Below are 71468 nucleotides of genomic sequence, written 5' to 3'. Positions count from 1 at the left end.
GTAAGACATGTCTAGATTCTATACATCTATAATAGTGTCTCTCAAATTCACCTCTACACAAACCCACTCCTTAACCTCTGGTCTCTCTCTAGGCATCTCTGCTCTAGCGGAGTGTTTGGACTGTCCAGAATTGAAGCTGTCAGCGGATGACTTTATCCATCAACACTTCACTGAGGTCTATAAATTGGATGAATTCCTCCAACTGAACGTCACCCAGCTCACACAGCTACTGCACCAAGACACACTCACTGTCCGGGCTGAGGACCAGGTAACATACACACACCAAGATACTTTACCATGTTGTCATTAATGTGTGTAGATCAGTGGCTTAAGTATGACATCCCCCCCCATTTCTCTCTCCCTTTCTGTGTGTTTGTGTGTGTAGATCTATGAGTCTGCGGTGCGGTGGCTGAAGTATGATGTGTGTAACAGACAGAGTCACATGGTGGAGGTGTTGGGCTGTGTTCGCTTCCCTCTGGTGTCCAAAGCCTTCCTGTCTAAGACTGTCCAGGCTGAACCCCTCATACAGGACAACCCAGAGTGTCTCAAGATGGTCATCAGTGAGTACACACAGCTGTATATGGGTCTTACTATAAACTGGGGTACCAGTGAGGATTTCCTACACTGGACACCTTGTTACAGCTTTTGATAAGTCGTTGATAATAATATGCAAACCATTTTCATGTCATTTCATTATGATATTGGTGGGATCATAGCTATGGTTGGTGCCTTGAAGGATTTGTCCAAAATCATGTGACATAAAACATTACTTTTCTGTCCTTGCATTTATGGCAATGTAAGTTGTCTTTATATCATATATTAAGCATTAATCAGTTAAATTAGACATTGAACTTGAACCCTGTAAGAATCCTGGATCTACAGTGAGGGGGAAAAGTATTTGATCCCCTGCTGATTTGGTACGTTTGCCCACTGACAAAGAAATGATCAGTCTATAATTTTAATGGTAGGTTTATTTGAACAATGAGAGACAGAATAACAACAACAAAAATCCTGAAAAACGCATGTCAAAAATGTTATAAATTGATTTGCATTTTAATGAGGGAAATAAGTATTTGACCCCCTCTCAATCAGAAAGATTTCTGTCTCCCAGGTGTCTTTTATAAGGTAACGAGCTGAGATTAGGAGCACACTCTTAAAGGGAGTGCTCCTAATCTCAGTTTGTTACCTGTATAAAAGACACCTGTCCACAGAAGCAATCAATCAATCAGATTCCAAACTCTCCACCATGGCCAAGACCAAAGAACTCTCCAAGGATGTCAGGGACAAGATTGTAGACCTACACAAGGCTGGAATGGGCTACAAGACCATCGCCAAGCAGCTTGGTGAGAAGGTGACAACAGTTGGTGCGAATATTCGCAAATGGATAAAACACAAAAGAACTGTCAATCTCCCTCGGCCTGGGGCTCCATGCAAGATCTCACGTCGTGGAGTTGCAATGATCATGAGAACGGTGAGGAATCAGCCCAGAACTACACGGTAGGATCTTGTCAATGATCTCAAGGCAGCTGGGACCATAGTCACCAAGAAAACAATTGGTAACACACTACGCCGTGAAGGACTGAAATCCTGCAGCGCACGCAAGGTCCCCCTGCTCAAGAAAGCACACATACATGCCCATCAGAAGTTTGCCAATGAACATCTGAATGATTCAGAGGACAACTGGGTGAAAGTGTTGTGGTCAGATGAGACCAAAATGGAGCTCTTTGGCATCAACTCAACTCGCTGTGTCTGGAGGAGGAATGCTGCTTATGACCCCAAGAACACCATCCCCACCGTCAAACATGGAGGTGGAAACATTATGCTTTGGGGGTGTTTTTCTGCTAAGGGGACAGGACAACTTCACCGCATCAAAGGGACGATTGATGGGGCCATGTACTGTCAAATCTTGGGTGAGAACCTCCTTCCCTCAGCCAGGGCATTGAAAATGGGTTGTGGATGGGTATTCCAGCATGACAATGACCCAAAACACACGGCCAAGGCAACAAAGGAGTGGCTCAAGAATAAGCACATTAAGGTCCTGGAGTGGCCTAGCCAGTCTCCAGACATTAATCCCATAGAACATCTGTGGAGGGAGCTGAAGGTTCGAGTTGCCAAATGTCAGCCTCGAAACCTTAATGACTTGGAGAAGATCTGCAAAGAGGAGTGGGACAAAATCCCTCCTGAGATGTGTGCAAACCTGGTGGCCAACTACAAGAAACGTCTGACCTCTGTGATTGCCAACAAGGGTTTTGCCACCAAGTACTAAGTCATGTTTTGCAGAGGGGTCAGATAGTTATTTCCCTCATTTAAAATGCTTCTACACCTGCATTGCTTGCTGTTTGGGGTTTTAGTCTGGGTTTCTGTACAGCACTTTGAGATATCAGCTGATGTACGAAGGGCTATATAAATAAATTTGATTTGATTTAATCAATTTATAACATTTTTGACATGCGTTTTTCTGGATTTTTGTTGTTGTTGTTCTGTCTCTCACTGTTCCCCTCACTGTTGCTGTCAGTTTTTGTATAGAGATCTCAGAAATGCAGTGTAACTACATAACATTTTGTAAATTAAATAAATACTATTGAAAAATCAAATGTCTCTAACCGAGAGGGACCTTACCTTGATACTTAAAACCTAAATACATACTGTCAATAACGTGCTTCTTCAATCATTATGCATAATACTTGTTGGATTTGCATTTGGTATCCATTTATTTAATTTTTTATCTGTTTTTGTCAGAGATGTGACCACTTTCCTTTGTTTTCCACCACTTCAATTGAAGGGCGCTGCGCAACTCTGTTGCGGTAAAACCACGTGCGGTTATTATGATGATAACATCTCATGTTGGCTTCAACTTGGCTTTCCATACAAATACTTCCTGTTTTTTGGTCACTTTCTCATAACAGCGATGGTGAGATTAATGCTACTGCTATTCATGGCTTTATTATATGTGCCTGCGTCAGCCACATAGGCTACAGAAACATTGCCATGCATCCAATCTATTTCAAGCAATGTCCACATTATTCTCACATATTTTAGAATGTAATAATCATTTGAATATCAAGGCCTAAAAAATGCATTATTCTTAAAGTGACAAGGGCCTACTTTTCTTTTACACTTTTTGCATGCTTTTTTGGGGAGGGGGGTCTATATAAGGCCCAATACTGTATGTGCAGTTATATAAATTATACAATTGTATAACATTGAGGTCCTTAAATTACAATTAAGTGCCTGAAAAAGTCCCCAAAAGTCCTTGAATTTGACTTGCAAATGTCTGTATGAACCCTGCTTAAAGATGTGGTCCTCGGCCTAAGGGAGAAGTATAATGGGAGTTATGGGACAATTTGCATATGTGGAACTACATTTAAACTCATATTTTGTTGTTTCAAACCATTTTGACATGTGGATCCCAATGTCACACATTGGCCCCATTATTTATGTGGGTGTGTGTAACCTCTTTTGTGTATCTAGGTGGGATGCGGTACCACCTGTTGTGCCCAGAGGATCGTGAGGATTTGGGAGAGAACAGTCACCCGCGACGTAAGAAACACGACTACAGGATTGCTCTGTTTGGAGGCTCGCAACCACAGTCCTGCAGATACTTCAACCCTAAGGTACACAAACACACACACACACACACACACCTTTGTAATCCGACATGTGCTTCAACGCAAAGAACATTACGTCACTTAGATAAGGCCAGTCTGTAGTCCATCTGCTCTCATTCAAGTATGTGGGGATGTTAATCAAACGGCCGAATCATTTCAAGTACGGGCCGTGTGTGTCCAGGACTACAGCTGGTCAGACATTCGTTGTCCGTTTGAGAAGCGTCGTGATGCCACGGCGGTGTTCTGGGATAATGTTGTTTACATCCTGGGAGGATCTCAGCTGTTCCCCATCAAGAGGATGGACTGTTACAACGTACTGAAGGACAGCTGGTACTCCAAACTAGGTACTGGAAAATGTGTTTGTTGTATTAGTGACCGAAATGGGAGTAGTGTGACTTGTGTTGCAACATAGAAACATGTGTGTGTGTGTGTTTGGGCTGGGTAATATATTGTGAAAACCAGAATACCCCAGTATGGATATAATACCATCTATAAAGGTATTTTGATACAGTGCTAAATAAATGAAAAGTTCTACAAATTGGACTACTTCACTGTCAGTTTTGTCCTAGTTTGGTTGTGTATAAAACCATCAGAATGAAGAAAGCCCATTAAAACCACTTGGAATACATTTTGCCATTCTAGGGTCATTCCCTATTCATAAAATATTTAGTATTCGGTGTCTTTTAATACCATTAAATACTCACTCCCATGTGGTCTAAAATGAGAAAAATATTGTGTTTGTTCTTACATTTTCTCTTCTGAAAACCAGGCCCCCCTACACCACGGGACAGTCTGGCTGCTTGCGCCTCTCAGGGCAAGATCTACACCTCTGGAGGGTCGGAAGTAGGTGAGTTTCACACACACACCGGAGAACAGGGAAGTATTGTGCTGATGGCTTATCTATATTAGTATTGTAGCGTACCTTTTGTATCTCCTTTGTATTGAAGTGTTTGTGCTCCTTTCTGTGTGTGTCTGTCCGTCTCTCCCTCCAGGCAGCTCAGCGTTGAACCTGTTTGAGTGTTATGACACAAGGTGTGAGTCATGGCAGACCAAAGCCAGTATGTTGATGCCTCGCTGTAGCCACGGCAGCGTGGAGGCCAATGGGCTCATCTACGTCTGTGGAGGGTCCCTAGGCAACAATGTCTCTGGGAGGGTCCTCAGCAACTGTGAGGTCTATGACTCCGTTAAGGAGGAGTGAGTCTAATCACACATACTATGGCAGCCCCCCGCACCTCTCTGATTCAGAGGGGTTGGGTTGAATGTGGAAGACACATTTCAGTTGAAGGCATTCAGTTGTACAACTGACTAGGTATCCTCCTTTCCCTTTCGTACGTACTCGCTCACATACACACACACCATACTCCTCTAGAAGTTAATAACTAGTTAATAAATGTGTGTATCTTCTGTGTGTGTTTTTAGATGGAGGGAGCTGAGTGGGATGAGGGAAGCCAGGAAGAACCACGGTCTGGTGTTTGTCAACAACAGAATCTATGCTGTGGGAGGAATGAACGGACTGGGTATGGCACACACACACACACACACACACACACACACACTCTGTTGGGTATGTTTGGGGTATATTTATATGTGTGAGTGTATAGGTGGGCTGGACTCGGTGGAGTACTATGACATCGGCAGGAATGAGTGGCACGTTGCCGCGGCGATGCCGTGGCGTGGGATGAACGTGAGGTGTGCTGCAGTCAGCGGAGTGATTTACGTACTGGCAGGTTTCCAGGGGGTCGGACGACTAGGACACATCCTGGAGTACCACACTGACACTGACAGGTACACACACACACACACATTTGTGTATGATTTCCTGTGTGTGTTTTATCTTACTCCTTCGTGTGTGTGTGTGTCTAGGTGGGTGACGTGCAGTAAGGTGAGGGCGTTCCCCGTCACCAGCTGTCTGATCTGTGTGGTGGACACCTGTGGGGCCAAGGAAGAGGAGACTGAGTCAACACACACAGTACCCCCATCATCATCCACAGCATAACACAGGGTCTTTAAAAGGTTTTATCTGTTGTGGTTTTATTTGGAGGACGAGAGCTGGTCAGTGTGGTATGAAACTGCTGTAGTGGAATCATGTTGAAGCTTCACATTGACAGAAATCATAGAGAACACACTCTGAGGCGAGGTGCTGACTAGCAGAACATAGAACTGGGAAAATACTAACATGAAAGTCACTCAGTGATGATTGTCTTCGGACAGAAGCTCATTGTTAAAGCTACAGATCAACGACTGATCTAAGAGCTCTCAGCTGATACACTTAGTCTCAACTAAACATGTTTTTATCAGACCTGGGTCAGGTACTTTTAAGTACTTGAAAGTAGATAGCACTTTTGGAACTAATCCATTGGTTGTATTTTACCGTGTAAATGAAATCAAGTGCAGCTCAAGAATTTGAAAATATGATTCTATACTATGTATTTTATGCTATTGTGTGTATTTAATTGTACTGTTTTATATTGTACTGCAATGAAATGTAATGTCTGAGGTTATAGAAGAAACATTAGCATTTTTACTACTGTATGTATGTGATGACTGTTACATGAAATTGATAATAAACAAAGCTGGAACTGAACATGTTTTTATTTGGTTACTAATAGTTAGGTTGCTATGTGGACATTGAGACTAATGATAAGAACAATATGCACATCATTGAGTTTACACATTTAATTAAAAACAGTTTAAAGGCTCAATGTTTTGTGTAGACTCATGCTGACAAGGTGACATCAGCTGCTTGTCAAGATGGCATTAGCTGCTGTAAAGGCCTCATGAAGGCCATATGTATATGTCCTAATTAAAAGGAAGAGTTTCATCAGAAATAGAAATGTTAATCATTTAGAATCGTCATTGAAACGCAGCATTCCCTGAGTGGGTTTATATCATATGGATTAATGCTTCCTAAAATAGTGTCCCACAGGCCATCTCTTTCTTTTCATCCCACTCCTCTCTTTCTAAGCTGTGAAAAGAGGAACAACGTTTATTTGAGCACCACGTTGACTAGAAAGAACCTACAGTCTCCTCACTCCTCTCACTCTTCATCCTCTTCCTCAGTCATCAGCAGAGCAAACCTGTTGTTGATCTCCTGGGAGGAAGGGGCTCCTCCTTTTGCTCCTCCTCTCCCCCTCTTCCTCCTCCCTGATGATGATGAGGGTAGTGTATTTAGCATGCAGTCCTCCAGAGCAGCCAGTAGGGAGCGGTAGATATGCCCAGAGAGAGGAGCTGCAGCCAGAAGAGATTCAGGAGAACAACCCCCTCTCAGACGGCCAACCAAACCATGGACCAGACTACCACTGAATAACCTGGGGGACATAGGGACAGTATGGTTCAAACGGGTAGGGGCAGTTTGTGTGTGTGTGTGTGCTTGCGTTACCTACCATGCTGTGTCTGGTTCAGGCAGGGGCAGACACAGTAGCTGGTTCAGACTGAGTACACTCCACAGGCAGGCCTGCCATTGGCTGAGGGAATGAGCCACGCCCACATCGAAACCCCGCCTGTCTCCTGGCCGCAGGCGAAGCTTCATCCACAGGTTCCGTTCTGTGGCTGAGTTAGAGCGAGAACTGGTTTAGTGTGTATGTTGGTGTACGAAAGACAAGACTGTACAACCAAATATTTGGCCACTTTGCAATGTGATTTTTTTTGTGTTTGTGTGTGTGTTTGTGCACACGTTTATGCGCGTGCCTGTGTGTTTGCATGTGTGTACACTGCCCCTACCTGTGTTCTGGTTCTGTCCAGGATGAGTGTTCCGGGCCATCTCTCCATGGACCATGCCCAGCAGCAGAGCCTGTACCTGCGGTAGAGAGGGAAAAGGTCTGGCCTCTCTCCTCCAGAACCCAGTCACTCCAAGGGCCAGCCTAAGGTGAGGAGGTAGGGGGGACAGAGAAGACTCCTTCACCCCCAGAACATCATACAGCACTCCCAGACGAACTGACACAGGAGCCTATAGAGAGATGGAGAGAGAGGGAGGGGTGGGGATTAGTATAATCAAAAGGAAGATGACACTATGGACAAAAAAGTAACAATCTTGGAAAAAATGTAGACTGAGTGTGTTGTTATGGTTACCAGGCATAGTGTGTTGATATTGTTACCTGCCAGTGTGTTGCTATGATTACCTGCCAGAGAGTTATGGTTACCTGGCAGAGTGTCTCAAGGTGTAGAATGGTTCCAGGGGTCCGTGGCTCCACCTGGCACTTCCTCAGGTTCAGATTGTGTCTGTCGTACTCCTCCACAAACACACTCATACCTCTGTCACTTTCCACAGCGCTAGGGGCAATGTTCTCACCCTGACCACTGCCTGAGGAAGGCTCTGCACCCCCCTGAAGCACTCCCTGTTTCTGACCTCTGCCCCTTCCCCCCCTCCCCCACTGCCTTCCTCCCCTCCCCCTTTCTCCCTGTCCCTCTACCTGGGTCTCCTGTCCACCTTGTCTCTGGACCCTGTCTCCCGTCTCTCCACTCTCCCCCTGCTCCTGATTGGCCAGTAGGATCCCGTAGAGGGCCTGTCGTATGGCCGTGGCACTGCAGTGGCTGCTGGGTAGTCGGCTGTTCTCCACCTGAGGGATGAGCAGCACCCTCCTGAGCTCCAGGACATCCAGCACCAGGGGGGCCATCGCCCCGCTCCCTGCGGCCCAGCACAGCCACTCTGGCAGCGGGCAGGGAGTAACGGTCCACAGGCCCTCTGGCGACCTGGATGAGCCTCCAGAGAACCAGGTAGAGAGACGGCTCTGAGGAGTCAGATGGTACTCTTGCATGCCTGACCAGAGCACAGAACACAGGCCGGACTTCTCTCCTCCACTCCCTGCTCTTCCCCTTCCTCCTCTCCCTCTCCCTCCTCCTCCTCCTCCTCTTTCTACTCCTCCTGTCAGTCTCCCCACCTCCTCCAGAGCCTCCTCAGGTCCAGGGAAGGAGGAGAGCCAGAGAAGGAGGCCCTCTATATGGGATGGGCTCCCTCCGCCCCTGCCTCCCCTCTTCCCTCCCGTGGTTAGCTGAGGGAGGAGTGTGTGTATGTGTTTGTAGGTTTGTTTTGTGGTGTAGTCATTCCCTGCCAGGACAGCACACAGCGGCAGAAGTTCCCGGTTCATTCCCCTGAAGTGCTGGCACATCCCACTGACCGTGTAGCGTCTGGCTGGGATGTAGTGATGTGGAGGGGAACCGCTAACACTGGCCCATTGGAAGAACCGGAACGGAATATAACCACCTGGAAATAGAGGCGGGAGAAAGGGGATGAGAGAGAGGAGGGGGAGGGGGAAGATAAAAACTGGAAGGAGACATCACTTCATGGTCTGGCTCCACCCACCTGGCAAGTCAAAGATGTAAAAGTCGCTGTCATTGGTCAGAACTGGACAACCCCACTGATTGGCCAGGCAGGCAATCTCCCAGTCTGCCTCGGCGGGGCACTGGACCAACGGGACACCTCGCTGGGAGAGGACCTGAGGGAGGGACAGACAAAAAAATAATTTGATGTGAAAAAGGAGAAGAGTGGTGTGTATGAGTTCACCTGTATTTTGTACGTGTGTATGTCTCTGGGTCCCTCTGTGTGTGTCTGTACCTGGATGAAGACGTGTCTTGTGAGGAGGGGGAGGACAGAGCCGTGTCGGCCCCGGGACAGAGACTCAGCCTCTTGGATCTTACTCTGCAGCCGCTGCCTCAGGGTGGACAGCTTCTTATCACTGGGGTCCATGCCTGACACACACACACACACCAGGGTTTCCGTTAGGAAAATGTGGCGCTGGACAACGTGACCGGGAAGATTCACATTTTCGGGCCATTTGAGAAATCTATCGGACCCATATGCATTGCGTGCATAAGGGGCGTCCAACCACGGTGCTCAGAACAGAAATCCCATTTAGATTATGGTAATGCAGCTTAACAGAACAAGCAACTCACGTAATGAAGCAGACAATAAAACGTCATTTTCAAACATTTGCCAATATACAATTCACAGGAAAACACCATTCTAAAACAGCGCACCTGGGAAAACACCATTCTAAAACAGCGCACCTGGGAAAACACCATTATAAAAAAGCGCACCTGGGAAAACACCATTCTAAAACAGCGCACCTGGGAAAACACCATTCTAAAACAGCGCACCTGGGAAAACACCATTCTAAAACAGCGCACCTGGGAAAACACCATTCTAAAACAGCGCACCTGGGAAAACACCATTCTAAAACAGAGCACCTGGGAAAACACCATTCTAAAACAGCGCACCTGAGAAAACACCATTCTAAAACAGCACACCTGAGAAAACACCATTCTAAAACAGCACACCTGGGAAAACACTATTCTAAAACAGCACACCTGGGAAAACACCATTCTAAAACAGCACACCTGGGAAAACACCATTCTAAAACAGCACACCTGGGAAAACACCATTCTAAAACAGCACACCTGGGAAAACACCATTCTAAACAGCACACCTGGGAAAACACCATTCTAAAACAGCACACCTGGGAAAACACCATTCTAAACAGCGCACCTGGGAAAACACCATTCTAAAACAGCACACCTGGGAAAACACCATTCTAAAACAGCACACCTGGGAAAACACCATTCTAAAACAGCACACCTGGGAAAACACCACAGCACACCTGATAGCGGTTATAAAGAGGGAGAATTTAAAGATGCAACAACTAATGGGTTGCTAATATGACTAGGATTGTGCGGAAAGGAAGTTCATATGAAAACCATTAGAACAGGAGTGAAACTGCATAGCGGTGGATCGAATAGGAAAGTAAATGGAAATACATGTGCCAAATTGCTCCTGTCTGTACAGAAATAAATAAATAAATTCAAAATACTTCACCAGAAAGTATTATTTAGCCGCAGAGGAAACAAGGATTATTAGCTTATTTTAAAAAAAATAGCTAGCTGTGGATTGTTTCAAATCATAAACTCGTAGGCATATGCCTATTTGCGAAGTCCGCAATTTGGGCAGCAGGCGTGGGGAATAGGCCAAGCTGGTTATTGAGTTGCGGGTGTCAGTGAAAAACATCTAAAATATGTGTGGAGATAATGTGTCTTGAGTTTAATTTAAAATGTTGAGACATGAAGAAGGGGAGGGATGTGTGGCGAAGATACTGTATAGGCGAGTCTCTCTCTTGCGCATTCATTGTTTCATTGTGTGAATTGTTTGCACTTTGATTATATATTTTTTTAATCAATTCCCCATTACATATGTCACAAGTAGTTAATTCCCGTCATTTGGTTACATCAATTTCTGTTAATGCATGTATTAATTACAGTTTTCACCGTTCTCATGCGCGGAGTAGAAACGTTGTTTGCAGAGTTCACAACCTGCTACACTTGCGAGAAACAAGTTTGGGTTCATTTCATAACCATCATTTACGAGATGTATATATGTTTTCATTGTCTTGTTTGGAGTGCTCCATGTGAGCAATGAGCATGTGTCTAGTTTCTCTGTTCTGATCATGTTGGGGGACCTCGCACGCATAGAAGTACCTGGCCTGCTGCGCGGAAATTTAGGAAAGTGTTGTTGTTGTTTTTTTACATCCATTGCGAATTATAATATATGAAAACTTTACTTCCTCACAGTAAGCTATTTCAAAAATATTTCCAACAATCTACCGCTCGATAATCACCAGTTATAGGCTACTGCTGCATTGGCCTATAGGCTATGAGTTCCACACGCTCATTTCTTTAGCCGCCAATGGATCACGGTGTATCAATGTGTCCGTATGGCAGAGGCTGGTGATCTCTCATTAGTTGACTTAACTTTTAGAATTTTTATTCGATGTTTATGATTAACCATTTGATAATGATTTTGAGAAATGAAAACTTTATTATTGAAATGAAACGGTTCCACAAAAATGTGCATCTGAAAATCATAACTGGCACGCAGAACGGTAGAAATGGTAGGATAAATTGACATCTTCCCCAAACTTGAAACTCACGCGCCTTTCATAAAATAATTGCCTCCACGTTTCCATGGTCAGATTTTGCCTATAGGCTACATTGAAGCAATGTAAGACATGTCTCAATATGTAATAAAACATTCAGGTTTCAAACAATTAAGTATGTTTTCAAAATGCATACTGCCTCCAGCTCACATTGTAAAGTGGTTGGTGACCCACTGATAGCCTGTTGCCTGCACTTGAATGGTGAATGGGTGGCGCACTTCAATTACCAGTTGAGAAATAAAAAAGCTATTTTTAATTTAGAACCAAAACTGTTTTTAACACGAGATTACATTTAGAATTGTTGCGCATTGAATGGGTTTATAAAAGCACGTTTTACTCCAGCACCAACTAGCTGTGAATCTGCAGGAGAAATCCCTATCAAAATAGGCTCTAAATGATAGTTGTGTTGAATAAATAAGATATTAGATGACTAACAAAAATACACAAAGGCCAATTTAATTCCACTAAATTATGCAAAGTAACCTATAGACCGATAAGCATGACGGTCAAATGTATTTACATGAATTAATAAAAAAGCGTTATTTTGCAATGGGATTCGTTTTTCTCCCGGTCTTTTTGCCCGGCAACAGTTTTATTGCCGCCAAAAGCCGGCTAACATAAACCCTGACACACATATCATTATCATCATCATCATTGACGGTCTCGATCATGATTTTTCTCCTAGTGGATTTTATTTAAGGGGCTTCAGAAGTTACTGAAGAGGCCGATTCGTGAGCCACAGATCCTGTTGCACACACACCAGACACACACAAACACCTCCTCCTCCTTACCGCCATCCAGCACCACATAAGGCTGTATATTGCAGGCCTCCAGTGCAGAGATGAAGGTAGACAGTAGGGCAGCGAAGGCATCGTAGTCCCCTCCGTGTGCCTGATCCAGTCCATGGTTTAGATAGAGCCTGAAGAACAGACTACAGCCATCTATCACAAGTCTGCTGTCTCTGAACCTGACGTCCTGGAACAAGCCCCTGTTACCCTCCACATAGCTGGTCAGACCATGGACACCCATCACATCACATCATATATAGACTGCCCTGGAGGGAAAGAGTGAGGGGGAAAGAAAGAGAGGGAAGGAGTGTTGCGAAAGATAGGGGGTGTGGAGAGAGAGATAACGGTTCTTACAACCAATTTTACACGCAAGTATACAGAGTTACAACAAAGGGATTAAAGTATAAACTTTGTACTCTTGTCTACACTACACATTATTGCTATTCTGGAGAATGTGTTCATCTTGATCTTGTTTAGGGGCTGACTGTGGTCAGGGAAAAACATATTTCCTTGAAAACATTAACGTGACGAGGCGCAGACCTTACAAAGCCTATTGTATTAACGTGAAATATAAAACGAAACAGATATATATGAACTACATTAGATATAATCCAGACGTTGCTGTGCATATTGTATTGACGTGAAATATAAAATGAGACAGATAAATATGCACGTTAATTGTCATAAAACTCACCCGTTTCACTTCAAAAGAATCTCCCCTATCGACATGACAAGTTTACTTCCTGCTACGTCAAAACACGCGCGAAAGGAACCATGGGAGATTGAGTTTCAAAATGTATTTTTGTTTAACTAAGCCATTTAAGAACAAGTTCATATTTGCAATGACAGCCTACCCCTAGGCAAACCCTAACGACGCTGGGCCAAGTGTGCACCGCCCTATGGGACTCCCAATCATAGGTTTGGATACAGCTTGGAGTTAAACCAGGGTCTGTAGTGACACCTCCAGCACTGAGATGCAAGTGCCTTAGACCGCTGCTCCACTCGGGAGCCCCTAAATCCACTTGCTACATTCATTGTATAAAAAACAACCCATTGCAAAATAAAATATCATTTTATTACTCTCACTGAAGATTTTATGTAAAAGCGTTGTCTCCTTGCAATGCATCAGTTCACTGTTGAGCTGGCCTTAGGGTGACCACATTTAAAATACCCAAATGTGGGACAACAGGATGATTTTGCGAGTCATTCGCAAGACAATGTAGTCTACATGAATATCTTTTGTGTTGAGCACAGTCATTGCTGTTGAGAGAGCACTGCAGCAGACAGACGGCAGCTGAGTATACTTTAGCCAACACAGAAAGGGAGAGAAACAATTCAAATTGTTTCGGGAGAGAGGATTGAAAGATGTGCTTTCTTTCTAGGTAGGCTATATAGCTAGCTCATCCGTCTTCCGGGGAAAGATCAAAGTGGCTATGTCTGGGAAGGTTCAAACAGGACCATAGATACACCATTTCAGTGGAGGCTGCTGAGGAGAGTACGGCTCATAATAATGACTGGAACAGAGTGAATGGAATGACATCAAACACATGGAAACCATGTGTTTTATGTATTTGATACCATTCCACTGATTCCGCTCCAGACATTACCATGAGCCCGTCCTTCCCAATTAAGGTGCCACCAAGCACCTGTGCAACTTTCATACAACAAGGTATACTTTACATCAACAAATGTTAAAAAGCAATGAGCCTGATGCAACAGATCAGAATGCTTAAAATGTTGAAAAACGATTATTTCTTCACATTATAAGCGCAGCAATGCACACATGGCAGTAGGCTATGCTCGAATGTTTCTAAATACAATTAGGGGGAACACACCATTCTAAAAAGCGCACCACATATGAGAGTGGTTTCATGTAACAGAGGTGAAACTATCCCTTAGAAATTTAAAGAGGGTAAATCTACAGATGCAATAAACAACACCAGGATTGTGAATGCTGACTGTCTCCACTCAGATTGCAAGGTGGGTGACGTGTGAGGTGCGCAGCTGCAACCTGGTATCAGAGCATTTCGTATTATTCTTTCTGTAAATCAGGGGACTTTTCGTATGATATGTATTACTTTGTGGATATTCAGCACCCATTTCGTATGATATGTTATTAGGAATTTGCAAAATGATGTGTTATGAATTCTAGCTAGGTGGCTAGGTGGTTAACGTTAGCTAGCTGGCTAAAGGAAAGGGGGATACCTAGTCAGTTGTACAACTGAATGCCTTCAACTTAAATGTATCTTCCGCATTTAACCCAATCCCTCTGAATCAGAGAGGTGTGGGGGGCTGCCACATCTTCGACACCCAGGGGAACTAACGTTAGCTACACCAGGGGTTGGGGTTAAGGTTAGGGTTAAGTTTTGGAGTTAGGTTAAAGGGTTAAGGTTAGGGTTAGTAGAGGGTTAGCTAACATGCTAAGTAGTTGAAAAGTTGCTAATATGTTAAAGTTGTCCTTGATGTGATTCAAACTAACAACCTTACGGTTGCTAGATGTTTGTGCTATTCGCCCACCCATCCACCCTGACCTTAGTTTTTGCCTTAAGTAAACATCTGTCTTATGTAACCATAACAAACATAACAATATCACACTAATTTGAGTGTCACTGATTTACTTTTACTATGTTACGTCTAGTATATGAGACCAGGCTGCAAATATACATAGCCTAATAGCCCATTTATGCTTGATCCAAAAATGTGGTTGGAGGCTCAAAATGGACGGTGTGACGCAATTGCGGAGCCTCCGGCAGCTTGCAGGGGCCAAATTGAGCTCTTTACCTCTGTGCCATGCACCTCCCAAATTGTGTAACAATGTTGAGGGCTCTGTTTAGCTCTACATTGACATGATTGGTTGATGGTAGGTGAGGGCAGGAGGTCCTGTATAAACACAAAATCACTTCTTTGAGAACAACTCTGCACTGCTCTGTGAAGTGCAAGAGGTATGAATGCCCTGACTTCTGTAAAGGCCATATCACCGTAAATGCTGCACAGCCAAGGCAGATGTCAGATTACCAAGCAGCGCCTTTAACCCAGGCTACAATTTTACATGTAGGCAAATTATTTATGTAGGCTCCATTTAGGCAGAATAGATTTAAATATACTTTTTTTTTTTTACATGTGAATTTCTGGCTCAGACAGCCCAATTTATCCATTTCAGTTATTGTCTACTCTTATTAGCCTTTTAAATGTGTGAATGACCTAGGTCCAGGAATAGACCCATGTTGCCATATGAAAATATATTGTAATGAAACAGCAGGGAGCAGGTCTCTAACCCTATATTTGAATTTGGGATGGTTCATCTTCAGTTTGGGACATTTTAAATTACACTTAAATTACACTTCTGATGAAGTGATGAAAAAAGTTAGTCTTGAGCCCTGTATGTAGCAGGTTAGCTGGCATTGGCCAGAAAGTTGAAATCACACTGGAGCTTGGGCTGGAGCTGTCCAGGGCGCCATTCTGGCACCTCCAATTTTTGGGGAATTGGAGGAGAGAGATTATCAGCAGGTAGCCTATAAAAAAATGATAGACTAACTAAATAGCTCATTCAAAACATAATAAGCCATGCTACAACTATCTCGCTAGTTAACGTTTGAGGTATAGGACTAAGCATTATTGTAATTGACTCGTTGTCGCCTTTCCACTGGCACTGTTGAGAAATACATCGGACACATTATTTGAAAGCTGGGATTCCCCTCTATTAAAAACAGTAGGCTATGTAATTCACACAAAACATTTTAAAAATTGTCCAATTGACAAATAGCTTCCATGGTGTGCATATATATCTCCCCTAAAGCATTACTATTTTAGCCTTATAAGGTTATAGATAAACATGTCTTAGTTAGCTACCTTGCTTTGAATTAATTACTTTGAATTGAACCTTTACTTAACTGAAGTAGCCTACCTTATCCATTTTATCCCTGATTCATTGAATGAGGGAATAATTATATAAAGACATGAAAGTATTTGGTTGTAATGTTGATATTTTATATTAAGGGTGACCAACCATCCAGGAGAGCTACTGGATGTGCAGGCTTTTGTTCGAGCCCACTCTAATACACCACATTGTAGCCCAAACATCAGCTGCTCAACATGACCTTGATAGGCAGACTTGGGTGTGTTTCAGGGCTGAATCAAAAGCTGGCACACCCAGTAGCTCTCCAGATGGAGGGTTGATCATATGTATTTTATGCAGTAGCCTAACAGTGCAGTTATTTTACTTTGTGAGGGGTTAAGTGTCTTGGCAGGAGATAGTAGGATTACATGGGATCAGAGACCAGCAGCCTTCTAGTGTCAATTCCACATTCATGCTGACTTTTTCATATAGGCCACATAGACACCACCAATTGTTGTCATGGAAATTTGGTTAAAGTCATGGAATTCCATCTGTCAAAAATGTGTATGAACCCTTAACAGTCAATAATCAGAGGTCTCTATAGCATAATATAATTTGGGAGTTTCTGTGAACATCGTCTAACGGACCGACTTGAACAAAACCTGAATATCAAATTATAATAGTTTTCTAGTGAGTGATTGATTTATAGTAGAGTAAAACTATCTTAATGTAGCCTACTGGACATAATGGATGATGGATCTCTCTCTTTCCTTTCCATATTGCTCCAAAGGGATGGGTGACTGAGGCATCTGGCTGCCTGCCTGCAGCCACACATGAATTTACATGTTTTATTGAATAAAATAAGCCAGTTGTATTTAGATTGTTATAATGGAGACACCTATTGGATAAATGTGTCAACTCCTCTCTTGTTGCGAAAAATATTTTTTTCGGCAAGTTTTCAGGCCTTGTGGGCGGGTTTAAGTGGTTCTTGTGCAAAACAGTTTTTTCTACCCCTGGCAACCCTGCTGATTTACAGCTGTAACAGCTCTTGAGCGGGCTAGTTCTCCACCCGTTATTATGGCGACAACGTCTGGGGGACCCAACATCGGGACTCCCGGGACCAGCCAGAGTCCACACACCACCACCGCACAGCGGAAAAAAGACGGGAATCCGTCCGCGAGGTACTGGGAGAGCCACGACTCCCTGGTTCAGCTCGAGACGGTGCGACAGTGGATCGGGAAGCACTACAAAAAGGTGCGTGAGCTAACACTAGCGTAGCGGCTAACTATTTACAGTGGTAATCATCGGCTAGTTAGCATAACGGCTAACTATTGTTGACATGATGAATACGGCTAGCTAGTTAAGCAATTTATCGCTACTTAACTAGCTAACTAAAGTAAGTTATTAAATACATTTGCTGTATGCCTTAGCTAGCTAACTGCTCGAGTTTGGAAGCTACTTCTAACTAACTAGCAAGATTGCAAGTAAGCTAGCAGCTAACATTAGCTAGCTAACTGCGTTACAATAGCAGGGTTGCGATCAATTTCAATTCAGAAAGTAAACCAAATTCGAATTCCAGTGTACTTCCTGAATTGACCCCACTCATGTACAATAGCAACTGTTTATAATCTGCAAACAGTAACATTGTAACTATCTTGCTAGGAAACTACGTATGTATATTTTCAGCTGCTAAGGCTGCTATCTCCGACTCCGTTAAAACACTATATAGCTAGTTTTGTGCTCAGTATTTCATAGAGTAGTGACTGTACAATGTAGCAAGATGCTCAAGCTATACCAGATGTCCTACTGTTAGGCATGTCCTTCTGCATTACTGATGGTGTGTTTGTGTGCGAAGTATGTGCAGGCAGATTCTCCATCCTGCCAGGCTCTAGCCTCCCTCACCCTTCAGATGCTTCAGTTCCAGGAGGAAGTGTTCGGCAGACTGGCTGAAATCCGCACACACACCAAACTACCTGTGAGTATACAAACACACTAGGGTTTCTGTAAGGACAAGTGACCAGGGAAGATTTTAATTTACCGGACATATGCATTGTGTGTGTTGTGGAAATTACCACCAGGGACACCTGAAGTCAATCTTAAATGAATCATTCTTTATTTACAGCAAGCTGGAGAGGTCACAGTCAAACTTAGATGCATAAAGTACTGGTCTGAAGTGAGCTCCCTTGGGGTGGTCCCATTAGATCTGTTATATACTGCTTAAACAGCCAAGTAGGCATGGTTCATAGGGTTAGTTCCTGTGTGTGTCTGGCATAGTATCCTATATTTTTAAATGTTTTATTTCACCTTTATTTAACCTGGTAGGCTAGTTGAGAACAAGTTCTCGTTTACAACTGCGACCTGGCCAAGATAAAGCATAGCAGTGTGAACAGACAACAACACAGAGTTACACATGGAATAAACAATAAACAAGTCAATAACACAGTAGAAAAAAATTGTCTATATACGTTGTGTGCAAAAGGCATGAGGAGGTAGGCGAATAATTACAATTTAGCAGATTAACACTGGAGTGATAAATGATCAGATGGTCATGTGCAGGTAGAGATACTGGTGTGCAAAACAGCAGAGAAGTAAATAAATAAAAACAGTATGGGGATGAGGTAGGTAAATTGGGTGGGCTATTTACCGATGGACTATGTACAGCTGCAGCGATCGGTTAGCTGCTTAGATAGCAAATGTTTAAAGTTGGTGAGGGAGATAAGTCTCCAACTTCAGTGATTTTTGCAATTCGTTCCAGTCACAGGCAGCAGAGAACTGGAAGGAAAGGCGGCTAAATGAGGTGTTGGCTTTAGGGATGATCAGTGAGATACACCTGCTGGAGCGCGTGGTACGGGTGGGTGTTGCCATCGTGTCCAGTGAACTGAGATAAGGCGTAGCTTTACCTAGCATGGACTTGTGGATGACCTGGAGCCAGTGGGTCTGGCGACGAATATGTAGCGAGGACCAGCCGACTAGAGCATACAGGTCGCAATGGTGGGTGGCTTTAGTAACAAAACTGATGGCACTATGATAAACTGCATCCAGTTTGCTGAGTAGATATATACAGAGAAAAGAGTCTGCCCAAGAATTGAACCCTGTGGCACCCCCATAAAGACTGCCAGAGGACCGGACAACATGACCTCCGATTTGACACACTGAACTCTGTCTGCAAAGTAGTTGGTGAACCAGGCAAGGCAGTTATTAGAAAAACCGACACTATTGAGTCTGCCGATAAGAATATGGTGATTGACAGATTCGAAAACCTTGGCCAGGTCGATGAAGACTGCTGCACAGTACTGTCTTTTATCGATGGGGGTTATGATATCGTTTAGTACCTTGAGCGTGGCTGAGGTGCACCCGTGACCGGCTCGGAAACCAGATTGCACAGCGGAGAAGGTACAGTGGGATTTGAGATGGTCAGTAGTGATCTGTTTGTTGACTAGGCTTTCGAAGACCTTAGATAGGCAGGGCAGGATGGATATAGGTCTGTAACAGTTTGGGTCCAGGGTGTCTCCCCCTTTGAAGAGGGGGATGACTGCGGCAGCTTTCCAATCCTTGGGGATCTCAGACGATATGAAAGAGATGTCTTAACTTATAGAACATATTCTGGGCGTTCGGCCAGATGGTCCTAAGGATGTCTCCATGTCGCCCCCTCATATATTTACCAAGCACAGGCAGGAACCAAGGATTATTTATGACACGAAAGACAATATGAACATTTTCCATCAATAAACAAGGGATATTGGCCAAATGCGCCATATTGATGTGTCCTTAAAAACAGCCTATAATATAACAACATGTAAAAATATCCCTTGTGTTTCGATGTGTGCAAAACTTTAGCCTATTGGTTTTTACTTTGCTAAAACAATAATTGTCCACCTCCACAGTGATTTGAGACCTAAATGCATCAGGGCATTGCATGCATAGGTCTATAGGCTTAGGTGTCCACTGTCTTTATTTTTCTTTCTTTATTTTAAAATAAATATAAACTAAGAGAAGCTTCGGCCTAACCCCAGAGAGAGATATGCCGGTGGCATGTTATGACACCAAAATGCATTTCTTTACCCTTGTCAGATAGGCTACTGCATCTGCTATACAGATATACAGTGCCTTGCGAAAGTATTCGGCCCCCTTGAACTTTGCGACCTTTTGCCACATTTCTCGGACCTGCCTGGTGTGTTCCTTGTTCTTCATGATGCTCTCTGCGCTTTTAACGGACCTCTGAGACTATCACAGTGCAGGTGCATTTATACGGAGACTTGATTACACACAGGTGGATTGTATTTATCATCATTAGTCATTTAGGTCAACATTGGATCATTCAGAGATCCTCACTGAACTTCTGGAGAGAGTTTGCTGCACTGAAAGTAAAGGGGCTGAATAATTTTGCACGCCCAATTTTTCAGTTTTTGATTTGTTAAAAAAGTTTGAAATATCCAATAAATGTCGTTCCACTTCATGATTGTGTCCCACTTGTTGATTCTTCACAAAAAAATACAGTTTTATATCTTTGTTTGAAGCCTGAAATGTGGAAAAAGGTCGCAAAGTTCAAGGGGGCCGAATACTTTCGCAAGGCACTGTAGGTGTACAGAAGGAGGCTAATTCATATTTTTTTAATCCACATTTTTTTAAATGAATCATTATATTGTTAGATTATAGGACTGACTCTGGTAGGCCTAAAACATTCTTCCTCACATCAAGTTCAACTGTCGGAGTCAGTTGGAGCACCAGTGCGTAAAACCTTCATATCATAGGCCTGCAGCATAATGGGCTAATAGACACACCACAAACCTTCACAAAAGATTCCAAACGTTATTAGGGTACAGTTGAAGTCGGAAGTTCACATACACCTTAGCCAAGTACATTTAAACTCAGTTTTTCACAATTCCTGATATTTAATCCTAGTAAAAAGTTAGGATCACCACTTTATTTTAAGAATGTGAAATGTCAGAATAATAGTAGAGTGATTTATTTCAGCTTTTATTTCATCACATTCCCAATGGGTCATAAGTTTACATACACTCAATTAGTATTTGGTAGAATTGCCTTTAAATTGTTTAACTTGGGTCAAACGTTTCGGGTAGCCTTCCACAAGCTTCCCACAATAAGTTGGGTGAATTTTGGCCCATTCCTCCTGACAGAGCTGGTGTAGCTGAGTCAGGTTTGTAGGCCTCCTTGCTCCCACATGCTTTTTCAGTTCTGCCCACACATTTTCTATAGGATTGATGTCAGGGCTTTGTGATAGCCACTCCAATACCTTGACTTTGTTGTCCTTAAGCCATTTTGTCACTACTTTGGAAGTATGCTTGGGGTCATTGTCCATTTGTAAGACCCATTTGCGATGATGAACGTGTTACCTTCAGGCATTTGGAAATTGCTCCCAAGGATGAACCAGACTTGTGGTCTACATTTTTTTTCTGGGGTCTTGGCTGATTTCTTTTGATTTCCCATGATTTCAAGCAAAGAGGCACTGAGTTTGAAGGTAGGCCTTGAAATACATCCACAGGTACACCTCCAATTGACTCAAATGATGTCAATTAGCCTATCAGAAGCTTCTAAAGCCATGACATAATTTTCTGGAATTTTCCAAGCTGTTTAAAGGCACAGTCAACTTAGTGTATATAAACTTCTGACCCAATAGATTTTTGATGCAGTGAATTATAAGTGAAATAATCTGTCTGTAAACAATTGTTGGAAAAATTACTTGTCATGCACAGAGTAGATGTCCTAACCGACTTGCCAAAACTATTGTTTGTTAATAATCAATTTGTGGAGTGGTTGAAAAACTAGTTTTAATGACTCCAACCTAAGTGTATAAACTTCTGACTTCAACTGTATATCATATCAAATCTATTCATAAATCCCTTCTTACATCAGCTGATATCTCAAAGTGCTGTACAGAAACCCAGCCTAAAACCCCAAACAGCAAGCAATGCAGGTGTAGAAGCACGGCGGCTAGGAAAAACTCCCTAGAAAGGCCAGAACCTAGGAAGAAACCTAGAGAGGAACCAGGCTATGAGGGGTGGCCAGTCCTCTTCTGGCTGTGCCAGGTGGAGATTATAACAGAACATGGCCAAGATGTTCATAGATGACCAGCAGGGTCAAATAATAATAATCACAGTGGTTGTCAAGGGTGCAACAGGTCAGCCCATTGGGAGTATATGTCAGTTGGCTTTTCATAGCCGATCATTCAGAGTATCTCTACTGCTCCTGCTGTCTCTAGAAAGTTGAAAACAACAGGTCTGGGACAGGTAGCACGTCCGGTGAACAGGTCAGGGTTCCATAGCCGCAGGCAGAACAGTTGAAACTGGAGCAGCAGCACGGCCAGGTGGACTGGGGACAGCAAGGACTCATCAGACCAGGTAGTCCTGAGGCATGGTCCTGGGGCTCAGGTCCTCCGAGAGAGAGAGAATTAGAGAGAGCATACTTGCATTCACACAGGACACCGGATAAGACAGGAGAAATACTCCAGCTATGACAGACTGACCCTAGCCCCCCGACACATAAACTACCTCAGCATAAATACTGGAGGCTGAGACAGGAGGGGTCAGGAGACACTGTGGCCCCGTCCGACGATACACCCGGACAGGGCCAAACAGGCAGGATATAACCCCACCCACTTTGCCAAAGCACAGCCCCCACACCACTAGAGGGATATCTTCAACCACCAACTTACCATCTTGAGACAAGGCTGAGTATAGCCCACGAAGATCTCCCCCACGGCACAACCCAAGGGGGGGTGCCAACCCGGACACGAAGATCACGTAATTTCTAAAGTAAGTCAAGCCATTGCTTATAGGGAAAATACGAGTAGGATATTCTATTGTGGCAAACACAACATTACAGTTGGAACAGAATGAAACAAAACACTTGCGAACTGGTTTAAAACTTCACATTTTTGTAGCAATTACCTAGAAAGGCTAGTGCCTACCGTACCCAACAAATGACAGCAGTAGGCTAATGGTATTTATTTTACAACAGGCCTACTTAGAACCTTAAACTAAATACGGATAACACATTTAAAAAGACAGATCAGACTTAATTTAGCCAGTGACAATTTCTCAACCGATGTAACAAAACACGTTTTGCTTATTTAAAGAACTGGTTTAGATGAATAAATAGGCATACAATAATAACAATGATATACAATAAGGATAAAACAAATAATTATAAATATGAAAAAAATACACAAAATAAAGTTAAAAAATTACATCCTACCTGAATAGCTACTTGCACAGTAGCCTGCATTTGGCCAAGCCAACTTTCTTCTCATCTTTGTCCAACACAATATTAAAACTTGTCCATTCAGGGGACATTCCCCTTGTGGACTTTTCACTATAGGCATGTACTCTAACTTTCGTTTTACTTCAGTGCAAAAGACCTACATCCTGGCAATAAACAGTATCCCAAGGCTCCTCTCTAGCTCTCTTTCTCTCTTCAGCAGCAGGCGCATGCGTGTAAGGCAGAGGGTAATGAGTGAGAGAATGGTGCTGAAGCTGAAATCGGGATGTATGATAGGCAGCCCTGGACAATTTGGCCGGCTACGATTTAAGTTGTCTTTTAATTGATTTAAGCGGCCAAAAGCCTGCATTTTCCAGCTAGCGGAAACCACCCATGTGTGGGTTTCAAATCTCATTTTATTTGTCAGATTCCCCGAAATACTGTGAAATGCTTACTTACAAGCCCTTAACCAACAATGCAGTTTTAAGAAAAATAAGAGTTAAGGGAAAAAAACATTTACTAAAGAAACAAAATTTTAATAAAATAAAAGAGCAACAATAAAACAACAATAACGAGACTATATACAGGAGGTACCGAGTTAGTTGGGTTAATTGAGGTAATATGTACATGTAGGTAGGGGTAAATTGGCTATGCATAGATATTAAACAGCGAGTAGCAGCAGCATAAAAAGGGGGGGGGCAATGCAAATAGTCTGGGTAGCCATTTGATTATCTGTTCAGCAGACTTATGCCTAAAGGGTAGAAGCCTTCTGGACCAAGACTTGGCACTCTGGTACTGCTTGCCGTGCAGTAGCAGAGAGAACAGTCTATGAGTAGGGTGGCTGGAGCCTTAGGCAATTTTTGACATCGCCTGGTATAGAGGTCCTGGATGGCAGGAATCTTGGCTCCAGTGATGTACTGGGCCATACGCACTACCCTCTGTTGTTCCTTGCGGTAGGAGGCCGAGCAGTTGCCATACCAGGTGGTGATGCAACCAGTCAGGATACTCTCGATGGTGCAGCTGTAGAACTTTTTGAGGATCTAAGGACCCATGCCAAATATATTCAGTCTCCTGAGGAGGACTGGACATTGTCGTGCCCTCTTCACGACTGTCTTGGTTTGTTTGGACCATAATAGTTTGTTGGTGATGTGGACACCAAGGAACTTGAAGCTCTCAACCTGCTCCACTAAAGCCCCGTCGATGAGAAGGGGGCGTGCTCGGCCCTCCTTTTCCTGTAGTCCACGATCATCTCCTTTGTCTTGATCACGTTGAGGGAGAGGTTGTTGGCATGGCACCACACTTTCAGGTATCTGACCTCCTTAATGGCTGTCTCATTGTTGTCGGTGATCATACCTAGCACCGTTGTGTCTTCGGAAAACTTAATGATGGTGTTGGAGTCGTGCTACGGGACGGTAGTCATTTAGGCAGGTTACTTTAGGGTTCTTGGGCACAGGGACTATGGTGGTCTGCTTGAAACATGTAGGTATTACAGACCCGGTCAGGGACACGTTGAAAATGTCAATGAAGACACTTGCCAGTTGGTCAACGCATGCTCGGAGTGCACCTCCTGGTAATCCGTCTGGCCCTGCGGCCTTGTGAATGATAATCTGTTTAAAGTTCTTGCTCACATCGGCTACGGCGAGCGTGATCACACAGTCATCCAGAACAGCTGGTACTCTCAAGCATGCTTCAGTGTTGCTTGACTTGAAGCGCCTATAGAAGTCATTTAGCTCATCTGGTAGGCTTGTCACTGGGCAGCTCGCGGCTGAGCTTCCATTTGTAGTCTGTAATAGTTTGCAAGCCCTGCCACATCCGACAAGCGTCGGAGCCGGTGTAGTAGGATTCAGTCTTAGTCCTGTATTTACATTTGCTTGTTTGATGGTTTGTCTGAGGGCATAGCGGGATTTCTTATAAGCTTCTGGGTTAGAGTACTTCTCCTTGAAACGGCAGCTCTACCCGTTATCTCGGTGCGGATGTTGCCTGTAATCCATGGCTTCTGGTTGGGGTATATACTAGAGGTCGACCGATTTAATCGGCATGGCTGATTTCAAGTTATCATAACAATCGGTAATCTGCCTTTTTGGACACCGATTATGGCTGATTACATTGCAATTGTGTCACATCTCTTGCATTCAGTGCAAGCAGAGTCAGGGTACATTGCAATCCACGAGGAGACTGGGTGGCAGGCTGACCACCTGTTACGCGAGTTCAGCATCAAAAGGACCTTGTGGCTGCAAGGAGCCAAGTTAAGTTGCTAGCTAGCATTAAACGTATCTTATAAAAACAATCCATCTTCACAAGTACGAACTTCACATGGTTGATGATATTACTAGGTTAACTAGCTTGTCCTGCGTTGCATATAATCAAAGTGGTGCTTGTTAATTTATCATTGACTCACAGTCTACTTCAACTTCTCCAAACGGGTGATGATTTAACAAAAGCACAATCGTTGCACAAATGTACCTAACCATAAACATCAATGCCTTAAAATAAATACACAGAAGTATATGTTTTTTTAAACCTGCATATTTAGTTAATATTGCCTGCTAACATGCATTTCATTTGACTAGGGAAATTGTGTCACATCTCTTGCATTCAGTGCAAGCAGAGTCAGGGTATATGCAGCAGTTTTGGCCGCTTGGCTCGTTGCCAACTGTGTGAAGACCATTTCTTCCTAACAAAGACTGTAATTAGTTTGCCAGAATTGTACATAGTTATGACATTACATTGAAGGTTGTGCAATGTAACAGCAGTATTTAGTCTTTGGGTTGCCACCCGTTAGTGAAATACGGAACCGTTCCTTATTTTATCGTAAAGAATAAACATTTTGTTTTTTCGAAATTATAGTTTCTGGATTTGACCATATTAATGACCAAAGGCTTGAATTTCTGTGTGTTTATTATAATTAAGTATATGATTTGATAGAGCAGTCTGACTGAGCGGTGGTAGGCAGCAGCAGGCTCGTAAGGATTCATTCAAACATAGTCGGTCGACCTCTAGTATGTACGTTATTGATGCACTTATTGATGAAGCTGGTGACTGATGTGGTATACTACTCAATTCCATCGGATTAACATATTATAGTCTGTGCAAGGAAAACAGTCCTGTAGCTTAGCATCTGCGTCATCTGACAACTTCCGTATTGAGCGCGTCACTGGTGCTTCCTGCTTTAATTTTGGTCAGGAAGATAGAATAATGGTCAGATTTGCCAATTGGAGGGTGGGGGAGAGCTCTGTACGTGTCTTTGTGTGTGGAGTATAGGTCTAGAGTTTCATAAAAAAATGTTCTCTTGTTGCACATGTAACATGCTGGTAGAAATGAGGTCAAACAGATTTATGTTTCCCTGCATTAAAGTCCCCGGCCACTAGGAACGCTGCCTCTGGATGAGCATTTTATTGTTTGCTTATGGTTTTGTACAGCTCGTTAAGTGTGGTCTTAGTGCAAGCATCCACTGTATCTGCGTCTTCTCTTCACACGAATGACGGGGATTTGTGCCTTGTCGGGTATCTGGAGTAAATCCTTCGCGTCTGTATTAAAGGGGAGTAATCACTGTTCTGATGTACAGAAGCTCTTTTCAGTCATAAGAGACTATGGCAGAAACATTATGTACAAAAGAAGTTACAACGCGAAAAAAACCACACAAAATAGAACAATTGGTTCGGAGCCTGTAAAACAGCACCCATCTCCGGCGCCATTATTGGTATTTTTGTGTGTGTGTGCTCCTCTCTAGTCTCAGTGCTTCCTGGACCTGCGCCCAGGAGGCGGGCTTTGCCACATCCTTGGCACTGCATACAAGTTCAAGACTGATCAGGGCTGGTGAGTGACAGATCTTATCCCCTATCACTTACCTCCTAGCCCCCATCCCCTGTCTCCTATCTCCTCCCTCTGACAGGGCTGGTGAGTGACACCTTTGGCAACGTCCTGTTTCGGGGCCTGCTTGGTAACCTGCATGGGTACTCTTCCTCCCCCAGGAGAAGGTTTGACCTACAGAACTCCTCCAGGACGGACCGAAACGTAGAGATGTTTACTACTCTGGAGAAGACCCTGGTCCAGAATAGCTGTCTGTCGAGGCCCGTCGTGTATGTGGACCAGGAGGTGGATCAGAACCTGAACAGCAGACTGGCTGACATCATCACCAAACACCAGGTGAGGGAGGGAGGGCAGCAAGAAGGGAAGATGGATGGAGAGCAGGGTGAGGAAGGAAGATTTATGTAATTTTGCCATGGGTGCTGTTGTTTTCTCTCTTGGGCTGTTATCACTGTTGGGAAACAGTTCTTTGTCTCAACTGATGGGTAATGTAGTTCTTTGTCTGTCTCAGGGTTCGTTGACTGAGGACAGAACCCAAGCCTCTCACCACATCTACCCCCGTCCAGCTGTCCCAGACCAAGGTCAATGTGTGTGTGTGTGGGGTCATCGCATAGAATTACATATTGTAACTAATTTAATAGGATCTTTGTGGGTCATAGCCTGTTGGCAGCTTTGATCCAAATTCACAGTTTTAAGTAATTTTGTGAGTTCTGTTCTTAGTTTTTGACCGTTGGTGTGTGTTTGTGTCCTTATTTCCAGATTGGGAGTGGGTGCGCCCTGTTATGCGGAAGGACAACTATGTGTTGGTGCACTGGGGCAGGCACCCTGACAGGTAACACACACACACTAGGGTTGAATGGTGGGAACCCAGTTACTGAGATTTACCAGGATTTACCACCAATACCACTCCCTTTTCCGGGGTTAAATAACTGTGAGAAACCGGTAAACTATAATAAATTATTTATATGAAAGCATGGCTTTCGGGGGCAATCTTATATTTTAATTGTAAAGATTATAATTTTTTAATTACAGCTGCAGAGTTTTAAAACGGCCTCACTCGAATATCGTTGCTTTAAATCAATGCACGCGCGAGCACTCTGTCTTTCTCTCTATCAACTCCAATCAAATTGCATCCAAAATAGATCATCCTGTTCTAGATTGATATATATATATATATATATATATATATATATAGAGAGAGAGAGATGTCCTAGACTACCTCTTTCAGGTTATACATTCAATGCAGTATTAGCCTTATATTTAGCTAATAAATGATTGGTTATGCATAATAAGCTTCTAACTTATAGCCTCGGTCTCTTGGTGCAATACGCACGCACCTGTGCTCCGCTGGCCCCTCGCCTTTAAAAAACTCAGCTCTTGGAATCCCATGCAGGAAAAGCTTCCTACAAAACCTTGCTGGACATAATTTCTTATGCCAATAGACTATTTGAAGAGGGATGCAAGCTCTTGTTTGCTGAATGTTTTATACAGCAGCCAATAGAACTCACAGGTTGTTTGAAAGAAGAGCGAAGCGCTATGCTGGTAGGCTGTAGCAGTTATTTATTCAGACAAACAACCATTCCATCTTCCTGAAGAGAAGTGAAAGCCTTCTGAATCTAATTCTAGTCCTATATTATTCAAGGATGTCATTAGAATGATGAAGATGAGGACAACCAAACTTATTTCATTTAACTGTTGAAATGGAGGAAGGAATGAAGCAGCAATAGAGAAAGAAAGAGGTAGGCTAATAACATGGGGAAATGTTATCATAGGTATATATGTGTCAGCCTACTAATTATACAACTATTCAAATCAAATTCGCTAGCCTAAACTTGTAACTTTGTAGGCCGCATGTGCTGCACCAGAATCACATGTTCTCTCATATAGCTAGGTACATCTATGGGCTTTTATGTTTTTCTGTTGTGCGTAATGTGCAGTAGCTTATGTCATAGCTGTATTGGATAATGGCACAATCATGTGGGCTTGGTCATTAAATGCCTTTTTAATATAGGGCTCATAAAATGTATGGCTCTAAATGTATTTAATGTATGGCTCAGGTAGCATCAGGCTTGAATTTCCGATCAAAGCTCTAACCCTGGATTGTATACTGTCATGGTCAAAACATAGATGCAACATTAGCTAAGATGGGGAGAAGTCTGTCCATAATAGCGCTGCTCTGCATTCTTAACAACACTATCAACAAGGCAAGTTCTACAAGCCCTAGTTTTGCTGCACCTGGACTACTGTTCAGAGTCTGGTCAGGTGCCACAAAGAGGGAATTTGCAGGAAAATTGCAGTTGGCTCAGAACAGGGCAGCCATGCATACCCCACAAGACATGCCACATGTCTCTTCACAGTCCCCAAGTCCAGAACAGACTATGGGAGGGGTACAGTACTACATGGAACCATGACTACATGGAACTCTAAACATTTTCAACCCTAACACACGAACACACACCCTCCATAATCATGTGTATGACTGTTTGTTTCCTTTAGCTACGATAGCTGGCTGTCCTCCAGTGACGTAGAGGGAGAGGTGCAGGAACCTCCACACACACACAGACCTTGGAGGGTAAGAAAACACACACACACACACACACACAGTTCTATGACTATTTCTCACAAGTGATGAATACGTGTGTGTGTACAGGTGCATGCAGGCTGGGTGTTGGATACGGAGGTGTATAATGAGTGGATGAATGAAGAAGACTACCTGGTAGATGACAGAAACGTTCCTCTCATCCTCCGCCGGAGAGTCCACGTCACAGACCAACAGGTGTGTGTGTGTGAGATCCTGTGGCTCTGGGCTAGTTGTGTGCTTGTGTGTGTGTTGCTCTCCCTCCACTGTCTTTTTTTAACAGGCCTGTGTGAGCACTTTCTTAGTTGGTATGTCTACCATCACTTGTCTCTTCCTCCACCAGGACCGTAAGTTTACTCCACTGAAGAAGAGAAGACGCTCCCCCTCTCCTCCCTCTTCTGATGGCAAAAAGAAAGGAGGAAAGAAGAGGTGAGGTTTCTGTCTCTTCTTCCACACCTAGCTCAATCTTGATGGAATTTTCGTATTTGTTCCTTTTAACCCCTATTCTCTACCTATTGGCCCTCTCTCTATAACCCTGCCTTCTCTCCCTAGTGGCGGGTTTAAGAGGCGTGGGCCAAAGGAGGAAGAGGAAGACGTAGAGGAGGATCTGACTAAAGATATGGAGGATCCAACACCTGTCCCTAATATGGAAGAAATTATACTGCCTAAGAATGGTACACGTGTACACACACAGACAGACAGACAGACAGACACACACACAGACATATGTTTACTTGTTGTGTCTCTCTGTCTGCAGTGAACCCAAAGAAGGACAGTGAGAACACTCCTGTCAAAGGAGGGATGATGACCGACCTGGGTGAGTGAGAGAGAGGGTGGGTGTGTGTGTGTGTGTGTGTGTGTGTGTGTGTGTGTGTGTGTGTGTGGTTATAACTCATTCTCCACTCGTCCCTCTTTTCTTCAGATGAAATTGAGGATGACTCTCTGCTTCCTGGTGGAAGGGTAACAATTCAATTAGAACTGCAAGAATTTTATTGAATTATCTAATTTTGTTGAGGAATTTAGTGTGTCTGTACCCTACACACCGATATACCAATTATGTGTGTGTGTGTGCAGGAGGATGAGGAGGGCAGAGAGGGGCTGCGTCTGTCAGATGGAGAAGACAACATCACAGAACAAACTCACCACATCATCGTCCCGTCCTACACCGCCTGGTTCAACTATAACTGGTGAGTACACACCAGTTATAGTTGTTTCCACCATAATTTGCAAATACATTCATTAAAAATCCTACAATGTGATTTTCTGAATTTTTTTCTCTCATTTTGTCTGTCATATTTGAAGTGTACCTATGAAAATTACAGGCCTCATCTTTTTGTGTGGGAGAACTTGCACAATTGGTGGCTGACTAAATACTTTCTTGCCCCACTGTATATTCAAAATGAGTGTTGTCTGTTTTTATCCAAACTTTGTGTACATGTTCCAGTATTCACCAGATCGAGAAACGAGCTCTTCCAGAGTTCTTTAACGGACAGAACAAGTCCAAATCTCCAGAGATGTGAGTAACAATTTCAGGTGTTGCTCAGGGTTCAGTGCTTGGGCCCCTGCTGTTTTCTTCAGACATGATTGTACCCCTTCAGAGACATAATGAACACAATGTGTGTGTGTAGATACCTGGCATATCGTAACTTCATGATTGACTCGTACCGGCTGAACCCCCAGGAGTACCTCAGCTCCACCTCCTGCAGACGGAACCTGACAGGAGACGTCTGCGCCGTCATGAGGTGTGCTATGAAGTTTAAACCACCACTTACTGTGTGTGTGTTGTGTAACAGTGTTTATTGTAACTGTGTGTGTATTGTAACTTGTGTAGGGTCCATGCGTTGTTGGAGCAGTGGGGGTTAGTGAACTACCAGGTGGATGCAGAAAGCCGACCTCTCCCTATGGGACCCCCTCCCACCCCTCACTTCAACACACTGGCTGATACACCCTCAGGACTGGCCCCGCTGCAGCACAGACCACTACAGGTAACACACACACTTATGTTTTTTGGCTCCTGATTGGCGCAGCGGTCTAAGGCACTGCATCTCCGTGCAAGAGGCGTCACTACAGTCCATGGTTCGAATCCAGGCTATATCACATCCGTGATTGGGAGTCCCATAGGGCAGCACACAATTGTTCTTTACTGACTTGCCTAGTTAAATAAAGGTAAAAAATAAATAAAAAATATGTATATATAATCGAACACTAACAGTGAAATTGAGGTACAAATTGACAGCCTGTATGCTTGTTTTGATCCTCTCAAATCTTTCCCTCTCTCTCCCCCTCCATTTCTCTCTCTTCCCCTCTATCCCTCACTCTCTCCCTGTCCAGGTGTCGTCCTCCCAGCAGATGTTGTTCTTCCCTGAGAGAAGTGTAGAGAAGCCCTCAGACTCACAGAACTTTGGCCTCAGAACAGACCTGTATGCCAGGAAACACCCCAAGAGTAAAGGAGCCAGTTCAGGGAGGGATTGGACAGAACAGGAGACCCTCCTACTGTTGGAGGTGAGCCAATCATCTCTCAGTTTATCTTCCCTCTACTCAGTGATGTAGTCAAGTCACTGGTCGGAGTCATCACTGGTCGAGTCTCGAAAATTGTGACTTGATTCCTGGTCAAGTCTGGGTCCTGGACTCGAGTACTACAACACTGTCATATCAGAAAGATATTTTCCTCTTTCAGACACTACCTATTCTGGTCCCAGAATCCATTTTTCAACAATTAGACTGTCTAATTTGAATGTTTCTTTGGCAATGTAAAAAACCGAGGGTGAGGTACAAAACACTCCAACTGCCAAGGAATCAGGTGACCTAGGGTTACCAAACTTTACGTGGTGCTACTGGGTTACACGATCGCAACTAATGATGACTTGGATAAAACATTAATCTAGATGGCTCGAAAATAGTACAAATCTATGGTGATCGATACGCAACAGTAGTAAGACCTTTTCTGGGAAAGAAGATCAACAGTAAGAACCTGTAGTCCAATCATCTGCTCCAGATTAGGAGGAAGTACCATGTAGTCTCCATCAGCCTATGGCTCATTACCCCTAACTGGTATTGTATATCTTACTGACTTCGCCCCATTATCACTAGATTCAGGTTTTCAAAGGTCATCATTACTTCATTTGTACCCCAAGTCTATACACCACCCATAGAAAAACACCTAATCAATACTCATAAAAGGACAACTGGTAGTGAACCAATAACACAGCTGTAACAATCTATTGCTGTCATGACATAGAATAATACTATGTAAACTAAGTGCAAATGGGAATCTGAATCTGAGAACATTGAAAATGAATTATTATTACACACTCATTCATATGGAAAGAGTATCTATGGAATATCATTAGTAGGTCCATTCTATCTCGAGACAGAATGGTGAAGACCAGAAACAACCAATCAATGCTGGAGATAATGTGGGGAATTGTCGACCTACATCGTTTTTTGGTCTTGTCATAGAATAATGAAATTCTGGAATGGTGTTTTCGTCTCTGTAAACAATGTATTTAAATGTTTCCTGGAAAAGAATCCAAAGCGTGCCATAGTTAGTTATCCCTGAACGGTTTCAAAACCTATTAAATATACTCTTGTCTGCTTCAAATAAATGTATTACAGCACATTGGTTAGATAAGGACTTTCCTACTATGGAAGAATGGACTTGTAGAGTGAAAGAAATGTGTTTAATGGAGAAGATCACACATAAAATTAAACTGCAAACATATATGTGAAAAAAGAAGAGTTCCTGTAGACAACTCATTAGTCTCAAGCAACCAACCATATGATCATTTGATTGTTTTTTAAATATTATATTTCCTTTAGTTGTTTAATTGTATAGTTATTTGGTTTGCTGTGTACTTGCCTGTATCTCAGAAGACCAGATCCTTAATGAGAACCACCATATTTACTTCACAAACAATAATTATACTAGTTGACTGCACAGTACACAGTACTGATTCGCCGCAATGGTTGGAAACGGTTAGGGGATGACTCGGTGTAGTTGAGGAGCTGGACAATAATGATGATGCTGATAATGTTGTTTCCACTACCTCTATTTTATTATTTATTTAACTAGGCAAGTCAGTTAAGAACAAATTCTTATTTACAATGACAGCCTACCAGAAGGCCTCCTGTGGGGACGGGGGTCTGGGATTAAATATAAATATAGGACAAAACACATCACGACAAGAGAGAAGACTACATAAAGAGAGACCTAAGACAACAACATAGCAAGGCAGCAACACATGACAACACAGCATGGTAGCAACATAACAGCAACTGATGAATTGCTGTACTGTAAACCTATGCTTGAAAAAAAAATGTTGGTACTTGTATTAGTTATCTGGCCAATAACCTTCTTTTCTCCCTCATGCCTATCTCTCTTATTACCATCCTATCTCTCTTCTCTCTCTCCCCCTCCATCCCAGGCGTTAGAGGTCTATAGAGACGACTGGAACAAGGTGTCAGAACACGTGGGGTCTCGTACCCAGGACGAGTGCATCCTCCACTTCCTGCGCCTGCCAATAGAAGACCCTTATCTGGAGGACTCCGCCTCCTCTCTTGGCCCATTGGCCTACCAGCCGGTTCCTTTCAGCCAATCAGAGAATCCGGTGATGAGCACCGTGGCGTTCTTGGCATCCGTGGTTGATCCCCGAGTTGCATCCGCCGCCGCCAAGGCTGCTTTGGGTACGTGTGTGTGTGTGTGTGTGTGTGTGAGAGAGAGAGAGAGAGAGTGTTTGTGTTAACCCGGTCTCTGTCTCTCTGTAGAGGAGTTTTGTCGTGTGCGTGAGGAAGCTGACAAGGTTCTGGAGTTCCCTGCACTCAATGAGGCTGAGAAGGCAGGTAGGAGTCTGAAACACGGCAGATATACAGTACCAGTCAAACGTTTGGACACACCAACTCATTGAAGGGTTTTTCTTAATTTGACTATTTTCTACATTGAAGACATCAAAACTATGAAATAACCCACATGGAATCATGTAGTAACCACAAAAGTGTTAAACAAATCAAATATATTTTATATTTGAGATTCTTCAAAGTAGCCACCTTTTGCCTTGATGACAGCTTTGCACACTCTTGGCATTCTCTCTACCAGCTTCACCTGGAACACTTTTCCAACAGTCTTCAAGGACTTCCCACATATGCTGAGCACTTGTTGGCTGTTTTTCCTTCACTCTGCGGTCCAACTCATCCCAAACCATCTCAATTGGGTTGAGGTTGAGTGATTGTGGAGGCCAGGTCATCTGATGCATCACTCTCCTTGGTCAAATAGCCCTTACACAGCCTGGAGGTGTGTTGGGTCATTGTCCTGTTGAAAAACAAATGATATTCCCACTAAGAGCAAACCAGATGGGATGGCATGTCACTGCAGAATGCTGTGGTAGCCATGCTGGTTAAGTGTGCCTTGAATTCTAAATAGATCACTGACAGTGTCACCAGCAAAGCACTCCCACACCATCACACCTCCATGTTTTACGGTGGGAACCACACATGCAGAGATCATCCGTTCGCCTACTCTGCGTATCACAAAGTCCGGCAGAAAAATCTCAAATTTGGACTCATTAGACCAAATTACAGATTTCCACCAGGGCTAATGTCCATTGCTCATGTTTTTTGGCCCAAGCAAGTCTCTTCTTACTGGTGTCCTTCATTAGTGGTTTCCTTGCAGCAATTTGACCATGAAGGCCTGATTCACACAGTATCCTCTGTACAGTTGATGTTGATGTATCTGTTACGTGAACTCTGAAGCATTTATTTGGGCTGCAATTTCTGAGGCTGGTAACTCTAATGCACATATCCTCTGCAGCAGAGGTAACTCTGGGTCTTCCTTTCCTGTGGTGGTCCTCGTGAGAGCCAGTTTCATCATAGCTTTTGATGGTTTTTGCGACTGCACACGTTTTCCGGATTGACTGACCTTCATGTTTTAATGTAATGATGGACTGTTGTTTCTCTTTGCTTATTTGAGCAGTTCTTGCTATAATATGAACTTGGTCTTTAACCAAATAGGGCTGCCTTCTGTATACCCCCCCTACCTTGTCACAAAACAACTGATTGGCTCAAACGCATTAAGAAGGAAAGAAATTCCACAAATGAACTTTTAACAAGGCACACCTGTCAATTGAAATGCATTCTGGGGTGACTACCTCATGAAGCTGGTTGAGAGAATGCCAAGAGTTTGCAAAGGGTGGCTACTTTGAAGAATATCAAATATATTTTGATTTGTTTAAACATTTTTGGTTAATACATGATTCCTTCCAATGTGTTATTTCGTAGTATTGATATCTTCACATCTTCTTGTGCAATGTAGAAAATAGTACAAATAAAGAAAAAACCCTGGAATGATTAGGTGTCTCCAAACTTTTGACTGGTACTGTATATATTACACACACTCCTCAACCCTCAAACACTGCAGTAGAGAATCCTTTCATCACACTTTCTCTCTCTAGGCCGTCATTGTAAATGAGAATTTGTTCTTAACTGACTTGCCTAGTTAAATAAACTCTATCCCTCCCTCTCCTTCCCTGTAGATGTGATGGATGGTGAGAAGATGGAGACTGACTCTGGCTCCCAGCAGTCTCTGCAGGTGAGACTAGAAGTGACCTGTGGGGTCAGAGGAAGTGAGACAGGAATTTACACTCTGGTGTTTCTGAGAATCTGATTGTCAGTGGGTGATGATTGTGTGTGTGTGTGTGTGTGTGTGTGTGTTCCAGGCGGATAGACAGACGGTTCCAGAGCCCAGTGGAGGAGAGAGATTAGTGGAGGGAGAACGAGTTAAGAGAGAGAATGCTGAAATGACAGTCACAGAGGAGAGAGACTGCGATAGCGGAGGGACCCGCGAGTCAGGTGTGTGTGTCTAATTAATATTTTTACAGACAAGATGGTGTGTAATGATGTAAGTTCTAGATGATCTCCCTTTTAGACCGAGGGGAGAAGGAGGAGATTGCGGGACGATGGAGGGAAGTAGAGCAGGATGAAGGGAGGAGACTAGCAGAGCTGGAGTTGGTAGATGGGACCGTTACCACGGCAGCAGCTGCTGCTCTAGGCGCCGCTGCTACTAAGGCCAAGGTAAGCCCCGCCCACAACCCTCAAACCACCCTATCGCTGCTCACTTACGCCACCCATCAGCCAATCCCTGTCAACTGCCCATTAATGAGGATAGGGGAGACGCTAGCGTCTCAACTGGCCAATTTCCAGGGGAAATGCAGAGCGCCAGATTCAAATAAAATACTATAAAATTCAAACCTTCATTAAATCACACATGTAAGATACTCAATTAAAGCTACACTCGTTGTGAATCCAGCCAACATGTCAGATTTTTAAAATGCTTTTCGGCGAAAGCATATGAAGCTATTATCTGATAGCCTGCAGCCATCCTCACCAGCAGTAAACAAAGGGGCTAGCGTAGCAGGCGCTACACAAAACGCTGAAATAAAATATAAATTCCCTTTGACGAGCTTGACGAGCTCCAATATGTCCCATAAACATCACAATTGGTCCTTTTGTACGATTAATTCCGTCCATATATATAGAAAATGTCCATTTATAAAGCGCGTTTGATCCATAAAAAACTGCTTTGAAAAACGCAACATCACTACAAAATATTTCAAAAGTTGCCTATAAACTTTGCCAAAATATTTCAAACTACTTTTGTAATACAACGTTAGGTATTTTTAAACGTTAATAATCTATCAAATTGTAGACGGGGCAATCTGTATTCAATACATGAACGAAAAGAAAAAGGCTCTGCTCTTCACGTCTTGTTTAACTCACAAATGTGTCCCCTGTTCCGAGTTGGCCTACTTCCTGTTAAGACAAAGAAATAACCTCAGCCATATTCCTAACACTGGCGACATCGTGTGGAAGTGTAACAGTATAACTTTAGACCGTCCCCTCGCCCATAGCCGGGCGCGAACCAGGGACCCTCTGCACACATCAACAACAGTCACCCACGAAGCATCGTTACCCATCGCTCCACAAAAGCCGCGACCCTTGCAGAGCAAGGGGAACAACTACTTCAAGGTCTCAGAGCAAGTGACGTCACCGATTGAAACGCTATTTAGCGCGCACCACCGCTAACTAGGCTAGCCGTTTCACATCCGTTACAGAAGCGGTAGGAACTGAAAGTATGTTCCTATTAAATTTCCAATGGCAAAGACAATCTAGGGAAGAGAGATGGGGGGGGGGGGGGAAACAATTCTGAACAGTTAGTCCTCGGGGTTTTGCCTGCTACATAAGTTCTGTTATACTCATACTCATGATTCAAACAGTTTTAGAAACTTCAGAGTGTTTTCTATCCAAATCTATGAATAATATTCATATCTTATATCCTTGGCATGAGTAGCAGGAAGTTGAAATTGGGCACGCTATTTATCCAAAAGCAAAAATTCTGCCCCCTAGCTTTAAGAGGTTATTAAACTGGCCTATCCCCCACTTTTTTCTTTCTACTGGCCTGTCACAACATAACTTGTGACCAAGCCAATCAACCACACCACCCTCTCTCTCCCCTTTTTATGTGATCATATGATTTGTATTTTGTGTACAGCAAATAGATACAGTAATTCTCTCTCTTGCCCTCTCTCTCTAGCACCTAGCAGCAGTAGAGGAGAGGAAGATCAAGTCTCTGGTGGCTCTGCTGGTGGAGACTCAGATGAAGAAGCTGGAGATCAAACTGAGACACTTTGAGGAGCTGGAGACCATCATGGACCGAGAGAAAGAGGCTGTGAGTATACAGATCTACATCTAGTCAATTGGGCTCTAGTTTGGGGGAGCTACTAAACATGACTTTGGGTATTTCATAATGGTTCCTTATAAATGTAACATTTATCTGTGTCCCTCTTTCCCTGCTCCTCTCTCACTGTGTGTGTAGTTGGAGCAACAGCGTCAGCAGCTGTTGTCAGAGCGACAGAGTTTCCACTCTGAGCAGCTGAAACATGCAGAGATGAAGATTCTACAGCAGAGAGAGCAGCAAGCACCATACACTCCACAACAACACACAGGTCTGTACTCGCACGTACACACACGCAAACACACATGTTGTGTGTGCGAATGTCATGGTAAATATGTAACATCCATCTCTCACCTCTCCTTTAGGCCAGTCCATGCCCAGCCAGATGATGCCTACTGGGGGAAACTCTCTCACCATGGCCCCCCGACACCCTGGAGCTCCCAACGGCATGTGTGAGTACCCTCACCCCACACTGCCCCTTACCTCTAGAAAATGTTCACAAAAAATGTACCCATAATTTTAACATATTGATGGTGTTTAACAGTGCATTCGGAAAGTATTCAGACCCCTTGACTTTTTCTCAATTTTGTTACGTTACAGCCTTATTCTAAAATGTATTACATTGTTTTTTTCCCTCCCTCAATCTACACACAATACCCCATTATCACAAAGTTAAAAACAGGTTTTTATACATTTCTGCAAATGTAAACATTTAAAAAAATCACATTTACATAACTATTCAGACCCTTTACTCAGTACTTTGTTGAAGCACCTTTGGCAGAGATTACAGCCTTGAGTCTTCTTGGGTATGACGCTACAAGCTTGGCACACCTGTATTTGGGAAGTTTCTCCCATTCTTCTCTGCAGATCCTCTCAAGCTGTGTCAGCTTGGATGGGGAGCGTCGCTACACAGCTATTTTCAGGTTTCTCCAGAGATGTTCGATTGGGTTCAAGTCCGGGCTCTGGCTGGGCCCCGCAAGGCTATTCAGAGACTTGTCCTGAAGCCACTCCTGCGTTGTCTTGGCTGTGTGCTTAGGGTTGTTGTCCTGTTGGAAGGTGAACCTTCGCCCAGTCTGAGGTCCTGAGTGCCCTGGAGCAGTTTCTCATCAAGGATCTCTCTGTACTTTGTCCCGTTCAACCTCCCTCTGTACTTTGTCCCGTTCAACCTCCCGCTGAAAAACATCTCCACCGCATGATGCTGCCACCATGCTTCACTGTAGGCATGGTGCCAGGTTTCCTCCAGACTTGGCATTCAGGCCAGATTTCAATATTGATTTCATCAGACCAGAGAATCTTTTCTCATGGTCTGAGAGTCCTTTAGGTGCCTTTTGGCAAACTCCAAGCGGGCTGTTATGTGACTTTTACTGAGGAGTTGCTACAGAGTTAGAGTTGCTTAAGGCCACTCTACCATCAAGGCCTGATTGGTGGAGTGCTGCAGAGATTGTTGTCCTTCTGGCGTGTTCTGCCATCTCCCCAGAGGAACTCTGGAGCTCTGTCAGTAACCATTCTTGGTTACCTCCCTGACCAAGGCCCTTCTCCCCCGATTGCTCAGCTTGGCCGTGTGGCCAGCTCTAGGAAGAGTCTTGGTGGTTTCAAATTTCTTCCAGTTAAGAATGATGGAGGTCACTGTGTTCTTGGGGACATACAATTGCTGCACAAATGTTTTGGTACCCTTCCCCAGATATTTATCTCAACACAATCCTGTCTCGGAGCTCTATGGACAATTCCTTCAACCTCATGGCTTTGACATGCACTGTTAACTGTCGGGATGTTATATAGACAGCTGTGTGCCTTTCCAAAGCATGTCCAAACAATTCAATATACCACAGGTGAACTTCAATCAATTTGTAAAAACATCTCAGGGATGGTCAATGGAAACAGAATGCACCTGAGCTCAATTTTGAGTCTCAGAGCAAAGGTTCGGAATACTCAAATCAAATCAAAGTTTATTTGTTACGTGTGTCGAATACAACAGTGAAATGCTTACTTACAGGCTCTAACCAATGGTGTGGGAAAAAAGGTGTGTGTGTAAGTAAAGAAAGAAAACAACAGTAAAAAGACATTTGAAAAAAAGAGTAGAAAAGCTATATACAGACACCTGTTAGTCAGGCTTATTGAGGTAGTATGTACATAGTAGGTATCTTTTAAAGTGACTGTGCATATATGATTAACGCTGCTGCTACTCTCTGTTCAAGAGGGGTTGGGGGGAGGCACACAATGCAAATAGTCAGTGTAGCCGTTTGGTTACCTGTTCAGGAGTCTTATGGCTTGGGGGTAAAAACTGTTGAGAAGCCTTTTTGTCCTAGACTTGGCACTCCGGTACCGCTTGCCATGCGGTAGTAGAGAGAACAGTCTATGACTGGGGTGGCTGGGGTCTTTGACAATTTCTAGGGCCTTCCTCTGACACCACCTGGTGTAGAGGTCCTGGATGGCAGGCAGCTTTTCTCCAGTGATGTACTGGGCTGTACGCACTACCCTCGGAAGTGCTTTGTTGTTGGAGGCCGAGCAATTGCCGTACCAGGCAGTGATGCAACCGATGCTCTCAATGTTGTAGCTGTAGAACCTTTTCAGGATCTCGGGACCCATGCCAAATCTTTTTAGTTTCCTGAGAGGGGAGTGGCTTTGTCGTGCCCACTTCGACTGTCTTGGTGTGTTTGGACTTATTTACATGAGGTATTTCTGTGTTTTATTTGTTTTTAAAAATTGCTACAATTTCTAAAAACCTGTTTTTGTTTGTCATTATGGGATATTGTTTGAAGAAAATGTGTTTTAATCGATTTTAGAATAAAGGCTGTAACGCAACACAATGTGGAAAGGGGACAGGGTCTGGATACTTTCCGAATGCTCTGTATGTTGACTTAGTAATGCAGACGGAAGTTGACGATTGAAGTTTGGGGAGGTGTATCTGCCCCAGCCAAATGTTGGTCAATGTTGTTGTTTTCCAACAGGAAGCCCCAAATCAACATAGCTGCCATTGTTTTATTAAAGTTTTCCTTATTAATAAGATCAAAATAAACTTGTCTCTACCACCTGTATCACACACTCACAAAATGAAAACATTTGTACAATTCATTGGTTAGAAAGGTTTCAAATATCACATTCATTTGTATCCACTGTCTTTTAAATCTCAGCAAAGTTGGTTCCTGTTTCAGTCATGGCTTTGGTCACATTCGCGTGGTCAATCAAAAACACCTTAATTGACTATAGCACCTTCCACAATGCAAGCAATGGCCTTTGAGCACATGGATTTTCCGAAGTTCATGCAGTTGATATGTAGGTGCAAATCGGACAATTTTTTTATCCCTATAATGCCACCCACTTTTTAAAAGGCGGTGACCAATGCTGGTAACTAACTGCATGAAACTGATCCGCTGGAACGTGCCCGCTCATGTAGTTTCTTCTTCTCTTCTGTCAGACCCACCAGCACAGCCTGATGGGATAGCTCCGACCCAGCCTGGTCCTCCAAGCACAACCATACACAGCCGGGGAGCAGAAACATGAGACCACACCTTGACCCCAGTCACCTTATGAATACACACAGTACATATTTTGAATCCACAGTAAGAAACAGCCAAGGAATCTAATCTTCACATTGGACAGGTCCTCATGTGACTGTCATTTTGATGTCATTTAACCCTTGTTACACACACTTGCTGTATGCTTTATTGACCAGTGCTGAAGAGTATACGCAAATCATTGTGTTTTATATGAAACTATCGATCTGTGTACGTGTCCTTTTTTAGTGTGTGTGTGTGTGTTTTCAGAGTTCAATGATGTTGGACGTGATACTCTATTTTACAGGACATTGTCATCACACAGATACAGTACTGGATACTGACCAAGTATGAAAGAAATATTGCACCATACTCTTAACTAGCTGAAACAGTACTAGTGGCTAGTTTGGGAGAATATCAGTCATCTTGTGTCTGAGGGTGAGTGTTTTAGAGAAAGTATTATAGGTTGGTTTCTTTCATTGACTGTAGAGTTTGATAGGACCAGAACCACAGTATAGCAGCCCTACTGGACCAGTGCTGCACCTCACCCTCATGATGGTCTTTCATAAAAACTCATTGTCATATCCCTTTTTCTTTCATCGATCCCTCCCTCCCACCCAGACATGTAGTTTGAAAACCATTAAAGTCAAACGGAGGATGAGGGATGAATACATTTAATTGCCACACATTACAATTATAATTCACTTTTAGGTTGTTTAAATGTCTTGATAGACACGGGAAACATTTGAAAAGGACAATATGAACAGGTGATACCGATTTTTTTTTTTTTTTTTCATCTAATAAACAGCTGGATTCATTGGTCCACTCTATCCATTGTGGGCAGACATGTGCACTGAAATTGAAGTCATATTTATATTTTAGACATTTAGCAGAAGCTCTTGACCCTCAATGCTCTTGTAAATCACTCTGGATTAGTGCCTTGCTCAAGAGCATATAGACCATTTCCCTTTACAACTCATTGTAAAAACCCATGTAATGAACAGAGCAGTAAAGAGAGACAGTAAGTCGTCGAGTTAATCAACCTCTGGCTCCTCTCCAGTCGTTAGTCATGTTGCTGAGGTTTATGCCGCCTTCTGTTTCTCTGTTGAATTATAAAACAGTACCAGCCCAATCAGTAGGGTTTTCTATTGCATCAGTGTGATTCAAAGCAAAGGGATTCTTGAATGTATAGGCCAATATGGACAGCATTCATTTTCTCCTTGTTTTGATCAGGACCAAAAAGTGTAGGACAAATCACACACAACCATCGGACAAAAAAATACATCTTCAACTTTTTACAAAATGCATTGTATTGGTCATTGTATACATTTTAAACCTAGCCTTACTCACCATAAAACGATTTGGCAAGGTAGTATGTTGCAATTACTACAACAACGACAATTCCAATAACGATGAGAGTTTTAGTTGATACTACCAGCAGACCGAGTTTAAAGGCCCCGAAAACCAATCCTTGACTGTTGAAATGAAGGGAAATGCCCATTAATAATTTAATGACAAGCTCACCATTTGACATTTTCACAGGGTCACAGTGATGAGGGAAATGGTGACAAAGACAATTACACTACTCACAGAACAAAAACCCTCATTTGAGAGTCAGTATGTCTTTTGTAGATAGGTGCTCAGTTCAGACTCCACACAGGTGGTGAATCACTCCACAGAACACTTTCACCTGTTTAACCTAATGATGATAGCCTGAGAGTGGCAGTGTTGCTTAGAATCAAGTGGCCTCGGTTATGAAATAGGCGAAAATCACAGACATGCATGGACGCACTGCACCCTAGTGATAATAATTTAGCTTTCAATTATCTTGTCTCCTCTCCCTTCATTTTAGTTAGCTGGCAATATGATCATTTTAATGATGCCGACATTCCATTGATTAGAGCAACACAGAGCCATATAGTTTGTCCTAAATATAAAGCTCTGTTGCTTTTATCAATGAAATGTTACACCTAATCTAATATGTCCAGTCGTTTCAACAAATTCAATGTTTGAATTAGACTCTCATCACGTGCATAACTTGAAATGAGTACAAAAAACATCTATAACTGCCGTTACACGATGCCGTTTGGGTCAATTCCCATTTCACCTTCCCCCAATGATTCTTTATGATACAAATGAGGAATTTGAATTCTTAGTTCTTGAATTGACTGAAGTGAAATAATATTGATCCGAACCCTGGTGACAAGTACAGTATAACACATATTTGCTACTCACATAACCAAAGCCATCTTGTCTGAGATAATATGTCCCTTCAAGAGCCCAAAGGTGTGTGTTCTGCGTTAATGATCGCTCTGGAAAACACCTACATCGCGACGACATTCACACGGAAACGCCTTAATGCCGCGTTCCAACAACTTGGAACTCAAAACAAAAGATCACGTTAGTGATCTTCGAGTCGGAAAATCATCGCTCTAAACTCAGAGCTCTGCGAGTTTCCAGTACATTTGAACGCTCGGAAGTCTGAGATTTCAGAATCAGTCACTTTCGGTTGTGATGTCACAACTGACTTATAGGAAACTAGGCCCATTTCTTTGAAATGTTTTGTTCACACACACACACACACACACACACACACACACACACACACACACACACACACACACACACACACACACACACACACACCATATGTATGTATAAAGCCCGTTTTACATCAGCAGGTCTCAAAAAGTGCTATACCGAAACCCAGACTAAAACCCCAAAGAGCCAAGCAATGCAGATGTAGAGGCTGCAGAGATTGTTGTCCTTCTGGCGTGTTCTGCCATCTCCCCAGAGGAACTCTGGAGCTCTGTCAGTAACCATTCTTGGTTACCTCCCTGACCAAGGCCCTTCTCCCCCGATTGCTCAGCTTGGCCGTGTGGCCAGCTCTAGGAAGAGTCTTGGTGGTTTCAAATTTCTTCCAGTTAAGAATGATGGAGGTCACTGTGTTCTTGGGGACATACAATTGCTGCACAAATGTTTTGGTACCCTTCCCCAGATATTTATCTCGACACAATCCTGTCTCGGAGCTCTATGGACAATTCCTTCAACCTCATGGCTTTGACATGCACTGTTAACTGTCGGGATGTTATATAGACAGCTGTGTGCCTTTCCAAATCATGTCCAAACAATTCAATATACCACAGGTGAACTTCAATCAATTTGTAAAAACATCTCAGGGATGGTCAATGGAAACAGAATGCACCTGAGCTCAATTTTGAGTCTCAGAGCAAAGGTTTGGAATACTCAAATCAAATCAAAGTTTATTTGTTACGTGTGTCGAATACAACAGTGAAATGCTTACTTACAGGCTCTAACCAATGGTGTGGGAAAAAAGGTGTGTGTGTAAGTAAAGAAAGAAAACAACAGTAAAAAGACATTTGAAAAAAAGAGTAGAAAAGCTATATACAGACACCTGTTAGTCAGGCTTATTGAGGTAGTATGTACATAGTAGGTATCTTTTAAAGTGACTGTGCATATATGATGAACAGAGAGTAGCAGCAGCGTTAAAGAGGGGTTGGGGGGAGGCACACAATGCAAATAGTCAGTGTAGCCGTTTGGTTACCTGTTCAGGAGTCTTATGGCTTGGGGGTAAAAACTGTTGAGAAGCCTTTTTGTCCTAGACTTGGCACTCCGGTACCGCTTGCCATGCGGTAGTAGAGAGAACAGTCTATGACTGGGGTGGCTGGGGTCTTTGACAATTTCTAGGGCCTTCCTCTGACACCACCTGGTGTAGAGGTCCTGGATGGCAGGCAGCTTTTATCCAGTGATGTACTGGGCTGTACGCACTACCCTCGGAAGTGCTTTGTTGTTGGAGGCCGAGCAATTGCCGTACCAGGCAGTGATGCAACCGATGCTCTCAATGTTGTAGCTGTAGAACCTTTTGAGGATCTCGGGACCCATGCCAAATCTTTTTAGTTTCCTGAGAGGGGAGTGGCTTTGTCGTGCCCACTTCGACTGTCTTGGTGTGTTTGGACTTATTTACATGAGGTATTTCTGTGTTTTATTTGTTTAAAAAAATTGCTACAATTTCTAAAAACCTGTTTTTGTTTGTCATTATGGGATATTGTTTGAAGAAAATGTGTTTTAATCGATTTTAGAATAAAGGCTGTAACGCAACACAATGTGGAAAGGGGACAGGGTCTGGATACTTTCCGAATGCTCTGTATGTTGACTTAGTAATGCAGACGGAAGTTGACGATTGAAGTTTGGGGAGGTGTATCTGCCCCAGCCAAATGTTGGTCAATGTTGTTGTTTTCCAACAGGAAGCCCCAAATCAACATAGCTGCCATTGTTTTATTAAAGTTTTCCTTATTAATAAGATCAAAATAAACTTGTCTCTACCACCTGTATCACACACTCACAAAATGAAAACATTTGTACAATTCATTGGTTAGAAAGGTTTCAAATATCACATTCATTTGTATCCACTGTCTTTTAAATCTCAGCAAAGTTGGTTCCTGTTTCAGTCATGGCTTTGGTCACATTCGCGTGGTCAATCAAAAACACCTTAATTGACTATAGCACCTTCCACAATGCAAGCAATGGCCTTTGAGCACATGGATTTTCCGAAGTTCATGCAGTTGATATGTAGGTGCAAATCGGACAATTTTTTTATCCCTATAATGCCACCCACTTTTTAAAAGGCGGTGACCAATGCTGGTAACTAACTGCATGAAACTGATCCGCTGGAACGTGCCCGCTCATGTAGTTTCTTCTTCTCTTCTGTCAGACCCACCAGCACAGCCTGATGGGATAGCTCCGACCCAGCCTGGTCCTCCAAGCACAGCCATACACAGCCGGGGAGCAGAAACATGAGACCACACCTTGACCCCAGTCACCTTATGAATACACACAGTACATATTTTGGATCCACAGTAAGAAACAGCCAAGGAATCTAATCTTCACATTGGACAGGTCCTCATGTGACTGTCATTTTGATGTCATTTAACCCTTGTTACACACACTTGCTGTATGCTTTATTGACCAGTGCTGAAGAGTATACGCAAATCATTGTGTTTTATATGAAACTATCGATCTGTGTACGTGTCCTTTTTTAGTGTGTGTGTGTGTGTGTTCAGAGTTCAATGATGTTGGACGTGATACTCTATTTTACAGGACATTGACATCACACAGATACAGTACTGGATACTGACCAACAAGTATAAAATAATTACAGCACCATACTCTAGCTGAAACATTGGAACTTAATGGTACTAGTGGCTAATTTGGGAGAATATCAGTTGTCATCTTGAGTCTGATGGTGAGTGTTTTAGAGGAAAAGTATTATCGGTTGTTTAGACAGATTATTTCACTGTATCACAATTCCAGTGGGTCAGAAGTTTACATACACTAAGTTGACAGTGCCTTTAAACAGCTTGGAAAATTCCAGAAAATTACGTCATAGCTTTAGAAGCTTCTGATAGGCTAACTGACATAATTTGAGTCAATTGGAGGTGTGGATGTATTTTAAGGCCTACCTTCAAACTCAGTGCCTCTGTGCTTGACATCATGTGAAAATCAGAAGAAATTAGCCAAGACCTCAGAAAAAAATTGTAGACCTCCACAAATCTTGTTCATCCTTGGGAGCAATTTCCAAATGCCTTAAGGTACCACGTTCATCTGTCCAAGCAGTAGTACGCAAGTATAAACCCCATGGGACCACGCAGCCGTCATACCGCTCAGGAAGGAGACGCGTTCTGTCTGCTAGAGATTAACGTACTTTGGTGAAAAAAGTGCAAATCAATCCCAGAACAATAGCAAAAAACCTTGTGAAGATGCTGGAGGAATAGGCTACAAAAGTATCTATATCCACAGTAAAAACGAGTCCTATATCGACATAACCTGAAAGGCCGCTCAGCAAGGAAGAAGCCACTGCTCCAAAACCGCCATAAAAAAAGCCAGACTACAGTTTGCAACTGCACATGGGGACAAAACGCTAATGTCCAAAAAGTAAACTTTTTGAATGTGAGAAATGGTCAGTGGGCAGATGTAGAAAACTGTCATATTGGTTTTCATTTTGTGATACTATTAAAAACTGTATCAACCAAATACTTTAACTTACGAATGATACCCCCTTTATCTGTCAAGTTGTCTATGTGATATGAAAATGGATGAAACTATTTTTGTTAAGATAAGAATGTCATTTTAGGAGTCATAAGAGAACTTCTAATCATGCCCCGCATGAGGTCAGAAGTGTCAGTGTGATGGACTGCCCTTTCCAACTAGAGTGCTTAAAAGGACTAGCTTAAGAATGAACATATTAGACCAGAAAAACGTGGAGCGTTAGCTGTTGGAAATGGAAATGGTTGAAACTCTGAACCTCGAAACGATGTGAAGAAATGAACTCACCTTCCTTTAGACCAGAGAGACGAAGAGCTGGAGCTCATGTCCACAACTAAGGACATTGTGACCTCTGGTGGACAATCAGAGCCTTACGCCCATAAGAGAGCCCACCGAAACAACCTTCCGAGGGGGCTTGGTTCTAACCGAGATAGTCGAACGAAGGCATTCAACATGTAAATACATCCATTATTTTCTTACCCCAAAACAGGTGGTGGTTCATGTGCAAGATATATGATTGTGAAACGAGTTATAGAATGTATCCACGATAAATGTCCCTTTTTCCTCTATTTTCCCCTTCTCCATCTAAGATGTAACAAGCCATCATATCTTGTCAGTCAACTAGGGACCCTTGTCTCATGTAAGTGTGTATTCTGGAATTATTTAGTAAATAAACCAATTTGTGTAGTACTGAATAATGAGCAAGGTTGGGATTCTTGCAGATCCAAGGTCACAACTGTTCAGAATGAGAATTGATATGAGGTAATGATTAATAAGTGACATATCGATAACAAATCTTGTAGAGTTTAATTCGGGAGATGGTAACTCGTTAAACAACTTCTCCCATGGTGCCCCAATTCCTGATGAGTTAATTGTTACATGGTTAATTTAGACGGGAAACAATTAAACATAGTTAGTGGATTAAATAAATAGTCATCAGATTAAATGAAAGTCAAGTCATGACAACTGGTAGAGATGGAAAGTGAAGCACTGCAGGGATAGCAGTCATGGGACCAGAGGTGAAGAGAGAAGTCATCACTGTCAGAGGGGGTGAGCCACCACTGGAGTGTCAAAGGCAAATGTAGTAACCAGGTTGTTGGAGCATGGGGGGGGGCTGCTTTCCTTCACCACAGAGGAAGCCAAGTACATGCATTGTCCAGAGGAAGGAAGAGGGAGTGGAGCAGCAAGCAGAGGCAGTGCGGGATGGATCAGGGCAGACAGAATACAGGCAGGGTGGGATGAACAACCAGAGGTTGCAGTGATAGACACCCTGTGGTCAAGGAGACACCATAGAGCTATCGAGAGCACCCCAGTATGTGCTGACATTTCACTGTAGGAGCCTGGAGGCAGTGACAGCTGAAAACAGGCAATGGCAGTTGTAGATTTTTTCCCCACCAAAATGAATGTCCAGACCAATAACGATGGAGTGGTAGTTAACCAAATCCTAAGCCGAGCCGAGCAGATGTCTCTAGTACAAGAAGGCCAAGGACGGGGGGACCTGATGTGGGGAAAGGTCAGCAGAGAGAGGGTGAGCCGCTGCTGGGGCAGCGATCACACAGCTAGATGGGGAGAGGTTCTCACTGGCATGAAGAGGGAGTGCACGAAGAGAGGAAGAGACTGGATGCCAATTGAAGTGGAGGGGGTTGGGTGGAGGAAGCCAGGCGGCCATTGAGAGGGAATGGTGAGGCGGAGCATTAAACTGGAACATTTAGGCAATCAGCTCACTGAACAGAAGTGACAGCTGTGGGGAACAGTAGCAGCAGGCACATATAGCTGGCTGGGCAGTCGTTGCTGGCAGAGAAGGTGAGGCACTGCAGGGGTGGTGGTGACAGAACCAGTGGGACCAGAGGCGAAAATGGAGTTTGTCACTGGTGGAGAGGGAGGGTAGTCATTGGCAGAGAGAGGGGGTGAGCCGCTACCACAGCAGGGACAGCGGATGAGTAGGCAGGGAGGGGAGGAGATGCTGCAGTAGAGGCAGCGGAACCTTAAGGAAAGAGCATAGTCGAAACTGGCAGATAGAGGGTGAGCCACTGGACTGAGATGGGGCCATTGGAACCTGGGGCTGGGGGATGGGAGATGGAGGCTTTGAAGAGCAGGCAAGGAGGCCAGAGCAAGACCTGAGCGAAAGAGGTCAAAACTGGTAGAGAAGAGGGTGACCCACTGCCAGTGCAGCAGTCACAGGGCCTGTGGGACCTGAGGGTGGAGAGGAGTCGGAGGCTGTGAAGACAGGTCAGAGAGACCTGAGGGAAAGAGGTTGGCACTGACAGATAGAGGGTGACCTATCTGTGTTTAAACCCTTTACAATGAAGATCTGTGAAGTTATTTGGATTTTTATGAATTATCTTTGAAAGACAGGGTCCTGAAAAAGGAACGTTTCTTTTTTTGCTGAGATTATTAGAGAGCGGGGGGTGATAATGACATCACCCAAATGGTTTCCTTCTAAACAGCCACAAGCGTTGCAGTTATACATGGTGAACACACAGGTCATGCATGGCCCATGTTATGCCTGATCTGCTGCAACAAGATAAGATAACTATTTTTCAGGACCCTGTCTTTCAAATATAATTTGTAAAAATCCAAATAACTTCACAGATCTTCATTGTAAAGAGTTTAAACACTGTTTCCCATGATTGTTCAATGAACCATAAACAATTAATGAACATGCACCTGTGGAACGGTCTTTAAGACACAAACAGCTTATAGACGGTAGGCAATTAAGGTCACAGTTATGAAAACTTAGGACACTAGAAGCATTTCTACTGACACTGAAAAACACCAAAAGAGAGATGCCCAGGGTCCCTGCTCATCTGCGTGAACGTGCCTTAGGCATGTTGAAAGGATGAGGACTGCAGATGTGGCCAGGGCAATAAATTGCCATGTCCGTACTGTGAGACGCCTAAGACAGCACTACAGGAAGACAGGACAGACAACTGATCATCCTCGCAGTGGCAGACCACGTGTAACAACACCTGCACAGGATCAGTACATCCAAACATCACACCTGCGGGACAGGTACAGGATTGCAATAACAACTGCCTGAGTTACACCAGGAACGCACAATCCCTCCATCAGTGCTCAGACTGTCCGCAATAGGCTGAGAGAGGCTGGATTGAGGGCTTGTAGGCCTGTTGTAAGTCAGGTCCTCACCAGACATCACCGGCAACAACGTCGCCTATGGGCACAAACCCACCGTCGCTGGACCAGACAGGACTGGCAAAAAGTGCTCTTCACTGACGAGTTGCGGTTTTGTCTCACCAGGGGTGATGGTCGGATTCGCGTTTATAGTTGAAGGAATGAGCGTCACACCAAGGCCTGTACTCTGGAGCAGGATCGATTTGGAGGTGGAGGGTCCGTCGTGGTCTTGGGCGGTGTGTCACAGCATCATCGGACTGAGCTTGTTGTCATTGCAGGCAATCTAAACGCTGTGCGTTACAGGGAAGACATCCTCCTCCCTCATGTGGTACCCTTCCTGCAGGCTCATCTTGACATGACCCTCCAGCATGACAGTGCCACCAGCCATACTGCTTGTTCTGTGCGTGATTTCCTGCAAGACAGGAATGTCAGTGTTCTGCCATGGCAATCGAAGAGCACGGATCTCAATCCCATTGAGCACATCTTGGACCTGTTGGATCGGAGGGTGAGGACTTTTGTTTGAATTGTTTATGTGTCCGCTGTGCGGGGGAAATGATAATACAAGCGGAACTACGTAGCTAATACTGTTGTAACGGGTATCCTTATTGTAGCAACCCACTTTTGGAGGGAAGGCAATCCTGCGCTGCGTTAGCTAAGTTTTCATGTCATCCATCGGGTGTAGTTCATAAAGGTTGAAGAGTGTATGTTAGGATGAAGTGTGAATTCATGCCAGGAATAATAAGTGTGAAGTTTGATTTCCTCCCTTCTGTAATAAGCAGCCAATGAGGTATTTTTCCTTTATTCATGTGTTTAATCTGAACCCGTTATAACGCTGGTTAAACTGTTATGTATGTAAGCACTTCAGAGTTATACCAAGCTAATAAGTCACTCGTAAGATAAGGAGGTTGTAAGAGTGTGCTTAACTGTATTTTTCATTTACTTTATAGTTCTCACGGAAGGTGATAATTCTGACAAAAACTAGAGAATAAAGCCGCCAGCTAAAATCAAGGAACGGTTGTGCTCGTGGTTACTGGAGGGAGCTATAAGCACCATCCCCCTCTCTCTCTCTCCTACACCCAGGCTGCTGTTATCTCAGGTCGTAAGTTCCTGGAGGAGATTCTTCCTCATGGCCAGACAGTATAGAGAGAGAGAGTGTGTTTTTATAGGGAGAACAAAGGAATTTCTTCCACAACATAGAACTTGAGGACTGAACAATGTAGATGTTTTGGAGAAGGTGTACACGGTCCAATTCGTTTAATGCTTGTGAAACTCATGAGAGACAATACAGCCACATTACCATAACCCTGTTTATACGAGAGTCTCAGTTATGAGGCTTGCAACTAATTGTTGTGTAAAATGAATGAGTAAAGATGAAACTATTTGTGAACTTATGTAATGTGATTTTAAACTGTTTAATGTGTTTAATGAAAGGGAACCCAATTCACTTTAAAGTTAACTAAGTCATAGGCCCTCCCCATGAGTACAGACATTGATCTGGTGTCATGGGACAGCCTTTTTCTGCCCTTCTGAATATAACCCCCACCATGGGAATTTATCTAGAGACCATGCTTCTCTCAATTACGAGAGGGCTAAGGTTTGAGTAGAGACCAGCTTAAAGAAGACTGACAACCGCCGAAACATCTATTCTATAACAACATTGCTGAATGTTACTCTGAACTAGCCATTCTAACCACGGCAGAGAGCGAGAGGGTGGACAACCAATCCAAAAGAAACAAACTTTCCAACAGAGATCATGACGACACACTGAGCGTAAATATATATATTGATTGCAATTATTCCCGAATGAGTGAGCATTCATGTGCAAAAGATTAGCATTTCAATTGTTATGATAATCAACTTTGTAGTGTCTTTTATCTCGGTCGACCCCCACTTCCCTTTTGTCCACCAATCCGCGATACCGGTTTATCCCACTAGGGAAACTCCGCTATCATTTCCTTGTAACTATATCTGTTTGTTTGTTTATACATTTCTGTGATTATTTAGTTAGTAAATAAATGATTTAAGACAATTGATGTATGGATGACTCATAGTAAAGACTGTGTTCGTGCAGATAACCAACAATTTACGACGTTTGGAATGAGACTAACGTGAGGTAAAGAATAATTCATTCATTAGAAGACTAATTGATCAGATATTAAAATATCTGAAAGTTATATTAGGAAAATTCGAACTTTGTAATCTGAATATTTTCCTTGGTTCCCCCGACTACCTAGTTAATCACAGTTACATGATTAGTTAGTTTAATCACGTAATAATTACAGAGAATTTATTTGATAAAAATAAGTCTTCAGTTGAATGATGCCAAAGACACGACACTAGTTATAGTTTCACCAGGTAATACATTGTGATGTAACGAGAAGAGAGGCTGAGTTCACGTCAATGAACCAGATATATTATATTACCCTTGTTTTGTGCTTCCATACACTCAAGCTGTTGAATTAATGTTTTTCATTTATCATTTGTAGAAATAAGTAAGACTTGCCTATTTATTTATCAAACTAAATGACATGTATTAATCCATACTTCTTTTATGTTCAATTCCATTATTTGTATTTAAGTAGACATTGTGTTTACAGCCCTAAATAGTTGTTTGGGAAATGTAGCTGTAGCAGTATTTAGTAAAAGGAATCATAATAATCACATGTGAAAATGCATATTTAATTTTTAACACAGTTCCATGTTCTCAACACAACAACACCTTGAAACACACAAACTATGATTATCTAGCGTTGTGGAGTTCTGCTGTGATGTCTGTATCCTCCAGCAGGGGGCGGGGTCACATCATGCGTTCTTCTGGTTACCCTTTTCTTCTATTATAACAGAAGCAGTACTATTCCAGACTGGGCAGAGCCATCGAGAGCGAGAGTCCAACCCCTATTTTTGCCATAATCACACGTACACAAAAATAGAAGACAGACGACTTACTCTCATGACCAGTTTTGTAGACGTAATAGCAGCCAACTGTGACAGCAGCTATTACCCCCAGACCCAACAGAGCAGGCATGGAGACTGTTGCTGCTCCCACTGTAAGGGCATATTGACCAACACCTAACGTTAACCAGTGCCTGGGGAGAAAGAGAACAGGTACTTTAACTTGAAATGAAACAGTGTTGAAAAGATTTCTTTCAATCACATTGGTGCAATTTTTGCAAGCATGTGGTAGGGGAGAGTGGGGTAAGTTGAGCGAAAGAGGTAAGTTGAGCCACACTTGTTTCTAGGAAACCATATACAAATTAGAGAGATTAAAGTAGATGTCACGTGTCAAAATTTTGATTGATGACCCTATGTGAACCTATGTGAACTCTATGTGAACCCTATGTAGTGATGACGTGTGCATGTCTTCTGGTCAGGCAAGCCTGGTTAGGTGGGGGCTATGGGGTGAGTAAGGGTCCATTTGACAGGCCGTTAATGATTGATGACCCAAGCCTGATAGGCAAGCCTGGTTAGGTGGGGGCTATGGGGTGAGTAAGGGTCCATTTGACAGGCCGTTAATGATTGATGACCCAAGCCTGATTTATGACCCTATGTAATGATTTATGACCCTATGTCATGTAGAAGGGTGCATGCCCAGGGTTGAGTAAGTGACCATGTGTCAGGTCAACCTGTTACTGTTTCTCACGGTTTGGGTTGGTTAATGCCCCTTATAAAGCGCCTGAACAATTCCTGTTTAAGAGTGCACATGATAACCCCCCTGAATATTAAACAAAAATGACACCTATGCCAATTTTAGGGATGTTATGCTCGGCTTGTCATGAACCCAGTGACCAAAGCCTTGAAGAAGTTCTGTGTGAAGCTCCAGAATGTTTTAAAGGATTTTTGGGTACGAGTGAGGGCCACATGTCTTACATATTCCACCCGGAGGATTCTACGTTAAAGATATTCACAGACCGTGGACCCAAACCCCTTTATCCTGCAAAACCTGGGAGTTTTCCCCCGGCTCTGGGGATGAGAGAATGGCTAAACATCAGGCTGGCTCTTTGTAAAATTGAACAGGTCCTGAGTGTTACAAATGTGCCAGGATATGCGTTGGAAGAACAGGTCTGCGGCCGCAGTGATCTCAAGGCTCTAAGAATTGCTTCAATGGACTATAGCCCTGACAACAAAGTGACAATTTTAGCCTGTGACCTTTATGATAAGTCTAATGCTACAAAGTCTGTCAATTCTCCTGTAGCTTCCAGAGCACGCAAACATGTAAACTTTTTTATTCCTGTGTTTAGTTTTAAATGGGTGGATTATCCAATTTTCATAACACTTATGAATAAGCTGGACATTCTCTTCCAAAATGGGGAACAGTTAAAGCGCTGGGCGAGGCTTTCCTTGAGACAGAGTCAAGACCAAAAGGCCCGACGGAGGATCTACCCCTGGAGTGAAAACTTACCAAGTGTTGATGGACCTAGCAAGAGAGCCTTGCCTTTTGAGGGCGAACTCGACACGGACAATGGCGGTTGGTTGCATAAGCTCCCAGGATCTGTAAGAAAGGCATCGTAAAATACCTTAAGAATGTAAGGATATAAAATGTATGTACTAAATATTTTGAATGAAATAAATGGTTTTAAAATCAGAATCTCACCACGTTATGAACTCTCGCGTTTGTTCACTCTTAGCGCAGTCTGTCCCTGAGAAAAAACTTGCGGAAAAAGCCATGTGCGCGCGTATGTGCGTGAGGGAGTTTTCTGTAGTGGCTGTGTGTGTGTGTGTGTGTGTGTGTGTGTGTGTGTGTGTGTTTCAAAAACAGAAAAAGGGGGGGCGGGTTGTTTGTTAAAAAAATACCCTTGCATGCCTGGTGGGTCGTTTGAAACCAAGGTTTACACTAGCCTGCAAAACAGATGCCTACCCCCCAACAATAATATTGTGTCTTACGACTCCTAATCTTAAAGGCCTTTCATAAAACTATTTTTTTAGGTGGGCTAAAAAGTCATTCATCCCAGCGATGTCGAGACCAACCCACCCCCATGCATCTAGGTGCTAGCACCCCGGAGATTTTAGAAGCTCCAAAAGGATCCTAATGTTTAGACACACCCAATACCATGTGTTTGAAATGTGTCAAATATACCATGGGCGGGGGTATAGCCCGAAAAAAACGACAAACCCCAAATGCTATGTAAAAAATCATTCAGGGGTTTTTCTCTAGGTCGTAGGGTACAAAAGCGCTAGAAACCATGGGCAATGTTAGCAGCGTTTTAGTTCCGATGCAAACAGCACCTCCAGAAACTCCAAGAATCGTTATCGGACTGAAGCGTTAAAAAAGATAATCGGGGAAAACAGTCTAATGGATCTATCGCAAGGTGAGTTCTTGAAATAAATCTTTATTAGATTTGGTTGTTGTGGGGAATTGTTTGAAAAGCGTGGGATGTTATAGAAATATTAAACAATCATTAGGATCAGTATGCTTACCGTATAACAAGGCAATATTAGCTAAAGTGATTATAGCTTTAATATTGTCGAATGTTTTATAGATTCTGAAGCATTCACGCAGATACTCCGAGGTATAACTGAGCTCGAACCATCCAATGGGGCTCCGGAACAAAGTGCAGACAAACAAACGCCTGCCCTGAATTGTAAACGTAAGTAAGCTCCAAGAATTCCATACATAAAAATATTTATACCTTAAAAACAAAAAGTGTGGGCATCTTATATTAAAAGTTATTTTATATGTTTACAGAGGACCTAAAGCCTAGAAGGTTAAACGAGGCCCTATGGAGCCTGAACGGTTTCTGCGAAGCATATGACTACGAGACAATTCTGCCCTACTCCCAGGATGTATTTACACAAAAGCAGCGAACAGAGACTTTAAACGGCAGGTCAACTCCCCTTGGCCAGGACAACGTTGTCCCCCATATTTCTAAACACCAAAGGATAATTAGTGCTCAGATCCACAGTTCCGCTTCACCCGAACAATTCTACTTGGCCGATATTCACGAGACGTCGTTCCAAGGACAAGGTATGAATCAATTATATATTATTATTTATATATATTATTATTTTAATATTTATATATTTTTTTTATGCCGGAATATGTTAAAACAAGGCCTAATGCTGTTTTTTTTTTTTTTTTTTTATTTTTTGTTTGTTTTTTTCAGGCTCACCATCTACCGAACCTGCAGATGCTGTAATACAGGTTGAACAAAGACATCAGCCCCTGGTTTCAGAGCTTCTTCAGAACAGCCCTCGTCAAAAAAGCCGAGGTATTTAATTAATGTATTGTTAATATATAGGCTTATATCTGAAATGTATTTGGCATTTTTAACATATTTTAGGGTTAATAACCTATTTTTGTATGTATTATTTTTATTTCAGACTCCTCACCGGCTTATAAACACAACGCACAAACATCGGAGGATGCCCAGACAAGCATCCCCGAGGAGGCTCCAAAGACACCAGTCAAGAAAACAGCGAAACCTGATGATGTCAAAGATTTAAATGACATTTCTGAGGTAGACGATTTGATGTTCTGTGAAGCTGCCAACCTTCTTGAATCGGCCAATTCTGTGGGGGAAACAGCAGATTCTGAAATAGACCAAGAACGTTTTTTCAAAGCGTTTACCCTGGGTTTAAAATCACGAAAGGCTCTACTCCAGAGGCGCATGTGTATTCTACTCGAGCATCAATACAATCAGGATGTGTCATTCTGGCGTAGCGAGCTACCCCGTATGTTAAAAAACATTAGGGCTAAAACAAGCAAATACCGCCGTTAAAAAACACACATGTAAACACACACACACACACATCCTTAATTAGACAGATGGCGCCCCCTATAGACCAAAGTGAGACAATTGAAACCCTCTTAGCCATGATCCCTACAGAGCTCCAAGATATAGTTAACCATATGAATGATTCGGGGGTAATTGACATAATGACAATAGATGAAAATCTATTATCACAGATTCCCTCCGAACTCATAGACATTATTACACGTATGAATGAGTCAGGGCCTTCCGAGGAAAACATGTTAACACAGATTCCCGAAACCATCATATCTCTAATTACCCAGCTTAACGCGAGCCCTAGGTTTAATTCGGCCCCACAGACACCTCTAAGACAGCCTTTAACAACATTGTCCGAAGAGTCTGAAAGTCAATATGATGTTTTTGAACAGTTGGACAAATGTCTAGCAAATCTGGAGGGGGGCGGTCTTGAGATCAGTGTACAGAACGAGAGCGCTAGGTTTAATTCGGCACCCCAGACACCTATAAATCAGCCTTTAACACCAATGTCCGAAGAGTCTGAAACCCAATACGATGTTTTTGAACAGTTGGACAATTGCCTAGCAAATCTGGAGGGGGGAGGTCTTGATCGAAGTGTACATGTTTTGCGTCGAAATAAATTCAACAATATTGAGGTTCGCCAGTTTTTCAATTTCGCATGGGGGGGTCAGATTCGGGAATATGCTGTGTTTTACGTAATGCTTATGGACACTTTGAATGAACTGTTAGCGAGGATTAGAGATTATAGCGAACCTAGGGATCTCTTACAGTTGGAAATTTGTGGAGACAGTCTACAGAGCAAGGTATCGCTTATTTTACAGAATGGTGAAGCAGAGCTTGAACAATTTGTTAAACTGCTAGAACGCCTTGTTCAGTCAAATTTAAACGTGCTAGCAGATAGGACCCTCGAACTTGTAGTACAATTAGTACGACAACCACAAGGGGGCGGGGGTCAGAGACGAAAGCTCGAGAGTTTAATGCAGTCCGAAATCATAAGCAATAAAAGGGCCTATCTCATAAACGTTCACAATCCAGGTAATAAGCTATGTTTTGCCATAGGTTTGGCCCACTTACTCAGCCCAGGATGTACTGATCAAGCCGCGTTACAAAAAGCTCGAGAGCTACAAACTGCGGTGGGTCTCGGTATACAGGATGCTGTGGCTTTCTCAGACATAGTCAAATTTGAAAACTTTCTGAACATCAAGATTGTGGTTTTGTACCACAGTAGGGCTAATGACGCTCTCCTCAAGTTCCAAAATATACCCGAACCACATCCTAAGACTATGTACTTTTATGTGCAAAATGAGCATTACTATGCCGTAACTAACATCACAGCCTTTTTAGGCGCGCCATATGTCTGTCCAGCCTGTCATACCGGCTACACACGCATGGGGGGGCACTCGTGCCGTTACAACTGTTCAGTATGTCTAGATAAACATTGCCCTATGCAGCCGCTAAACTTGACCCCCTGTGCGGATTGTCACCGCACATGTCGTTCGGCCTACTGTTACGAAAAACACAAAACTGAAACATGGCATCCCAAGGCATGTAAATCTGTAAGCAGTTGTGACATTAACAAGAAATGTCCAAAATGTCATTGCAATTACAACCTTAAAATAGATAGCCCTAAACCGCATGTTTGTGGAATTATACACTGCCCAATCTGTAAAGGTCCTTTGAAAAGCAGAGACGCGGAAGCGGTTCAAGAAGTAACACATGAGTGTTACATTCAGCCCTTGGCTGAAGATGAACATACAGAGAAATATGTGTTTTATGATTTTGAGACAAATCAGCAATCAGGGGTTCATTTGCCTATTTTTGTGTCAACCATGACTTTCAAGGGTGAAAAATGGTCGGCCGAGGGACCCAATTGTGCCCGGCTCTTTCTAAAACATTTTAGAAAAGCCCAGTACAGAAACTTCACGTTTATAGCTCACAATGCTAGGGCCTATGACGCCTATCTGCTTCTGAACCCTTTGATACAGCAAGGCGTGGCCCCCAGTGTCATAGCTCAAGGGAGTAAAATATTATGCTTTGTTGACCCCGCCTTCAAACAGAGATACATTGACAGCTTAAGCTTCTTACCCATGAGATTGGCTCAAATGCCAGAGGCCTTGGGTTTTGAAAACTCTGTCAAAGGCTATTTCCCTCATTTCTTCACATCTGAGGAGAATCTACATTATATAGGATCTTATCCAGCCCCCGAAATGTACGGGTGTGATCAAATGTCTCCCAAAGAGCGTGAGAGATTCATGACATGGTACGAGACCGTAAGACATGGCACTTTTGATTTCCATAAAGAGATGGAATCATACTGTGACAATGACGTTGTTATACTTCGTGAAGGATGCCTCAGATTCAGAGAAGAGGTAATCAAAGATGCGGGCATTGACCCCTGGAGCTGTACAACTATTGCATCAGCGTGCATGAAAACCTATCGTACACACTATCTAACTCCTGAATCTATAGCTATCCCATCGCCAGACAACTACCGACGCCAATTCAAGGCCTACTCTAGTGGTTCCATTCAATGGTTGGAGTACTTGGCCCAGGATAAAGATATTTTTATCCAACATGCTTTGAATCGGGGGGAGAAGGCTTTTGGGCCTTACCATGTAGATGGATACACACAGATTGACGGGGTTGAGACAGTGTATGAGTACAACGGTTGTTTCTTCCACGGTTGTAAATTATGCTTTGTCCCCCAGACCATGTGTGTCCTAACCCAAAAGACTTTTGGGGAAATGTACCAAGAGTTTCAAGACAAACTGAATTCTTTAAAGGCTACTTACGGGTTAAAAGTTGTGGTTTTGTGGGAGCACGAATGGACAGCCCTCAAAAAGGCAGATCCTAGTGTTAAGGCCTTCCTTACCCATTATGACCCTCCAGAGCCCCTGGAACCGCGACAGGCCTTGTTTGGAGGCCGGACCAATGCTTTGACATTGCGTTATGTAGCTCAACCCGACGAGACAATAGGCTATGTAGATTTTACATCCCTATATCCTCATGTAATGAGTTCCTCATTCTATCCTATAGGGCATCCTGAAATTATTCACAGCGACTTTGACGAACCCCAAAATTATTTTGGTTTAATCAAAGCGACTGTCTACCCTCCTAGGGGGCTGTTTATACCTGTGTTGCCTTACAAGGGTCCTAAAGGAAAACTTTTCTTTCCCCTTTGTCGCACATGCTGTGAAAACCACAACCAGGAAAACCCCTGTGATCACACAGATCAAGAAAGAGCCCTAACCGGTGTATGGGTCACTGTAGAATTCTCTAAGGCTTTAGAGAAGGGGTATCGTGTGGCCAAAATCTTTGAAGTGTGGAACTTTTCCAGGAAATCAGACACACTTTTTAAAGAGTACATCAAAACCTTCTTGAGATGCAAGCAGATGGCTTCAGGCTATCCTGCATCGGTCACAGATCAAGAAAGTAAAGACCAGTACATTCAAGACTACCATGACAGAGAAGGCATACTTCTTGACCCTGACAGAATAGAGGTCAACAAAACCAAAAGAAATGTGTCGAAATTGTACTTGAACTCCCTTTGGGGGAAATTAGCGCAGAGATGCAATATGCTAACAACTTCGATCATTAAAGACCCCGAAGAATTTTTGGAATTTGTTTTTTCGGACCAATACGAAATTTCACATTTTTCCTTCTTGAGTCAAGACATTGCCTTGGTGCAATGGAGGCGCCACCAAAAGTGGGTTCTACCCCCGGGTAATGTAAATGTGTTTCTTGCAGCATTTACCACAGCCTATGGCCGCCTTGAACTGTACACCCTCATGGAACAGCTTCAGAGGCGGGTTCTTTACCACGACACAGACTCTGTGGTCTATGTAAGCAAACCGGGGGATTGGACCCCCCCACTTAGCAACTATCTTGGGGGTTTAACGAGTGAACTCGAAGAGGGTGACCATATTACAGAATGGTCCTCATGTGGTCCAAAAAGCTATGCTTTTAGGACTAAAGCCAATCACGTGGTGTTGAAAGCCAAAGGCGTGACTCAAAACTATGAAAATGCACCGCGTGTAAACTTGGAATCAATCACGCGCTTGGTCGAGGGGTTCGTAAAGGACAAGAATAGTGACTTGGAGATTTTGAGCTCCTACAACAAAATAGTGAGGGATAAAAAGGGGTTCCATCTAAGAAACGCACCACTCACTAAAAGATTCAGGGTAGTCTATGACAAGAGACAGCTATTGCCTGACGGTACCACATTGCCCTTTGGCTACTGACTTATGCTACAAGCCCCAGTGTGTCTTAAAGCTTAAGATATTATGACTGCTGTCGAGGGTTTTGACCCCCGTCTACAATTGCCTTTTTCAGCATTAATTGCAGGCCCTTCAAACAGTGGTAAAACTTTTTTTGTAAAAAGTATTTTAGAGAATTCTGAACATGTGTTATCTCAAAAGCCTGACAATATTGTATGGTGTTATTCATGTTACCAACCTCTGTATGATGAATTATTGAAGACAATAAAAATCAAGTTTGTTGAAGGAATACCCGATTCTCTGTCTGATGATGAACTTCTCCCCCCACATGTAAATAATCTGCTGGTTTTGGACGATATGCTATTTGCTGGTAGCGAACACCCTGAAATTGCACAAGCTTTTACCCAATATACTCATCATAGAAACCTGTCCGTGCTTTACTTGGTCCAGAATGTGTTTCACCAAGGTAAAAATAGTCGGACCATTAGCTTGAATGCCAACTACATGGTATTGTTTAAAAATCCTAGAGACAAACTGCAAATTAGCACTCTAGCTCAGCAGATGTACCCTGGACGGAAATCATACTTTATGGAGAGCTATGAGGACGCTACCAAAGAGCCATTTTCTTATTTAATCGTGGATTTAAAAGCAAATACTCCAGAACACCTTAGGCTACGTACAGGGCTGTTTCCGGGGGAGAGGCCTGCTGCATACCTTCCTAAAAAGTAAACGCTATGTCTCTGCGTTTAAAAAGAAACCTCCCCCTCTTGAGAAGGCTAGTGGGTTCTACAGCTAAAGAACGGAAGGCCATCTTGGGTCGCTGTTCTTCAGATCTCATATTAGCCCTATGTGAGATTGCTTTGAATCTTCTCAAAGGACGCATTCCACTCACCCTGAACCAATTGAAAAAATTAAGGAGACAAAAGACAGCGATCAAACTCTTTGCCAATAAAAGGGCCAGTCTTCAAAAGAAAAGACATAGTATACAACAGTCTGGGGGTTTTCTTCTACCTTTACTCAGTATAGCCGTGCCCTTCATCACCAGCCTTATTGCGGCCAGACGTGGGGGTTGAACACGTGGTGTGATGGCCACTAAAATGTACTTGGTGCCTCAACAAGAGTTGGATAGACTTAAAAAACAAATGCAGGGTCCTGAAGATATCAGACAAACAGCGGAAAATGATTTGGATACGGCCATGAAGGATGTTTTGAACCGAAAAGGATTGAACCCCTATGATAAGATTCAAAAATACACAAACCTAATGCAAAGGTATTTGACTCGGGTAAAGCAAGGGGAGAGAGAGACTAACCATTTAACCCTTTCCCTACCGGACCCTTTAACAGATGTCGAACCTAACGATAGCCATGCCCCTGTAAGGCCTGTACCGTCGATCTTACCTAGTGGAGATAATATGTCGGGTGAAGCTCAAATGCCATTTGAAGATAAAGTTATGCATGACCTACTGACACATGTGCCTTTACGTAACAGGAAGAATGTTAAATACATTATGAACAAGATAAAAGACTCAAAGGGGATAGCTGCTTGGAACGACTCTGGAGAGTTTATCCTTCAGGGCTCTGTGGTTAGGGGGTCCCATATGCAGGACTTGCTTAAAAGTACCACGGCTGCCCACAAGGTTGCTGATGACCGAAGGCCTCCCGGCTGGCGTCAGTTTCTTAAGGCCCTGGCAATCCTCAACATCCCCCTCTCCGGTGTACCCAACCATAAGCTTCGTCAACAGATTCAAGCTTTAAAACAAAAGCCTTCAACGAGATACAGCACCCCTAAAGATGCCCCAACGACACCGGCCCCCTATGAAAGCGATGATGCTAACTCATTTACTCCCATGAACGTCTCAGGACCTTTTCCTAAACCCGATCTCTCGGCGTGGTTAGACTTTTGAAAATGACTTTTGAATGACTATGATTAAATTCAATAAATTTTTTATTTGAAAAATAAGCAAGTTAACATTTGTGGCATTCTTGAAACATATGACGTGAGCATACGCCTTGATTACGCGTTCTTAAAGGACACACATTTGAACACTTTTGATATTTTCTAACAAAACAAGATACAAGGTTATCATTACTTCTTAAATCATCCTTATAAAGAGACATAACATCTTCAAAAGAAACTCCCCGGGCTCTTTGGCACAGGTAAAATACACAGTGGTGACCGCATGTAGTGGAAAGGTTATCTTGCACTTGTTTGATGTTGTAGTAGATCTTTGTACCGTTTAGGGTCAAAAAATCTTTAATAGATTTAGGGAAATGTGAAAAACCGGGGGGAAAGCCATAGGAATCAAAAAAAGTTGAGATTTTTCGTCCACCTTCCTGTTCTAATGTCATAGCTAGCCAATGTTCACCAGGCATGTGTTTAGGATGGGTATTGACAATAAACATTGCAGGCCTCTCAGACCATATCTCAATAGGTAATTCATCACAAGCCAACACTCCACAAAATTGTTTTCCAATCAAGCGGCTCATGAGCCCGTCCAACTCTTGGGTATTCATGTCTTTGTTCAAAGGTCCTTAATAATAATCCACTAAGACCTGTCTTCGGGCATTCACTTCCAAGATTGAATCAGAGCATGCGTAAACAATCATGCTAACTGTACAGGCTAAAGGTGTACGGAAACGCATTTCCAGCCTGAGGTTACCTTGGGACACCACAGACAGATTTCCTGAGGTGTCATCATCAGGTGATAAATTGAAAGCATACAATGTGTAACCCTCTGCAAAATCATTTCTGTCAATAGGTAAAGAGAGATCTTTTAGATGTCGCCCTGTAGCCAGGAATAGATTGTAAAATTCTCGCACAGATATGTTGTTATTAAATTGTGGTTGGAAAGCCTTCGCCGGAACCTGACGTCCGTCCTGACAGAGCGCTACATACTCTGCATTGAAGTGCTGAAAATTAAAGGGGTTTTTATCTAAACTGCCCGTATTAGAGGCGTGATCAACCAGACCTATAACCACATATCTAGGTAAAGGGCCTAGAAATAGGTTTTCTTGACTGCAGATTCTACTGCCCACAGGTATGCTAAAGGTTTTCATGGTAATTCTTTGGAGAGGGTAAAGGGCATTTCCTTTCATCAAAGCATGTGAGTGACCCAGGCGCACGGCCGGAGATACAGATACTTTTTTAATAAAAAGGGTTGCCCCCAACACTTTCAAACTAAAATCCCCGTCTTGGGGAGACATCAGGCAAAAATCATCCTTGGCCCTGGTTAATTTTAATCTTAAATCAACCGAATTTAAGAGTAACCGTTCTTGAAAGAAAATGTCAGAGTGTATAGGGCCTAGCAAATGAAATTCTCGAGATTCGGCGCAGTAGCGAGCTCGTGCCGCTAGTCCTTTGTTTGCACCGGTGGAAGGGTCTGTCGATTCCATAGAGGCTCCTGCAGTATCCTTGCTAAACAGCCCGGCGCTAAATTGGGTTTTGAGAGTGTCTTCGGAGTAGTTTAGTAAACACTCCATGATGGCTCTATAAGGGTATGTAGCGCTGCTTTGACTGATTAGGCGTTCACCCAAAGTCACATCAACTTGGGAGAAAATGGTGGCCAAGGGGTAATTAATGAGACTCACTTTGGCATCGTCTGCAATATTAGACCCATCTCTTTTGGTCACTTTTAGACGTAAATGCACCAAGGTGTTGTTGAGGTCCAGATAGTTGTCACCATGGCCTGGTATGAAAAATTCGATAGGCCCGTTATCGGTAATAGCAGAGAGAGGGGCTATCTCCACATAACTGGATCTATCTATTGAATGCTGCGTTAACGGTGCCGTGAAAAGATCAAGTTCTGTCTTTATAGCTTCAGAGGACATTCGATGTAAAAGAGCCATGTCACTTATTCTTTTAGAAAATACTTCCTAGTATTCTTTTAGCCTGTTTTGGTACAGACCTCCTCACTTTACCCCGTCTTTGACTTACTGAGGTTCTTTTAACAGTTAACCGCCGCTTTTTAGGTGCCGGCCTACGCCTTAAACCAGGGGGTCTCTTTTTTGGCCTTCGAGACAATATCATAAGCCCCGAGCCTTCTTGATGCTCCACCTCTGGTGACGCCCTTCGGGTCATAGCATTGGCTACAACCTCACTTACTATATTTTTAGCCGCTGATTTTAAATGTGGTTTGGCTATGCTGAAGCCTCTCTTCATAAACGGTAAAACCATCCTGAAGAGGTTACGGAATATACCTCCTATCCCCGAACCATACATTGTCGGCGCTCCATGATATCCTGGTAGTCCATTACCCACTTGATCCACATAGTATGAAACATAACGGTTAGGGTCGAGCTGATGGTGCTCCATAACACTTTTATTTGTATTATGTTTATAAATATAATACAGCTATTATATATGTAGAGAGGTTTTGGTGGGTCTAAAGTGGAGTTTTACAATCGTTTTACCATAAGTAAATTCAATGTTTTCGTTCTGATCCGTTTTAAGCTCAACCAGAATGTTTTCAATATAGTTCTTGCTGACATGTACGTAGTGCGGCTTGTCATAATTGACAGTGACGATGTCCCCATCCTTGCCGTCTATATGAACTGTTCGCAGGAGGGGCACACAGCTGTCTCCGACCCTTTGATAGGTTATGATGTCGGTATAGACAAATATGTTGTAAAAGCCTGCATGTATATCCGCAGGGAATGGGAATAATTTATCGTTCACATACGTCCATTTATTGGGACCCATCCCCAACATGTAGGATAAATTACCGCTGGTCTTTATACCTCCGTTAGCAGGCCCTGAGATTTGTATCCTTTTATGGATTGGATTGTAGAATAGGAATATTTCCATCTTGTTCAGGGTTAGGTGTTCATTCAACTCTGAGACGATCCTGTCGACGGTTCTATAGAAACCTTTTTTAAGCTTAATAAGTATCGCAGGTTCCGAGAACCTTTTGCAATAAAAATCACGGTCCTTAGCTTTGATATTATACCAACTATGGGGGTATGTAATCTCGCTGAGACCTACTTCCCAAGCCTCTGATAACTCTATAGGCTTTGGAAAATTGGTTGTATACTTCGAACTCTGATTATTACGATATATCTGTGCCGACGCATTACTGGGGAGAGTCAGGTAGAAGCCGCTGTGTTCCATGATGCCCAACTGTGTACACGCGAATGATGCGCTAGTTATCATGACTAGGGGTTTAAATTAAGCCCCGTTGCCTCCACCACATCCTGCTCCAATACCCAACTGTTGAACTTTTGAGGCCAGTTTTTCCAGCGGACCAGTAACCATTTTTTACCCTTTTCTCTCTTCTGATCTAGAATCTCCTCCACGTGAAAGACTTTGTCTTTACCCAACTGGACCTTCTGTAATTCCTTCTCATAAAAAGATCCCTCTATAAGATCCCCGTCATAATCTTTTAATTTGTAGACCGGCGGAATGCGTGGCAGACATTCGGTAACGGTAAACAACTCCGAGCTAAAGCCTTGTTCGTATTTTTTGTCGAAAACACCCCTCAACTTTGATATACGCACCAAGTCACCCACTAGGAATTTAAAAGTCATTTTTTTCTTACGGCGAAGTGGGAACAAACCATACATATTTTTAAAGACTTGAAAAGAGTTTTCCGAAGAGACCTCCGAGGGCTTCATACGTATAGTCTTATGGTAGCTGTGGTTGTACCCGTTTACTAAATCCTGAACTATGTCTGTATATCGGTTGGTGTTGTGAGCTGTAAAATAGCGCCACATCCGCTCTTTCAAAGTCCTATTAAAGCGTTCCACAACCGAAGCTTTCAAATCAGAGCCTGTAGCAAAATGTACTATATTATACTTATTCATTAGCTTCTGAAATGTTTTATTAAAAAATTCTTTTCCGCCATCCGTCTGCACTTTCTTGGGGGCGCCTCCTGCCTTCAAGATCGATTCAAAGGCCCTGGTCACCTCTGCCCCGCTCTTATTTTTTAACACCCTTACATAGGCTAATTTAGAGAAAATATCTATAACCGTTAGCATGTAGCGATTTCCATCATTTTTATCGGCAAGGGACTGCATGTCACATAGATCCGCCTGAAATTGGGATAATGGATGCGTAGAAAAAACTCTATTTCTTGGAAAATGTTTTCTTACAGGTTTATGTAGAGTGTAGGCATCTTGCTCTGATAACCATTCATTCACTTTAGCATCGCTTAACAGACTACTTGTTTCTTCGACTATAGCTCTCTGTAAACGCTCTTTACCCCCATAAGACCCGGGGTTAGAGGGATTATAATATATGTTTTTCAACAGCTGCTCAGCCATCCTTCTTGCCTCTCTGAGGTACAATAACTGTAATGAGCCACTTTCATATAACGACAACATTTCAGTTGTGAATTTTATTTTAAGAATGCAACAATTATTACGTATACAGACAATTCAGGATTTGTTGCAAGATACAAGTCCCCGTTTTCTCAACAATCACAGCATGCAACACCCTGTATATATTGTTTAGATTTACAGGTTTGTTTCGCTGAATTTTAAAACACACACGTCTGATATATAAGTATATAAACAACAAATATGATACACATTCACATTAAAGGGTGGTTCAAACAAATAATGTAAAATCTTAGCCAAAGTTATTTCTAGTTCTTCAGAATCCTCAACAAGCCTTGATACCATATGTGACCATTGTAAACTCTCGCCCGTATGTCGGACATGTTCATGATTTTGCTCCATTTTTAACACACGCTCTACAATAACCCCTGTATTGTGGGTTGTGTAGAACTTTACATTGTTCACTTTATTTTCAATAATCTGATGCATAACATTTGTAAGGTCTCTCAAAAGAAAAAATGTATTTATTCGCTCAAACATCGTAGACACATAGTTACCCATAGCTCTAAATAAACAAAATGTCACTCGGTCTCTTGGGATTTATTGAGCCAGAAAAGCATCACATCAGCCACCACAGCTTCCCTGTATTTGTTGTCGTCCACCAGGGTGTGTCGGATTTCTTTGAGTTTCTCATGGATGAAGATGGCCTCCTTCAGTTCATGTAGGAAGGCTTCGGTTACCCCGTAAACTCTAGGGATAGACGGCGCAATACCCATAGACTCCAGGGCGATGACCAGCGCTGGTATAAAACGGCAGGACCACAGTCTTTTCACCAGCTCCTCAAAATGATTGAAAAAGTAGTATCTAGGAGGGTCGTAGAGGCAAGGATGACGACGCTGGCTGGGATGATTGATCTCACAGCCGATGCATTTTTCTCGTATATATTCGCCAATCACCACGTTTAAAAGTGTAGCTACAGAGGCCTTGATTGTATCCACAAAAATAGTACTGGCCACCCCATCAAACACATCCTCAGGCTGGGTAAATGTCGGGGGTGTCACGGGTCTTGCCAGGGGTGCGTAGAGTGTAGGGCTTCGTGGCATAGAGTCTTTAGTGTCGGGCCCCCATGACGTAGTGGCTTCCTCGTAGATGGTCTGGAGATCCATGGTGTATGCTGAAATGAAGAACTGGCTGCTTTTTTCTTTTATTGTAGAACAAGGCCCTTGGGTATCTGGGGGGGCGGGGTTAAAGCAAATGGGGAGTGTTGAGCGAGAGCTTTACACACACAGCATCACATGCAGCTTTTCACACAGCGTCAAACACGCAGCTTCACACACACAGTATCACACAGGCATCTTAGTCACAAAGGCTTAGCAGAGCGTCTGCCGTCTCAAACCGGGGGATTACAATCAAAATCCAGTCAGCACTGTCTCTCTGTGTGTCTCTCTGTGTGTGTCTATGTCATGTGGGTGTGTGCTTAGAAAGTGGAGGACCTCTCTTCTATTCAGAGTGATGGGAGCCGCTAACAGAAAGATACCAAGAGGAACAGACTAAACCAACAAATGGAGGAACAGACTAAACCAACAGATGGAGGAACAGACTAAACCAACAGAGGGAGGAACAGACTAAACCTGCAGAGGGGGGAACAGACTAACCAACAGAGGGAGAAACAGACTAAACCAACAGAGGGAGGAACAGACTAAACCAACAGAGGGAGGAACAGACTAAACCAACAGACAAAGGAACAGACTAAACCAACAGAGGGAGGAACAGACTAAACCAACAGAGGGAAGAACAGACTAAACCAACAGAGGGAGGAAAGAACAGACTAAACCAACAGAGGGAGCAAAACAGACTAAACCAAACAGAGGGAGAAACAGACCTAAACCAGACAGAGGGAGGAACAGACCTAAACCAGTCAGAGGGAGGAAACAGACTAAACACCAACAGAGGGGAGGAAGCAGACTAATCCAACAGACAAAGAAACAGACTAAACCAACAGAGGGAGGAACAGACTAAACCAACAGAGGGAGGAACAGACTAAACCGAACAGACAAAGGAAACAGACTAAACCACAGAGGGAGGAACAGACTAAACCAACAGATGGAGGAACAGACTAAACCAACAGAGGGAGGAACAGACTAAAACCAGCAGAGGGAGGAACAGACTAACCAACAGAGAGAGGAACAAGACTAAACCAACAGAGGGAGGAACAGACTAACAACAGACAAAGGAACAGACTAAACCAACAGAGGGAGGAACAGACTAATCCCAACAGATAAGGAAAACAGACTAAACCAACAGACAAAGGAACAGACTAAACCAACGAGGGAGGACAGAACTAACCAACCAACAGAGGGAGAACAGACTAATCCAACAGACAAAGAAACAGACTAAACCAACAGACAAAGGAACAGACTAAACCAACAGAGGGAGGAACAGACTAAACCAACAGAGGAGGAACAGACTAAACCAGCAGAGGGAGGAACAGACTAATCCAACAGACAAAGAAACAGACTAAACAACAGACGGAGGAACAGACTAAACAACAGACAAAGGAACAGACTAACAACAGAGGAGGAACAGACTAAAACAACAGACAAAGGAACAGACTAAACCAAACAGAGGGAGGAACAGACTAAACCAACAGACGGGGAAACGACTAAACCAACAGAGGGAGCAACAGACTAAACCGACAGACAAAGGAACAGACAAACCAACAGAGGGAGAACAGACTAAACCAACAGATGAGGAAACAGACTAAACAACAGATGAGGGAACAGACTAAAACAACAGATGGAGGAACAGACTAAACCAACAGATGAGAACAGACTAAACCAACAGATGGAGGAACAGACTAAACCAACAGAGGGAGGAACAGACAAACCAACAGAGAGGAGGAACAGACTAATCCAACAGACAAGAAACAGACTCAACCAACAGAGGGAGGACAGACTACACCAAAAGAGGGAGGAAACAGACTAATCCAACAGACACAGAAACAGACTAAAACCAACAGGGGAGGACAGACTAAACCAACAGAGGGAGGACAGACTAAACCAACAGACCAAAAGAAACAGACTAAA

General features: G+C 43.1%; 3 protein-coding genes and 2 long non-coding RNA genes across 6 annotated transcripts in view; 3 read left to right on the top strand and 2 right to left on the bottom strand.

Moving 5' to 3' along the window:
- Positions 1-6192, top strand: part of klhl7 (kelch-like family member 7) — a 7514-nt gene extending 1322 nt beyond the window's left edge. The window contains exons 5-13 of the mRNA XM_020505183.2: positions 93-268; positions 386-560; positions 3472-3614; positions 3790-3952; positions 4378-4455; positions 4601-4802; positions 5028-5125; positions 5210-5393; positions 5472-6192. Coding sequence (XP_020360772.1) covers positions 93-268; positions 386-560; positions 3472-3614; positions 3790-3952; positions 4378-4455; positions 4601-4802; positions 5028-5125; positions 5210-5393; positions 5472-5604 — 1352 coding nt within the window. The 3' untranslated portion in view covers positions 5605-6192. The remainder of the gene's footprint in view (positions 1-92; positions 269-385; positions 561-3471; positions 3615-3789; positions 3953-4377; positions 4456-4600; positions 4803-5027; positions 5126-5209; positions 5394-5471) is intronic.
- Positions 5619-13122, bottom strand: aste1b (asteroid homolog 1b). Of its 2 annotated transcripts, none has more exons than XM_031793177.1 (8): positions 13013-13122; positions 12322-12584; positions 9160-9293; positions 8908-9040; positions 7748-8808; positions 7329-7554; positions 6992-7157; positions 5619-6916 (listed from the first exon to the last, which is right to left on the bottom strand). In XM_031793177.1, the coding sequence occupies exons 2-8, from the start codon at positions 12557-12559 to the stop codon at positions 6646-6648; spliced, it is 2229 nt and encodes a 742-aa protein (XP_031649037.1). In that variant the 5' UTR covers positions 12560-12584; positions 13013-13122; the 3' UTR covers positions 5619-6645. The 2 variants fall into 2 exon arrangements, with proteins under 2 accessions (XP_031649037.1, XP_031649038.1); XM_031793178.1 differs by having other exon boundaries at positions 12322-12579; positions 13013-13105.
- A 3970-nt stretch (positions 13123-17092) lies between these two features.
- smarcc1b (SWI/SNF related BAF chromatin remodeling complex subunit C1b) lies at positions 17093-42196 on the top strand. The gene is made up of 26 exons (XM_031793176.1): positions 17093-17407; positions 18009-18128; positions 27102-27187; positions 27343-27517; positions 27690-27759; positions 27938-28010; positions 29675-29750; positions 29829-29954; positions 30100-30185; positions 30309-30430; positions 30514-30573; positions 30679-30716; positions 30831-30943; positions 31201-31272; positions 31385-31498; positions 31588-31741; positions 32088-32258; positions 34181-34439; positions 34521-34595; positions 36281-36336; positions 36464-36596; positions 36673-36818; positions 38338-38472; positions 38620-38749; positions 38844-38930; positions 41894-42196. Exons 1-26 carry the CDS (start codon positions 17231-17233, stop codon positions 41977-41979), a joined length of 2940 nt encoding a protein of 979 aa, XP_031649036.1. The 5' UTR covers positions 17093-17230; the 3' UTR covers positions 41980-42196.
- A 434-nt stretch (positions 42197-42630) lies between these two features.
- Positions 42631-44450, bottom strand: LOC109907296 (uncharacterized). Its single transcript, XR_002257516.2, has 3 exons — positions 44208-44450; positions 43323-43447; positions 42631-43074 (listed from the first exon to the last, which is right to left on the bottom strand). It is a non-coding gene; the product is annotated as an uncharacterized LOC109907296 (long non-coding RNA).
- A 1352-nt stretch (positions 44451-45802) lies between these two features.
- On the top strand, positions 45803-47007 carry LOC116354334 (uncharacterized). Its single transcript, XR_004203557.1, has 2 exons — positions 45803-45962; positions 46705-47007. It is a non-coding gene; the product is annotated as an uncharacterized LOC116354334 (long non-coding RNA).
- Positions 47008-71468: the final 24461 nt, after the last annotated feature.

This window comes from Oncorhynchus kisutch, linkage group LG17 (genome assembly GCF_002021735.2).
Source record: "Oncorhynchus kisutch isolate 150728-3 linkage group LG17, Okis_V2, whole genome shotgun sequence".
NCBI classification, from domain to species: domain Eukaryota; kingdom Metazoa; phylum Chordata; class Actinopteri; order Salmoniformes; family Salmonidae; genus Oncorhynchus; species Oncorhynchus kisutch.
Note: the sequence above shows the minus strand (reverse complement) of the source record. Positions and strands in the feature narration are given on the sequence as shown.

Bases quoted from the DNA above. Each gene is read 5' to 3' on its own strand.
- aste1b (XM_031793177.1), bottom strand. From the start codon at position 12,559: ATGGGTGTCCATGGTCTGACCAGCTATGTGGAGGGTAACAGGGGCTTG. The intron at 9,294-12,321 runs GTAAGGAGGAGG...TGTGTGTGTCAG, and splicing joins TTATGTGGTGCTGGATGGCG to GCATGGACCCCAGTGATAAG. The intron at 6,917-6,991 runs GTAGGTAACGCA...TATGTCCCCCAG, and splicing joins CCTGAACCAGACACAGCATG to GTTATTCAGTGGTAGTCTGG.
- smarcc1b (XM_031793176.1), top strand. From the start codon at position 17,231: ATGGCGACAACGTCTGGGGGACCCAACATCGGGACTCCCGGGACCAGC. The intron at 27,188-27,342 runs GTGAGTGACAGA...TTCCTCCCCCAG, and splicing joins TTCAAGACTGATCAGGGCTG to GAGAAGGTTTGACCTACAGA. The intron at 36,597-36,672 runs GTGTGTGTGTCT...TCTCCCTTTTAG, and splicing joins CGGAGGGACCCGCGAGTCAG to ACCGAGGGGAGAAGGAGGAG.